We start from the raw sequence: 70056 nt of genomic DNA, 5'->3' as shown, positions 1-70056 counted from the left end.
AGCCGCGAGCTCACCACCAGCGCCCCGCTCGCCCCGCTCACCTCCACGCTCGCCCGCCGGCCCTGCGACACCAGCCGCAGCCGCCGCGCCTCCGCCTCGCCCGCCTCCAGGCCCAGGTCCTGCGCCAGCCGCCCCACCACCGTGCCGCCCTTGGCTTCCTCCGGCACCGAGTAGCGCACCTGCCCGCCGCCCAGCGCCCAGGCCGCCTGCAGCACCAGCACCCGCACCACGGCCCGCACGCACACCGACATGGCCGCCGCCGCCGCCGCCGCCCGCGCCCCGCACGGCTCCCGCCGCCGCCGCCGCCGCCGCTCTCCTGCCCGCCCCGCGCCGCTCCCCCCGCGCGCACAGCCGCCCTTCCCGCCGCCCCGGGGCGGAGCCGCCCTCCCGCCGCTCCCGCGCCGTTCCTGAGCCTGCAGCGACACCGTGTGCTCCGCCGCCTCACTCGCGCCCGCCGCCGCCAGCACGGCAGCGACACCGCCCCCGCCTCGCGGGACACCCCCGGCACTCGCGGGACACACCGCGGCGACGCCGCCGACACCGAGCCCAGCACGGGCCGAGACAGCAGCGCTAACGAGGGGGCAACAGCCCCGCAGCGCTGCGCTCCAGACGACGCTCCCCGCACACCGACCGGCTCCCAGCCCTGCACGCACCACGCCGACGGACGCTCCTCCTTGCTTCTTTGCTTGCTTGCTTCCTTTCCCGTCTCTCTTCTCCTTTGCTTCTCCTCCATTCTCTGCCTTGCTTGCTTTCCTGCTTGCTTCTTGCTTGCATGCTTTCTTCTGCATGCATACTTCTTTCCTTCTTTCTCCCTTTTCCTTCTTTCACTCCTTTCCTCCTTTCACTTCTTTCCTTCTCTCACTTCTTTCCTTCTCTCACTTTGTTCCTTCTTTCACTTTTTTCCTTCTTTCTGAAACTCATTTCCTTATTCATATAACTTCATTCTTTCTCTATTTTCCTTCATTATTCTTTTAATTTTTTCATTCAATTTCTTCTTCCTTTTTTATTCTTATGTTACTTCCTTTTTTCTTTTACTTCCTTTCAGTCTTTCAATTTCTTCTTTTATTCTTACAACTTCTTCCTGGTTTTCTTCTTTCCTTCACTCCTTCTCTCCATCTGCTTCTCTTCCTCTCCTCTTTAATTTTCACTTTTTCCTTCCTTGCATTAATCTTCATAACCTTTCCCTTTCTCTCCTTGCCGTTTTTCTTCTTCCTTCACTTTTTTTTTTTCCTGCTTTATCAAAACGCTATCCAAATGCCTGCACCACACTCAGCATTAAGCACAGACATGACCTCAGCCAAGCTCTCTTCATCTTCCTCACAGCCTTCCATTCAGCTCTGTACAGCGTCCTTCAGCACTCACAAGGATGACATCCCCTCGGGAATTACTCTTCCAGAGAACTCGCTCTCCTCCACTCAATAGGCCACTGCAGACCAGGATACCAGGATGCCCACTGCAAGCAGGTTCCAAGGACTCCACACTGCTCAGGTGAGTCTTTCATTCAGCAGCTCAGATCCATCATAACCCAGCATGCAAATCCTCCTAGAAGGGAAAAAAGCATGACGCAAACGCAGATCTCCCACACAACCACACACTCCAAGGAAGACTCTTTCATGCAGCTCACTTGCCAACCACATGCCAAATGGTGAGTGCTTGGTTTGCTTTTCAGGTAAACATCCACTGCCAGAACATTCCAGCAGCAAGAACCTCAGGACACAGGGCAAGTACTCCCACCAGAAACATCTCATCCATGACAAGAGCCAACCATCACAAAACCCAGCAACTCCACGAAGGTAACACCGCTGCTTTTTCACTGAAAAAAAAATACCTCAACCAGCAACACATCCCCCCAGAGAAAAGCAGAAGGATCTGTTCTCTACATGTCTTTCCTGCCACCTGCTCACACTGAGCTGGGAAGCAATAGGAAAGGAATGAGATCAGGCAACAGGACGCTGCTGCTCCAAACTTAAGACATTACCCAGGCTACGTCCCATCCATCCAACATTAACATATTTCAGTTAAATAGCAAAAACTCATGCATTGCTCTCTTGAACACATCTTCTCTGAGTATGAGACACTTACCAATAGGGTCAGTGCTTGCTTATTTAGAAAAAGAAGCTTTTACATGAGAAGAGAATGGCTTGTAAAGCATAATTTCTTTAAAAGTTATCAGAGATTTCTGGGGAGGCTGGATGGAAAAATTTCCTTCAGCTATGTGACACCTTGGAAGTCATTGGACACCACACACTGCTACCATACGCACACTCACGTTTTGGAATGAGCTGTATTACAAGAGATGCACCATCTCGACCAAGGCCAACTATGCAAGTGTACAGACACAGGGGGGAAGTCAAGTGCACAAAGATTACACCCACCCCATCACATCTCCTTAGAAATTTCCTGTATTTCTGAAATCAGGCAGACACCAGGGGAAGGAACTGTTGCCACTGGGAGAAACTGCTCTCCCCAATGGTGTCCACATGCTCACCAGAAGGCTCCAAGCCTACAGGCATTCCCCAGGCAATGTTCAGTCCATCCAACATAAAGGGAACACAACTAAACAGCAAAAAATATATACACCTGTCTCTCAAAAACATATTCTTTGCAGATGAACGAGTGACCTGCAGCATCAGTGATTGCTTGCTCAGGAAAAGGAACAGATTATAGCACGGAGAATCGGTTTAAAAGAGAAATTCTCATTTAAAGTTATCAGTGATTTCTAGGGAAGCTGGACTGAACAGAAATCAACAAGGAAGATCTCATGCAGGAGAGAAGAAAACCAAAGGATCACGTTCCAATTCATCAAAACATGAGCTTTGCCAACATCATAAACATGGAGAGCACTTCTTCCCCCCCTCCCCACTTCTTGGCCAATACCACACTCCAGCTTCCACCCAGAACCTCCATTTCCCACACATAAGGCTCATTTCCTGCTCAACACCATCCTGCCCGTTGTCAGATGCCTGCCCACACTCCATGCCGCTTCCAAAATCACTGCTACAACACCTGAACGATGCTCCACACCACCGAAACAATCCAGCTCCAAACCCACCTCCTGAGCATCACCCTCTGCAGAGCCTCACCTTCTCCCACCACTGCCAGGCTCTTCCCCCCAAATGGCACTCTCAAGGCTTTGCACTGGCTCAGCAATCTCAGATGGAAACAGAGAAAGCTGGACCGATGGACAACATTTACAGCAGCTTCTGATGGAGCCGCCACTCCTCATGCTCAAGAACACAGGAGTCAAAGGCCATCTGCCAGACTGCTGCAAAGCCAGGCCTATGGTACAGAAGACTGAGATGAAGGAAAACCAAGTAGACAGACAAAAACAAAACTCTGCGTAGAATCTGGGGAGGCCCTGGAACACCGGGCCAGGGATTGACACAAATAGTCTTCCTTGGAGACAAGAAAGACCTTGACAGGATGAGGCCCTGACCAGCCTCATCTAAATGCAGTTTTCATCCTGCTCTCAGCAAGGGAACCACGGATGTTCACGTGTCACCTTCAACACGAGGTACCTTAAGGTTCTATCACATGGGAAGCAAGAGGCAGACCTGAAAGCCAATGACATTCTCTTAAGGACAACCTCTGTTCCAAACAGTGCAGAAGCCAGCACCCACACTCACAGCCAACTGCCCAAATGTCTGCTCTCTGGCAGCAGCCACAACTCAGCAGACTACATCTCATCCACCGTTACCAACACATTTCCAATATGAGAGAAGAAAAACAGCAGAGTGGAGAGTGGGACATTTTCATTACAGGACGGAAGCAAACCAATGGATACCATTCCACTTCATTGGAACACAAGGTCTGGACAACATTGGGAATACAAACAGCGCTTCTTCCTGTCCCTCCCAAGAATACGAGCAGAGGGAATATCTTGGGGAACTTCTGACAACTCAGGCAGAACCATCAGTAGTGGGAAAAGCTCCTGCCTGAGCAACAACACTCCACCTTCAGACAGACATGATTAAAGGCACCTATGGCAGATGTCTTCACAAGCAGGAACACCATAGAAACACTGGAGTGAGGACATTCAGAACTTGACTGCACCGGGCCCTGTGCAGTCCTTCTTCGCACGTGGCCTTTCTGTCCACATTTTCTCTCATGGACACCTCCCCAGGTCCCATCCTACATAAACCATGCTGCCATGATTCATCCCCATGCAGGAAGGGGATCCCCAGGGAAACAACAGGCAAAAGCCACCAAACACACAGAACACCGAAGTTGTGTGGCAGCAGGAATAACATGCTGCATCTCATGCTCAGAGATCTGAACTTCTGGGAATTCTGAGAGGCTCCTGGCCAAGGACCACACTGTGCCCGGCCTCCTCTCCACTTTTTCCTCTGGCATATTCTTTTCTGCACCCTGGGAAATCGGATCTCCAGCTCAACAGACATTCACCATTTTTTGATCAATGCCAGACATTGTCTTCATACCTGGCAAGAAGTTATGACAGGCTATACACAACAAGGTTCACATCCCGCACCTCCCTCCCCTTCCACCCCCCTCCCCCCCCCCAAAAAAAGAAAAGAAAGTAAAAAAACAAGAAACATCGTAAGGGGATTAAAATAAGGGACAGAAATTTTATTCAAGTGTGAACTCAATGCCTGCAGGACCACCACCACCATATCCACCCCTAACCTCTTGCACTCCTTCAGCGGTCTCAGGGGGGAAATGCTGCACACCAGGAAGAAACGGCATTTGTGGAGCCCATGTCATGACAGCTCTAAACACAGTTGGTATTGATTTTATTCTGACAGAGAAAAACTCAAATACTGAACAGCTAGCCTCAGTAAGATGTCCCAAACTGGGAGATGAGGATCTCTTCAATGCATGCCAACATATACGCGACAGATAAAAAACCATCATAAGGGGGTGACACACAAGAAGTCCATAAAACAAACAGCAATGCAATGCAAGAAGAATGACTAGAATAAATACCAAAGGTGCTCACCTATCTCATGTGCCATTACCAGCTCTGTGTGAGAAGGAGGAAGACTCCAACATCGCTATATCATGAGCATCAGACACTCCACCAACTCTACCCAGTTGTAATGAACATGAGCTGGGCACAAGGAAACAATCACACCACATTTACCAGCACTCCCATGACACAAGAGAGGCTGGTCACTATGGAATGCATACAACTGGCACAGTCAGATCCTCTGAAGCTGTTCTTGAATAAAACGCCTTGGCTGATGCAGAAAAACAGATCCCTGTTACTCTGTTCCTTGCCCTGACCTCTGGCTGTGCTCTTTTACCTCTATATTGCAAACTACACACATAGCATACTCATAAAGGGAAAATAAAATATGATTTGTGCTACATCTTCCCCTTTACAAACTACTTTCTGGTGGTAAAGAGAGTGAAAAAGTCGGTATATTTTCAAAGAGCATAAAAAGAGATGGGGGACACAAGCATGGCTTGCAGAGAGCAGAGACATGGTGATCACAAGCAACTGCAACTCTGCACAGAAGCCATGCAACAGCAGGATAGGGAGGGAGTCAAAATGCCTTCCCCTGTCATATTCACTGTCACAAGACACAAGATTCCCCTGCACAAGACAAGGTCCTCTGCAACCTCATCTAACTCAACCTCAGCCCTTCACACAAGGACAACACATCCCTGCCTCAAGCAAAATCACCCACTCCACTTCCTGGTCCACTTCTCTGCAATGCCTGAAGTTTTTCCATCTTGTTCAACACATCCCGGAAGAGAGAAAGGGATTCACAACAGATGCAAGAGATATCCTCACAAGGCATTATACCTCAAATGACATTCTGGGCATTTCAGGTTCACATACTGTCTCAAGTTAAGGAAGACCTTCACCTCGTATCTCTTGGAGCCTGGGAGAGGTTTTGCTGAAAAACACTCCGGGACCATTGTGCCTCAGGCTTTGCTTTAGGCACCTTTGATCCCCCATTCTGGGACGTGTGTTCTCAACACAAACAGACATCTCTCCTTCTTGTGTTATGGCATGCAATGCAGACTACTGATTTCCTTTTCCCTTAAGCAGTCTGACTTCCCCCACAGGTTCTGGTTCACATCAGGAAACAGCCAACTGCCACTCAGTGCCATTGCCACATTCACTTCCACCAGATGACACACCTTCCCTTCCCACCCCAAGGCTCACTTCAGTTTTCACAGACCTTTTCCATCAATGACAGCTGTGAAAACTGCAAAACTGGAACCACACACAGCAATAAGATTTCACACACCACAACAAGGTTACACACCACAACAAGGTCCCCACAGAACGGAAACAAACATACAAACAAAGCCATTTTCATTACAAACCATTCAAGTGCACACTCAATACCAAGGAATACTATCTGCAGGACCACAATCACCATGCTTCGTGTTGTGTACTCCTTCAGCAATCACAGGTGGAAACACTGCACACCAGTTAGAAACAGCCTTTGTGAAGCCAATGTCGTGAAAGCTCTAAGCACAATCAGCACTGATTATATTCTGTCAGAGAAAAACTTAAATACTGAACAGCCTAGCTTCAGTAAGATGTTCCAAACGAGGAGATGAGGAACTTTTGGATGCATGCCAAGAGAGATGTGAACGTTTAGAGATACGTCATGAAGGGATTAAATGCAATAGGCATGTAAAACGAACAGCAATGCAAAGTAAGAACAAGTAGAACAAACACCAAAGGTACTCCCCTATCTCATGTTCCCTTACAAGACCTGTGTGTGAAGGAGGAAGACTGCAACATCACTGTCTCATGAGCATCACACACCCCGTCAACTGCACCCAGCTGTAATGAGTGTGAGCTGGGCACAAGGAATCAGTCACACCACATTTACCAGCACTCCCAGGATGCAAGAGGGGCTGGTCACCACAGAATGCATACAAGTGGCACAGTCAGATCTTCTGAAACTGTCCTTGAACAAAATGCCTTGGTTGATGCAGAAAAACAGTTCTCTGTTTCTTGCCCCAAAATCCCGGTGTGCTCTTCTACCTCTGTATTCCAAAGCACCCTAAAGGCATACTCATAAAAGGGAAAGTATAACATGTTTCATACTGCATCATGGCCTTCCAAAACAATCTACTGGTGAAAAAACATTGTATGTTTTCAAGGGGCACAGAATACACTTGATCATTTACACTTGTTCCATTAACAACCCTGTGTGAGAAATAGCAAGACACCAACAGCATGGTGTCAATAGCGTCAGCCATTACAACTAAGCAACATCACAAATGGAGAGAAGACTTCAGAGCTGAACCCTGACACAGACAGCATCTTTAACAAAAACACCACGAGAAAAGTGTCCAGCTGCTAAAGTTACACAAGACGAAAATTAACTCCATCAACTGATTATAGACAATAGCCCAAAATAGCACGAGACATACATGGCCACAAGAAGAATAAGTTGAACAGACACCAACAGTGCTCACCTGCCCCACATCCCATTTCTAAAAGTGTGTGTGAAGGTGCAAGGCACCAATATCATAGTATCATCAGCATCTGACAGTACAGTCACTTTCCAGCATTCTGCATTGAGTGAAGATCTCACAACTGACCCCTCGACGATATCTTGACCAAAACCACGAGGAAAACATTAATCAGCAAGTGTTCAGGTGCTCCAACTACACCACAGCTTCCAGAAGAGCCCTATCCCGGCACCAGGAGTGGGGCTCCGAGTACAACAGCCCTTGGCAGGACCCGTGCTGGGGCACAGACCTAGACCACAGCGCTGTCAGAACTCGCATCTCGAGCACCTGACGAGAACCAAGTGGCCACGGGCACGGGAGCTGCGCCCGGCTGCCACAACCGCTTCGAGGGGGCGGGCGGGAGCGGGGACAGCAGATGGGACAGGGAAGGCAAGGGAGAGGAAGAGGGCGAGGAAAAGATTAAGGAGCGACAGGAGGGCGAGTGGCACTGACCGTGTCCAGGAGAGCAGGCGGCTCCTGCGGCGTCTCCTTCGGCGCGGGGCCGGGCGGCGGCGGGCAGTTGGGGCTGAAAACCATCAGGTCGCTCTTGCCCGCGCCGTCCGCCACGCACAGGCTCCGGCTCTGGCGCTGCGAGTACGACCAGCTGCCCACCTCGCTGGCGCACACCAGCGTCGCCGGACCGGGCCCCGACAGCACGGCCGCCCGCGGCGCCCAGCGCGACGCCCCGTACAGCACCACCGCCAGCAGGAACAGGCTCGACACCGCGCAGATGGCCACCACCAGCCACACGTTCGTCGCCGCCGCCGCCGCCGCCGCCGCCGCCGCCGCCGCCGCGCCGCCCTCCGCGCCCGACGCCGGCCGCAGCCCCGCCCCCGCCGACACCGCCCCCGCCGCCGCCAGCGCCGCCTCGGCGCCCTCCACCAGCGACACGCTCAGCGTGGCCGTGGCCGAGCGCGACGGCTCCCCGTGGTCCCGCACCACGATCAGCAGCCGCTGCCGCGGGCCGTCCGCCTCCTCCAGCGCCCGCGCCGTGCTCACCTCGCCGCTGTACAGCCCCACGCGGAACGGGCCCTTGCCCCGCGGCTCCCACAGCTCGTAGCGCAGCCACGCGTCGTAGCCCGAGTCCGCGTCCACCGCGCGGATCTTCGCCACCACCTGCCCCGCCGGCGCCCCCCACGCCGCCCACGCCCACAGCGACCCCGGCGCCGACGCCGACGCCGACACCGACGCCTCGCCCGCAGCCCAGGGCCCCGGCCCGCCGCCGGCAGGCGGGAGCAGCGCCGGCGCGTTGTCGTTCTCGTCCACCACGAAGAGCTGCACCGTGGCGTTGCCGCACAGCGGCGGCTCGCCCGCGTCCACCGCCCGCACCTCGAACTGCAGCACCTGCAGCTCCTCGTAGTCCAGGGGCTGCAGCGCCCACAGCCGCCCGCTCTCCGCGTCCACCGACACGTAGCTCGACGCCGGACGCCACCCCGACCCCGACCCCGACCCCGACCCCGCACCCGCGCCCGCGCCGCCCTCCGCCACCGAGTAGCTCACGCGCCCGTTGCCCGCCTCGTCCGGGTCCCGCGCCCACAGCCGCGCCAGCTCCGCGCCCGCCGCGTTGTTCTCCCGCGCCAGCACCGTGTACACGGCCTGCGCGAACGCCGGCGCGTTGTCGTTCACGTCCGACACCGGCACCCGCAGCCCGCGGCTGGCGCGCAGCGGCGGCGCCCCGCCGTCCTCCGCCCGCACCTCCACCTCGTACTCCGACACCCGCTCCCGGTCCAGCGCCTCCCGCAGCACCAGCGAGTACGAGCCCGCGAACGTCGCCACCAGACCGAACGGCGACGGCGGCCACACCGCGCACCGCACCCGCCCGTTCGACCCCGAGTCCCGGTCCGACACGCTCAGCAGCGCCACCACCGTCCCCAACGACGCGTCCTCGGCCACCGGCACCGACAGCGACGTCACCCACACCTCGGGCGCGTTGTCGTTCACGTCCGACACCTCCACCACCACCTCGCAGTGCCCTGACAACGGCGGAACGCCCTTGTCTCTCGCCGCAATTTGTAACTCGTATAAGCGCACTTCTTCAAAGTCCAGAGTGCCCCGGAGACGGATCTCCCCCGTCTGCGGTTCTATACTGAAGACATCTCTCTTGGAAGCAGGAACTGAACTGACGATGCTGAAGGAAAATTCGTGATTAATTCCCTCGTCCGGGTCTGTGGCGCCCACGTGCGCCACCAACGTCCCCTCCGCCGCACTCTCCGGCACCTGCACTTTATACACCGACTGGTTGAACTGGGGCGCGTTGTCGTTCGCATCCAGCACCGACACCACCAGCTCCACCGTGCCCGTCAGCGACGGCCTGCCCCCGTCACTCGCCGTCAGCACCAGACGGTGCTCGGCCAGAGACTCGCGGTCCAGACCTTCCGTCAGCACCAGGAACAGCGACTTCCTACCATCATCCGAAGATTTCATATCGAGAGCGAAGTGCTCGCTGGGGCTGAGGGTATATGAGAGCTGCGCGTTGGCTCCGATATCCGCATCCGACGCGCCCTCCAGCGGAAAGCGAGACCCCGGCAGCGACAGCTCCGCGATGCTGAGGTTTTTGGTGGCGGCGGGGAAGAGCGGGGCATTGTCGTTGATGTCGGTGACCTCCACCTCCACGTGGAAGACGCGCAGCGGCCGCTCCAGCAGCACCTCCAGGCGCAGGGCGCAGGGCGCGCTCTTCCCGCACAGCTCCTCCCGGTCCAGCCGCGAGCTCACCACCAGCGCCCCGCTCGCCCCGCTCACCTCCACGCTCGCCCGCCGGCCCTGCGACACCAGCCGCAGCCGCCGCGCCTCCGCCTCGCCCGCCTCCAGGCCCAGGTCCTGCGCCAGCCGCCCCACCACCGTGCCGCCCTTGGCTTCCTCCGGCACCGAGTAGCGCACCTGCCCGCCGCCCAGCGCCCAGGCCGCCTGCAGCACCAGCACCCGCACCACGGCCCGCACGCACACCGACATGGCCGCCGCCGCCGCCGCCGCCCGCGCCCCGCACGGCTCCCGCCGCCGCCGCCGCCGCCGCTCTCCTGCCCGCCCCGCGCCGCTCCCCCCGCGCGCACAGCCGCCCTTCCCGCCGCCCCGGGGCGGAGCCGCCCTCCCGCCGCTCCCGCGCCGTTCCTGAGCCTGCAGCGACACCGTGTGCTCCGCCGCCTCACTCGCGCCCGCCGCCGCCAGCACGGCAGCGACACCGCCCCCGCCTCGCGGGACACCCCCGGCACTCGCGGGACACACCGCGGCGACGCCGCCGACACCGAGCCCAGCACGGGCCGAGACAGCAGCGCTAACGAGGGGGGCAACAGCCCCGCAGCGCTGCGCTCCAGACGACGCTCCCCGCACACCGACCGGCTCCCAGCCCTGCACGCACCACGCCGACGGACGCTCCTCTTCCTCAGTTGCTTCCTTTCCCGTCTCTCTCCTCCTTTGCTTCTACTCCATTCTCTGTCTTGCTTGCTTTCTTGCTTCCCTAATTTCTTCTGAGCGTCTTCTTTCTTTCTTTCACTACTATCCAACTTTCGTTTCTTTCCTCCTTCTGTCTTTGCTTCTTTGCTTCCTTCCTTTCCGTATTTTCCTAAATTTCCTTCTTTTCATTTCTTTCTTGCTTCCTTTCCTTCCTTCCCTGGCTCTTTCCTCCTTTGTTTCTCTTCCACTCTCTGTCTTGCTTGCTTCTTGCTTGCTTGCATTCTTCTCGACTTCTTTCTTCTGTCTTTCTTTCTCTCAGATTCTTTCTTCATTTGTTCTCTACCTGTCTTCCAGTTCCTTCTTTCATCCTTTCAGTTCTTTATTTCCTTTTGTCTTACTTCTTTCATCCATCCTACAGATTCTTCATGCTTCCTTCCTTTCCTTCACTCCTTCTATCCATCTGCTTCTCTTCCTCTCCTCTCTCCTTTTCCTTTTCTTCTTCCTCCTCTTCATCTTTTTTCCTCCTATGTCAAAATGCTTTCCAAATGCCTGCACCACTCTTCCAATCTAGCTCAGACATGCTCCGAGGCAAGACGTCTTCTTCCTCTTCGTCACCGCCTTCCATTCTGCTCTGTACGGCATCCCTTAGCACTCATGAGGACCATGTCTCCCCAGGAATTTCTCTGATGAGCCATTGCACACCAGACGACCTGGATGCCAACTGCAAACAGTTTCCAAGACCTCCATATAGCTCAGGTGAGTCTTTCACTATTTTTTTTTTAACAGCAAAAAATACATACATCTGTCTCTCAAACATTTTTTTTGCATGTGAACAACTTACAGGCAGCATCAGTGGTTGCTTGCTCAGAAAAAGGAATAGATTCTTGCATGGAAAATTGGCTTAAATTAGAAGTTTTCATTCAAAATCTTCAGTGATTTCTAGGGAAGCTGGACTGAACAGAAATCATCAAGCTCAGCAAAAGCTCCCCAGTCATGGCAGAGTGTGAGGTGCTCCATGACACAGTTATCACACGGGAAGCTGTCACGCAGGAGAGAAGAAAACCAAAGGATCCCATTCCCCTTCATCGAAACACAACCTTTTCCAACATCATAAACACAGAGACCACGTCTTTCCGTTCTCCACACTTCTTGGCCAATGCCACACTCTGGTTCCAACCCCTTTCCACACACATTTCCTGCTCAGTACCACCCTCCCCACAATTGAATGGCCACCCCTTCTCTGTGCCGCTCACAAAATCACTGCCACAACACCTGAACAATGCTCCACACCACCGAAACAATCCAGCTCCAAACCCACCTCTGAGCATCACCCTCTGCAGAGCCTCGCCTTCTCCCACCACTGCCAGGCCCTTCCCCCCTGCACAAACGGCACTCGCAAGGTTTTTCACTGGCTCAGCAATCTCAGAGTGAAACAGAGAAAGCTGGACCGATGGACAATGTTTACAGCAGCTCCTGCTGGAGCCGCCACTCCTCATGCTTAGGAACACAGGAGTCAAAGGCCATCTGCCAGACTGCTGCAAATCCAAGCCTATGGTACAGAACAGTGACATGAAGGAAAACCAAGTGGGCAGACAACAACAAAACTCCACACAGAACCTGGGGAGGCCCTGGAACCCCGGGCCAGGGATTGACACAAATAGCCTTCCTTGGAGACAGACAGACCTTGACGGGATGAGGCCCTGACCAGCCTCATCGAAATGCAGTGTTCGTCCTGCTCTCAGCAAGGGAACCACGGACGTCCACGTGTCACCTTCAGCATGAGGTTCCTTAAGGTGCTCAGCATTCACTTCCACTGCAAAAAGGGAGATCGTCCCAGGAAAATATCAACTTCCAGCAAGTTGCAAGCAAACACAAGGCAAGATCACCCTGCTCAAGATCACCCTGGGAACATCCAAAAGTGCCACTGACATGTTCACCTCCACCAGATACCACACTTGCTCGCCACACCCCAAGGCTGACTCCAGCTTTTGCAGAACCTTCCCATCAATGAAAGCACCACAGAGAAGCATACAAACAGGATCACATAGACGCTGTCTCCAGCACACCCTCTGCAGCTGACCCTTCCAGTTTTCTGTGCTTCAGCAATCTCAGATGCAAACATTACAGGGGGATGAGGAACACGGTTTCTAAAGGTGATGGTGTGACAGCCCAAAAGGCAATGGGTGCTCATTTCATTTTGTGAAAGAACACCCCAGATGTTGACAAGCAAAGCACTCTTATGGATAACATCAACTCTATGCATGTATGTGTTACGTCTTCTTTCAATGAAGAGTTCTGGGGCTTCTGAAGGGGGTGGCTGTGAATGCCAATGTTGAAAGCACATGAAATCAGGACACCGTATGTCAAACCATTTCTCTGGTCAGGAACAAAAGGCCACAATCAGGCAAAGATGAGAGTACAGCTGTTTCATGTGCCTCCATGGAATGCATTTCTGAGAAATGTGCCAACATCACAACTCCAGCAGCTCTACAGTTTCAGGCATCCTTCTGGAACCACACATAGCAAGAAGATTTCACAAGGTCCCCAACCAAAAAAAACAACAACCAACCAACCAAAGACATTTTCATTAGAAAGGTTTCAAGGGCACACTGAATGACAAAGAATAGTGCCTGCAGGACCACCATCACCACCCTTCATGCCTTGCACTCCCTCAGCAATCTCAGGTGTAAACGCTGCACAACAGAAAGAAACAGCATTTGTAGAGCTCATGTCATGACAGCTCGAAGCAAAATTGGCATTGATTTTATTCTGTCAGAGAAAACCTCAGATACTGAAAAACTAGCCTCAGTAAGATGTTCCAAACCAGGAGCTGAGGACCTCTTCGATGCATGTCAACAGACATGTGAAAATTAAAAAAGAAAAAAAATAATAATAAAAGGATTACACATAAGGGGATTGTAAGTCCATAAAACCAACAGCAGTAGAATACAAGAAGAACGAGTTGAGCAAACACCAAAGGTACTCCCCTATCTCATGTTCCATTAGCAGCTCTGTGTGTGAAGGAGCAAGACTCCAACATTGGTGTATCATGAGCATCAGACAACCCACCAACTGCACCCAGCTGTAATGAGCATGAGCTGCGCACAAGGAAACAATCACGCCACATTTACCAGCACTCCAAGGACACAACCGACGCCAGTCACCGCAGAATGCATACAACTGGCACAGTCAGATCCTTTGAAGCCATCCTCAAACAAAACACCTCGGCTTATGCATCAAACCAGCTTCTTTCTTGCCCTGACCTCTGGCTGTGCTCTTCTACCTCTGTATTGCAAAGCACACTAGTGGCATACTCATAAAGGGAAAAAGTATAACATGGTTTCAGATGCATCTTTCCCTTTACAAACTACTTTCTGGTGGTAAAGAGAGTGAAAAAGTCGGTATATTTTCAAAGAGCATAAAAAGAGATGGGGGACACAAGCATGTCTTGCAACTCTACACAGAATCCATGCAACAGCAGGAAAGGGAGGGAGTCAAAATGCCTTCCCCTGACATATTCTGAGCTGCACAAGACATGCCCTCTGCAACCTCATCTAATGCAATTCCAGCTCTCCACACAAGGACAACACATCTCTGCCTCGAGGGAAATCACCCCGCCCACTTCCTGGTCCACTTCTCTGTGATGCCTGAAGTTTTTCCTTCTCATTCAACATGTCCCAGAGGAGAAAGAGGGATTCACAACTGATGAAAGGCAATATGCCTCAAATGACATCCAGACCATTTCAACACCACATACTGTCTCAAGTTAAGGAAGACCTTCAAATCATGTCTCTTGGGGCTTGGGAAAGGGTCTTCCACAGCAACACTCTGGGACGATACTTCCTCAGGCTTTGCTTTAGACACCCATGATCCACCATTCTGGGACATGTGTTCTTAACACAAGTACGCATCTCTTCTTCTTCTGTTATGGCATGCAATGCAGATCCTTTTCAAGTTCATTGCTCACATCAGGAAATGGCCAGGTCCCATTCACTGCCATGGCCACATTCATCTCCACCTGATTACATGATTTCCCTTCCCACCCCAAGGATCACTCCAGCTTTCACAGACCCTTCCCATCAATCACAGCTACAAAAATGAAAAATATTCCAATGGTACTAAACCCATCATGTCTGGCAGACTCTTTGTAACAACTTCTAAGCAGGGCTCTGTGTGACATGCCACTTCCCTGACAAGGAATACAAATCCACAGTCAGAAAAGCCCAAAGACCCAAGTGTCACCTTCGTCATCTCTTCTTGACAGGACAATCAAAACACACAAAGTTCTCAACAAGAACAAAAACAAAACAGAGCACAATGACAATAGCAGGCTTGTCATTCAGCTACTTAAAGGGCTTTCAATAGTGCCTGATGGACAGTCACCACCAGACTGACTCTTCCTGTCTTGCAGTCCTTCAACACTCTCAAGCAGAAATGCTACAAACCAGTGACCAACAGGACTTGCAGAGGCCGTGTCGTGACAGCTCTAATGAAATTTGGCATTGATTTCATTCTCTCTGAGAAAAACTCAGATACTGAACAGCTGGTTTCAATAAGATGTCCCAAAGCAAGAAATGAGGAGATCTTCGAGATACAAATACAAAGATGCAAAAGCCACCATCAGCTGATTACAGACAGTAATACGCTGTCTGTAGCATAATAATATGACCAGGCATACATGGCCACAACTAGAACAAGTTGAACAGACACCAACAGTGCTCACTGGCCCCATGTACCATTTGTAACTGTGTGAGAAGAAATAAGACACCAATATTAAGGACCCATAGGTATCAGACATGAGAATGACTTTCCACCATCATGCATGCAGAGAAGATTTCACAGCTGACCCTGTACAGCACGAGAGGTTTCCAGAAGGGCCTTGTCCCGGCAGCAGGAGCGGGGCTCCGAGCACAGCAGCCCTTGGCAGGACCCGTGCTGGGGCACAGACACAGGCCACAGCGCTGTCGGCACTCGCAGCTCGGGCACCTGACGAGCACCGAGCGGCCGCGGGCCCGGGGGTTGCGCCCGGCTGCCACAACTGCTTCGAGGGGGCGGCTGCGAGCAGGGGCAGGAGCGGGGACAGTTAAGGTTAGGCAGAGGAAGACGACAAGACTAAAGAGCGAGGACAAGGGCAATGAAGAGGAAGAAGAAGAGGGCGAGGAAGAGGGCAAGATTAAGGGGCGAGAGGAGGGCGAGTGGCACTGACCGTGTCCAGGAGAGCGGGCGGCTCCTGCGGCGTCTCCTTCGGCGCGGGGCCGGGCGGCGGCGGGCAGTTGGGGCTGAAAACCATCAGGTCGCTCTTGCCCGCGCCGTCCGCCACGCACAGGCTCCGGCTCTGGCGCTGCGAGTACGACCAGCTGCCCACCTCGCTGGCGCACACCAGCGTCGCCGGACCGGGCCCCGACAGCACGGCCGCCCGCGGCGCCCAGCGCGACGCCCCGTACAGCACCACCGCCAGCAGGAACAGGCTCGACACCGCGCAGATGGCCACCACCAGCCACACGTTCGTCGCCGCCGCCGCCGCCGCCGCCGCCGCCGCGCCGCCCCTCCGCGCCCGCCGCCGGCCGCAGCCCCGCCCCCGCCGACACCGCCCCCGCCGCCGCCAGCGCCGCCTCGGCGCCCTCCACCAGCGACACGCTCAGCGTGGCCGTGGCCGAGCGCGACGGCTCCCCGTGGTCCCGCACCACGATCAGCAGCCGCTGCCGCGGGCCGTCCGCCTCCTCCAGCGCCCGCGCCGTGCTCACCTCGCCGCTGTACAGCCCCACGCGGAACGGGCCCTTGCCCCGCGGCTCCCACAGCTCGTAGCGCAGCCACGCGTTGTAGCCCGAGTCCGCATCCACCGCGCGGATCTTCGCCACCACCTGCCCCGCCGGCGCCCCCCACGCCGCCCACGCCCACAGCGACCCCGGCGCCGACGCCGACGCCGACACCGACGCCTCGCCCGCAGCCCAGGGCCCCGGCCCGCCGCCGGCAGGCGGGAGCAGCGCCGGCGCGTTGTCGTTCTCGTCCACCACGAAGAGCTGCACCGTGGCGTTGCCGCACAGCGGCGGCTCGCCCGCGTCCACCGCCCGCACCTCGAACTGCAGCACCTGCAGCTCCTCGTAGTCCAGGGGCTGCAGCGCCCACAGCCGCCCGCTCTCCGCGTCCACCGACACGTAGCTCGACGCCGGACGCCACCCCGACCCCGACCCCGACCCCGACCCCGCGCCCGCGCCGCCCTCCGCCACCGAGTAGCTCACGCGCCCGTTACCCGCCTCGTCCGGGTCCCGCGCCCACAGCCGCGCCAGCTCCGCGCCCGCCGCGTTGTTCTCCCGCGCCAGCACCGTGTACACGGCCTGCGCGAACGCCGGCGCGTTGTCGTTCACGTCCGACACCGGCACCCGCAGCCCGCGGCTGGCGCGCAGCGGCGGCGCCCCGCCGTCCTCCGCCCGCACCTCCACCTCGTACTCCGACACCCGCTCCCGGTCCAGCGCCTCCCGCAGCACCAGCGAGTACGAGCCCGCGAACGTCGCCACCAGACCGAACGGCGACGGCGGCCACACCGCGCACCGCACCCGCCCGTTCGACCCCGAGTCCCGGTCCGACACGCTCAGCAGCGCCACCACCGTCCCCAACGACGCGTCCTCGGCCACCGGCACCGACAGCGACGTCACCCACACCTCGGGCGCGTTGTCGTTCACGTCCGACACCTCCACCACCACCTTGCAGTGCCCCGACAACGGGGGCGTACCCTTGTCTCTCGCCTCAATGCGAAAGTCAAACAAACTGACTTCTTCAAAGTCCAGGGCACCGACGAGTCGGATCTCGCCCGTCTGCGGATTAACGGAAATGAGATCTCTTCCACTCAGGGGAACGAAGTTGCTCGCGCTGTAGGTCACTTCACTGTTACTTCCCTCGTCCGGGTCTGTGGCACACACCTGCGTCAACAGTGTTCCCTCTGCCGCGTTTTCTGGCAGCCGCACTTTATACACCGACTGGTTGAACTGGGGCGCGTTGTCGTTCACATCCAGCACCGACACCACCAGCTCCACCGTGCCTGCCAGCGACGGCCTGCCCCCATCACTTGCCGTCAGCACCAGATGGTGCTCAGCCAACGATTCGCGGTCCAGAGATTTCTTTAATATAAGATCAGGTATGATGTTTCCTTCATTCTCTTCTTCTAATTCCAGAGCGAAGTGCTCGCTGGGGCTGAGGGTATAGGAGAGCTGCGCGTTGGCTCCGATATCCGCATCCGACGCGCCCTCCAGCGGAAAGCGGGACCCCGGCAGCGACAGCTCCGCGATGCTGAGGTTTTTGGTGGCGGCGGGGAAGAGCGGGGCATTGTCGTTGATGTCGGTGACCTCCACCTCCACGTGGAAGACGCGCAGCGGCCGCTCCAGCAGCACCTCCAGGCGCAGGGCGCAGGGCGCGCTCTTCCCGCACAGCTCCTCCCGGTCCAGCCGCGAGCTCACCACCAGCGCCCCGCTCGCCCCGCTCACCTCCACGCTCGCCCGCCGGCCCTGCGACACCAGCCGCAGCCGCCGCGCCTCCGCCTCGCCCGCCTCCAGGCCCAGGTCCTGCGCCAGCCGCCCCACCACCGTGCCGCCCTTGGCTTCCTCCGGCACCGAGTAGCGCACCTGCCCGCCGCCCAGCGCCCAGGCCGCCTGCAGCACCAGCACCCGCACCACGGCCCGCACGCACACCGACATGGCCGCCGCCGCCGCCGCCGCCGCCCGCGCCCCGCACGGCTCCCGCCGCCGCCGCCGCCGCCGCTCTCCTGCCCGCCCCGCGCCGCTCCCCCCGCGCGCACAGCCGCCCTTCCCGCCGCCCCGGGGCGGAGCCGCCCTCCCGCCGCTCCCGCGCCGTTCCTGAGCCTGCAGCGACACCGTGTGCTCCGCCGCCTCACTCGCGCCCGCCGCCGCCAGCACGGCAGCGACACCGCCCCCGCCTCGCGGGACACCCCCGGCACTCGCGGGACGCACCGCGGCGACGCCGCCGACACCGAGCCCAGCACGGGCCGAGACAGCAGCGCTAACGAGGGGGCAACAGCCCCGCAGCGCTGCGCTCCAGACGACGCTCCCCGCACACCGACCGGCTCCCAGCCCTGCACGCACCACGCCGACGGACGCTCCTCCTTGCTTCTTTGCTTGCTTGCTTCCTTTCCCGTCTCTCTTCTCCTTTGCTTCTTCTCCATTCTCTGCCTTGCTTGCTTGCCTGCTTGCTTCTTGCTTGCATGCATTCTTCCGGACGTCTTCCTTCTTTCTCTTCTTTCCATCTTTCTGCTCCATCTTTCATTTCGGTACCTTCTTTCGTTTTTCCTTCCTTCCTTGACTCCTTCTATTTATCTTCTCCTCTGTCCTTTATATGTTTCTCTATTCCTTCCTTCATTCTTTTAGTTTCTTCCTTTTTTCCTTCCATTCGTCCCTCCATTTATGTCTGCCTCTTCCTTTCCTCTTTCCTTTCTGCTGCCCAATTGCTTCTTTGCTTTTTGCTTGTATGCTCTCTTTTCTTCCTTCCTTCCCTCCTTTCATCTTTCCTCTCTTCCACTCCTTCTCTTCATTCGCTTCCTTGTTTTCATGCTTCCTTCCTCTTTGCTTATTTGATCTATTCTTTTCTATTCTCTTCCTTTTGTTACCACTCTATTTCCTCTGTCCTTCTTCTCCCAGTTTTTCCATTTCTGCATTAGAAAAAGTTTTTTACCTGTCTGCCTTCATTTCTTGCTCACTTCTATACTTCCCTTGTTGTCAGTTATTCGTTCCTTTTCTTTTCTACTTTTTTTCTTTCTTTTCAAGGTCTTCTTCCTTTCTTCTCCCATATGTCTTTCTCTTAGCCTCCGATCATTGCCTGGATATTCTGCCTCTTCTTCACTCCTTCTCTCTTCATTTATTTCCCTCCAGTGACCAAATCTTTTCTAAGTAACTACTCAACTCTCATCATCCAGCATGGATATGCCCTTAGTCAAGACCTCTCCTTCCTCTCCCTCACCACCTTCAGTTGAGCCACGTGCAGCACTCACAAGGATGAAGTTCCCTTGGCAATTACTCTTCCAGTGATCTCACTCTCCACCTCTCCACAGGCCGTGGCACTCACAGCCACTGTGCAGGCATTACACCTCGCGAAGCCTCGCGGGACACACCACGGCGACAGCGCCGCCATCGAGCCCAGCACAGGCCGAGACAGCAGCGCTAACGAGGGGGCAACAGCCCCGCAGCGCTGCGCTCCAGATGCCGCTCCTCGCACACCGACCAGCTCCCAGCCTTTGCTTGCTTGCTTTTCCCGTCTCTCTCCTCCTTTGTTTCTCCTCCATTCTCTGCCTTGCTCGCTTTACAGCTTGCTTCTTGCTTGCCTGCATTCTTCTGGACTTCTTCCTTCTTTCACTTCTTTCATTCTTTCACTTCTTTCCTCATTCTGTCTTTGCTTCTTTTCTTCCTTCCTTTCCTTCTTTTCCTATATTTCCTTCTTTTCTTTTCTTTCTTTGCTTTCTTTCCTTCCTTCCCTGGCTCTTTTCTCCTTTGTTTCTCTTCCATTCTCTGTCTTCCCTCCTTCTTGCTTGCTTCTTCCTTGCATCTTGCTTGCCTGCATTCTTCTTGATGTCTTTGTTCCTTCTTTCTTTCTTTCTGTCAGATTCTTTCTTCATTCATTCTCTACCTGTCTTCCAGTTCCTTCTTTCGTCCTTTCAGTGTCTTTTCTTTTCTTTTTTCTTTTCTTTTCTTTTCTTTTCTTTTCTTTTCTTTTCTTTTCTTTTCTTTTCTTTTCTTTTTTCTTTTTCTTTTTCTTTTTCTTTTTCTTTTTCTTTTTCTTTTTCTTTTTCTTTTTCTTTTCTTTTTTCTTTTCTTTTTTCTTCTCATTTCTTTTCTTTCTTTCATCCTTTCAGTTCCATCTTTCCTTTTTTCTTACTTCTTTCATTCATCCTACAGTTTCTTCATGCTTCCTTCCTTTCCTTCACTCTATCCATCTGCTTCTGTTTCTTTCCCCTTTACTTTTCCTTTTCTTCTTCCCCTTCTTCATCTTTTTTTTCCTGCTTTATCAAAATGCTTTCCAAATGCCTGCACCACTCTTCCAATCAAGCTCAGACATGCTCTGAGGCAAGACCTCTTCTTCCTCTTCCTCACCAACTTCCATTCAGCTCTGTACAGCATCCCTTAGCATTCATAAGGCCAACATCCCCTCGGGATTTCCTCTTCCAGAGAACTTGCTCTCCTCCACTCAATGAACCACTCCTGACTAGGATAATTGGATGCCCCACAGGCTCCAGAGTGCAAACAGCTGAGGTGAGATTTTCACTCACTTTCACTGTGCTGCAACTGGCACTCTCTGGACTCTGACCAGCTGCTAGCCCTGCACACACCACATGGACAGAGGGTCCTCCTTGCTTCTTCGCTTCCTTCCTTTCTTTCTCGTCTTTCTCCTTTCTTTCTCCTCCATTCCCTGTCTTGCTTCCTTTCCTGCTTGCTTCTTTCTTGCATGCATTCTTCTGCCTGAATTCTTCTTTCCTTCTTTCTCCCTTTTCCTTCTTTCACTTCCTTCCTTCTTTCACCTATTTCAGTCTCTCTGAAATTTCTTTCAGTTTAGCTCTACCTTAATTCTTTTTTTTTTATTTTATTCAATCTGTTCCTGCTTTCATTTTTTCTATTCCTTACTTCCATCACTTTGTACCTTCTTGCATTCTGTCAATTCCTTCTTTTATTCTTACAATATCTTCCTGCTTCCTTTCTTTCCTTCTCTTCTCCTCTCCATTAGTTTCTCTTCCTCTCTTCTTTACTTTTCACTTTTCCCTTTCCTGCATTAGCCTTCATAGCCTTTTCCTTTCCCTCATTGCCTGTCTTTTCTTCTTTCTCCTTGTCCTTTTTTTTCCCCTGTTTTATCAAAATGCTTTCCATATTCCTATACCACCCTTCCCATCAAGCTTTGATATGTTCTTAGGCAAGACCTCTCTTTCCTGTTCCTCACCACCTTCAGTTGAGCTTTGTTCAGCATCCCTCAGCAATCACAAGGCGACATCACCTCGGGAATTACTCTTCTAGAGAACTCATTCTCCTCTGCATGGGATGCTACAGACCAAGAGACCTGGATGTCCACTGCAAACAGGCTCCAAGGAGCACAAACAGTTTACATATTTCATTCGGGAGCTCAAACCCACTACACCCCAGCATGCAAATCCTTCAAAAAACAGGAAAAAGCATGGGGCAACCTGAGCTCTGTCACACTCCCACACACCTCAAGGAAGATGCATTAGTTGGCACTCACTTGCCACCCACATGCTGAATGGCAAGCTCTTGCTTTGCTTTTCAGGTACACATCCACTGCCAGAACAATTCAGCAGCAAGAACCTCAGGAAACAGGGAAATTACTCCCAACAGAAACATCTCATCTGTAAAATGAGCTAGCCATCAAACAACCCAACAACTCCAAGAAAGTAACAGAACTGGTTTTTAATTGAAAAATTACCTCAACCACCAACACATCCCCCCAGAGAAACACAGTATGGTCCCTCCACTACATGTCTTTCCTGCCTCCTGTTCACACTGAGAGGGGAAGAAACAGGAAAGGAATGAGTTCAGGCAGCAGGGCTCTGCTGTTCCAAACCGACAGCCATTACCCAGGCTATGGGTAACATGCACTGTTACATGCACTGCTGCCATAAGCATGTTCACGTTTTGGAATGAGTCCTGCTACAAGAGACGCTCCATCTCCATCGGGGCCAAATATGCAGGTGCACAGACTGCGGAAAGTCAAGTGCATAAAGATTACAACCACCCCAGTACATCTACATAGAAATTTCCTCTATTTCAGAAATAAGGCAGACACCACGGGAAGGGACTGTTGCCAGTGGGAGAAACTGTTCTCCACATTGGCACCAACATGCTCATCAGAAGGCTCCAAACCTACAGGCATTCCCCAGGCAATGTTTAGTCCATCCAACGTAAAGGGAGCACAACTAAACAGCAAAAAATACATACATCTGTCTCTCAAACATATTTTTTGCATATGAACAACTTACCAGAAGCATCAGTGGTTGCTTGCTCAGAAAAGGGCATAGATTTGTGAATGGAGAATTGGTTTAAAAGGGAAATTCTAATTTAAAGCCTTCAGTGATTTCTAGGGAAACTGGAGTAAACAGAAATCATCAAGCTCAGAAAAAGCTCCCCAGTCATGGGAGAGTGTGCAGTGCTCTCTGGTACATAGCTATCACACGGAACCTATCATGCAGGAGAAGAAAACCCAAGGGTCCCATTCCACTTCATTGAAACATGAGCTTTGCCAACATTGTGAATATGGAGAGCACTTCTTCCCCTCCTCCCCACTTCTTGACCAATGCCCCACTCCTGTTCCAACCAGCATTTCCATTTCCCACACACAAGGCTCATTTCCTGCTCAACACCATCCTTCCCATTACCAAATGCCCGCCCCTTCTCCATGCCACTCACAAAATCACTGCCACAACACCCGAATGTTGCTCCACCCCACCGAAAAAATCCAGCTCCAAACCCACCTCTGAGCATCACCCTCTGCAGAGCCTCACCTTCTCCCACCACTGCCAGGATCTTCCCCCCTGCACAAACGGCACTCTCAAGGCTTTGCACTGGCTCAGCAATCTCAGAGTGAAACAGAGAAAGCTGGCCCAATGGACAACATTTACAGCAGCTTCTGCTGGAGCAGCCACTCCTCATGCTCAGTAAAAGCACACAGACTGGGGGGAAGTCACGTGCACAAAGATTACACCCATCCCATCATGTCTCCTTAGAAATTTCCTGCATTTCTGACTCTAGGGAGACAGCAGGGTAAGGCACTGTTGCCACTGGGAGAAACTGTTCTCTCCATTGGTGTCCACATATTCACCAGAAGGCTCCAAACCTACAGGCATTCCCCAGGCAATGTTCTGTCCAACATAAAGGGAATACAACTAAACTAAAAGCAAAAAAAATAAAAAAAACAAAACCATACACCTGTCTCTCAAACACATAGTCTTTGGGTATAAATGGTTTACCTGCAGCATCACTTGTAGATTGTTCATGTCAGGAGAAGTGGTTTAAAAGGGACATTCTCATTTAAAGTTACCAGTGATTTCTAGGGAAACTGGACAAAACAAAAATCATCAAGCTTTGCAAAAGCTCCCCAATCATGGGAGAGTGAGTAGTGCTCCCTGCCACACAGCTATCACATGAGAAGCAAGAGGCAGACCTGAAAGCCAATGACATTCTCTCAAGGACAACCTCTGCTCTGAATAGTGCAAAGCCAGCACCCACACTCACAGCCAACTGCCTAAGTGTCTGTTTTCTCACAGCAGCCACAACTCAGCAGACTACATCTCATCTACCGTTACCAACATATTTCCAATGTGAGAGAAGAAAAACAGAGTAGTAGGGACTGGGACATTTTCATTACAGGACAGAAGCAAACCAAAGGATACCATTCCACTTCATTGGAACACAAGGTCTGGACAACATTGAGAATACAGACAGCACTTCTTCCTGTCCCTCCCAAGAACACGAGCAGAGGGAAGATCTTGGGGAATTTCCAACAACTCAGGCAGAATCAGCAGTAGTGGGAAAAGCTCCTGCCTGACCAACAATACTCCACTTTCAGACAGACATGATTAAAGGCACTAATGGCAGATGTCTTCACAAGTAGGAATGCCACAAGAACAACAGGAAGTGAGGACATGCAGAACTTGACTTCACAGGGGCCCGAGGAAGCTCATCATTACTCATACTTGGCCTTGCTTCCCCAGTCACTTGCTTAGAAAGAATTCTTGGCTATTCTTGCCAATGAATAGTACCCGCAGGACCACCATCACCATGCTTCGTGTCGTGTACTCATTCAGCAATCACAGGTGGAAACACTCGACACCAATTAGAAACAGCATTTGTGGAGCTCATGTTGTGAAAGCTCTAAGCACAATCAGCACTGATTTTATTCAATCACAGAAAAACTCAGATACTGAACAGATAGCCTCGGTAAGATGTTCCAAACCAGAAGCTGAGGACCTCTTGGATGCATGCCAACAGAGATGTGAACATTAAAAAATACATCACGAAGGGTTTAAACACAATAGGCATGTAAAACAAACAGCAATGCAAAGTAAGAACAAGTAGGACAAACACCAAAGATGCTCCCCTATCTCATGTTCCATTACCAGCTCTGTGTGTGAAGGAGAAAGACTCCAACATCACTGTCTCATGAGCATCATACACCCCACCAACTGCACCCAGCTGTAACGAGCATGAGCTGGGCACAAGGAAAGGATCACACCACATTTATCAGCACTCCCAGGACACAAGAGAGGCCAGTCACGGCAGAATGCATACAAGTGGCACAGTCAGATCCTCTGAAACTGTCCTTGAACAAAATGCCTTGGCTGATGCAAAAAAACAGTTATCTGTTTCTTGCCCCAATCTCCTGGTGTGCTCTTCTACCTCCGTATTCCAAACCACCCTAAAGGCATACTCATAAAGGGGAAAATATAACATCTTTCATACTGCATCATGCCCTTACAAAACAATCTACTTATGATAAGAGAGTGAAAAAAAAATGTATATTTTCAAGGGGCATAGAAAAAGCAAATGTAAACTGAATGCATACAAAACAAATGGCCAGGTCCCACTCAGTGCCATTGCCACATTCACCTCTGCCAGATGACACACTATCCCTTCCTACCCCAAGACTAACTAGACTCACTCCAGCTTTCACAGACCCTTCCCAGCAGTGACAGCTGCAAAAACTGCAAAACCATGACAATGGTTCCATCTGCACAGGGTCTGGCAGAATCTTTGAAAGAACATCGAAACAGGCCAGTGTGTGACATGCTACAAGAGCAACTCTCTTTTGAACGGTGATGTCATGACAACTCTAACAACGAGCATTGATTTCATTCTGTGAGATGACAACCCAGATGGTGACACCTAAAGTGCTATTAAGGTTGATAACAACTGTGTAGAAGGATTGGGAACCTTCTCATGCAAAGAAACTTCCAGGAATTTGTGAGGCTGTGGCTGCTGCTGGTGCACATGTTGAAAGAATGTCAAAACAGGACACTGTATGTCAAAACAGTTTTCTGGCAAAAAACACAAGACCAAAACCTGGCAAAGACAAGAGCACATTTTTTTTCCACCTGTCTCCTTGGAACATATTTCTTAGAAATGCACCAACATGGCAATGCCAGTAGGTCCCCACCCAAAAGGCAAACTGACAAACAAACAAAAAACTTTTCCTTAGAAATGTTTCAACTGTTAACTGAATGACAAAGAATAGTACCTGCAAGACTACCACCATCATTACTACCCTTAGTGTTTTGCACTTCTTCAGCAATCTTGGGTGGACATGCTGCACACCACTAAGAAACAGCCTTTGTGGAGCCCATGTCATGACAGCTCTAAGCATAATCAGCATTGATTTTTTAATCTCTGAGAAAAACTCAGATACTGAACAGCTAGCCTCAGTAAGGAGTTGCAAACCAGGAGCTGAGGAGCTCTTCAATGGATGCCAATACAGATTTAAAAGAAAAAAAAATTCATAGTTGATTAAACAAAAGTCAATAAAAAGAACAGCAATGCAAAGCAAAAAGAACAAGGAGGACAACAGCACGGATCACTTACACTTGTTGCATTAACACTCTGTGAGAAGTAGCAAGACACCAACAGCACTGTGTCAATAGCATCAAACACTACAATTCAGCAGCATCAGAAATAGAAAGAAGACTTCAGAGCTGATCCCCACCACACAAAGCATCTTTCCCAAAAACACCACGACAGAAGTGTTCAGGTGCTACAGCTAAAAGAGAGGTAAATTAACACCAAGAGCTGATTACAGACAGCAGCCCAGAATAGGACCAGGCATACTTGGCCACAAGAAGAATAAGTTGAACAGACACCAATGGTGCTCACCTGCACCATGTCCCATTTCTAAAAGTGTGCTTGAAAGTGCAAGACACCAACATGATCGTTCATCAGCATCCGAAAATACGACTTCTAAGCATCACGCATGGAGTAAAGACCTCAAAGCTGATGCCTCCACCACCACCTCATCTTGACCAAAACCACTAGGAAAGCACTCACCAGCAAGTGTTCAGGTGCTCCAACTACACCAGAGGTTTCCAGAAGGGCCCTGTCCTGGCAGCAGGAGCAGGGCTCCGAGCACAACAGCCCTTGGCAGGACCCATGCTGGGGCACAGACCCTGGCCACAGAGCTGTCGGCACTCGCAGCTCGAGCACCTGACGAGCACCAAGCGGCCGCAGGCCTGAGGGCTGCGCCCAGCTGCCACAACCGCTTCCGAGGTGGAGGCCGGGAGCGGGGACGACAGAAGGGACGGAGAAGGACGGAAGAGGGCAAGATTAAAAAGCGAGGACACAGGCAATGAAGAGGGAGAAGAATAGGGCGAGGAAGAGGGAAAAAGATTAAGAGGCGAGAGGAGGGCGAGACCACCAGACCATCTCTTCCTGGACTACAGTCCGTCAACAAACTGAACAAAAATGCTACACACCAGTAACCAACAGGATTTGCAGAAGCCATGTTGTGATGAAAATCCTTGAAAAATTACTTCCACAAGCACATCGTTTTAATGACCAACCTGCCGTGAAATATCACCGGAAAACAGAACAGAAGAAGTAGGAAAAAAGCTAAAAAAAATAACGGGCAACTTACCGCGCCTGAAGAGTATGGGGAGAGCGAAGGTCCCTTCTCGGCAGAACCGTTTTCTGCCGCGGGGCCGGGCGGCGGCGGGCAGTTGGGGCTGAAAACCATCAGGTCGCTCTTGCCCGCGCCGTCCGCCACGCACAGGCTCCGGCTCTGGCGCTGCGAGTACGACCAGCTGCCCACCTCGCTGGCGCACACCAGCGTCGCCGGACCGGGCCCCGACAGCACGGCCGCCCGCGGCGCCCAGCGCGACGCCCCGTACAGCACCACCGCCAGCAGGAACAGGCTCGACACCGCGCAGATGGCCACCACCAGCCACACGTTCGTCGCCGCCGCCGCCGCGCCGCCCTCCGCGCCCGCCGCCGGCCGCAGCCCCGCCCCCGCCGACACCGCCCCCGCCGCCGCCAGCGCCGCCTCGGCGCCCTCCACCAGCGACACGCTCAGCGTGGCCGTGGCCGAGCGCGACGGCTCCCCGTGGTCCCGCACCACGATCAGCAGCCGCTGCCGCGGGCCGTCCGCCTCCTCCAGCGCCCGCGCCGTGCTCACCTCGCCGCTGTACAGCCCCACGCGGAACGGGCCCTTGCCCCGCGGCTCCCACAGCTCGTAGCGCAGCCACGCGTTGTAGCCCGAGTCCGCGTCCACCGCGCGGATCTTCGCCACCACCTGCCCCGCCGGCGCCCCCCACGCCGCCCACGCCCACAGCGACCCCGGCGCCGACGCCGACGCCGACGCCTCGCCCGCAGCCCAGGGCCCCGGCCCGCCGCCGGCAGGCGGGAGCAGCGCCGGCGCGTTGTCGTTCTCGTCCACCACGAAGAGCTGCACCGTGGCGTTGCCGCACAGCGGCGGCTCGCCCGCGTCCACCGCCCGCACCTCGAACTGCAGCACCTGCAGCTCCTCGTAGTCCAGGGGCTGCAGCGCCCACAGCCGCCCGCTCTCCGCGTCCACCGACACGTAGCTCGACGCCGGACGCCACCCCGACCCCGACCCCGACCCCGCGCCCGCGCCCGCGCCGCCCTCCGCCACCGAGTAGCTCACGCGCCCGTTGCCCGCCTCGTCCGGGTCCCGCGCCCCACAGCCGCGCCAGCTCCGCGCCCGCCGCGTTGTTCTCCCGCGCCAGCACCGTGTACACGGCCTGCGCGAACGCCGGCGCGTTGTCGTTCACGTCCGACACCGGCACCCGCAGCCCGCGGCTGGCGCGCAGCGGCGGCGCCCCCGCCGTCCTCCGCCCGCACCTCCACCTCGTACTCCGACACCCGCTCCCGGTCCAGCGCCTCCTGCAGCACCAGCGAGTACGAGCCCGCGAACGTCGCCACCAGACCGAACGGCGACGGCGGCCACACCGCGCACCGCACCCGCCCGTTCGACCCCGAGTCCCGGTCCGACACGCTCAGCAGCGCCACCACCGTCCCCAACGACGCGTCCTCGGCCACCGGCACCGACAGCGACGTCACCCACACCTCGGGCGCGTTGTCGTTCACGTCCAACACCTCCACCACCACCTTGCAGTGCCCCGACAACGGGGGCGTACCCTTATCTTGCGCTTCGATTTGTAATTCGTAAAAGCGGACTTCTTCAAAGTCCAAAGGTCCGTGGAGACGGATCTCCCCCGACTGCAGGTTTAATTCGAACAGGTTTAATCCTCCGGATGGAAAGGTATTGCTTCTACTGAACGTTATTTCACTGTTGATTCCCTCGTCTGGGTCTGTGGCGCTCACCCGCGCCACCAACGTCCCCTCAGCTGCGCTCTCCAGTACCTGCACTTTATACACCGACTGGTTGAACTGGGGCGCGTTGTCGTTCGCATCCAGCACCGACACCACCAGCTCCACCGTGCCCGTCAGCGACGGCCTGCCCCCGTCACTCGCCGTCAGCAACAGACGGTGCTCGGCCAGAGACTCGCGGTCCAGACCTTTCGTCAGCACCAGGAATAAGGACTCTCGATATTCACCACTCCGCTGCAAATCCAGAGCGAAGTGCTCGCTGGGGCTGAGGGTATAGGAGAGCTGCGCGTTGGCTCCGATATCCGCATCCGACGCGCCCTCCAGCGGAAAGCGGGACCCCGGCAGCGACGATTCCGCGATGCTGAGGTTTTTTGGTGGCGGCGGGGAAGAGCGGGGCATTGTCGTTGATGTCGGTGACCTCCACCTCCACGTGGAAGACGCGCAGCGGCCGCTCCAGCAGCACCTCCAGGCGCAGGGCGCAGGGCGCGCTCTTCCCGCACAGCTCCTCCCGGTCCAGCCGCGAGCTCACCACCAGCGCCCCGCTCGCCCCGCTCACCTCCACGCTCGCCCGCCGGCCCTGCGACACCAGCCGCAGCCGCCGCGCCTCCGCCTCGCCCGCCTCCAGGCCCAGGTCCTGCGCCAGCCGCCCCACCACCGTGCCGCCCTTGGCTTCCTCCGGCAACCGAGTAGCGCACCTGCCCGCCGCCCAGCGCCCAGGCCGCCTGCAGCACCAGCACCCGCACCACGGCCCGCACGCACACCGACATGGCCGCCGCCGCCGCCGCCGCCGCCCGCGCCCCGCACGGCTCCCGCCGCCGCCGCCGCCGCCGCTCTCCTGCCCGCCCCGCGCCGCTCCCCCCGCGCGCACAGCCGCCCTTCCCGCCGCCCCGGGGCGGAGCCGCCCCTCCCGCCGCTCCCGCGCCGTTCCTGAGCCTGCAGCGACACCGTGTGCTCCGCCGCCTCACTCGCGCCCGCCGCCGCCAGCACGGCAGCGACACCGCCCCCGCCTCGCGGGACACCCCCGGCACTCGCGGGACACACCGCGGCGACGCCGCCGACACCGAGCCCAGCACGGGCCGAGACAGCAGCGCTAACGAGGGGGCAACAGCCCCGCAGCGCTGCGCTCCAGACGACGCTCCCCGCACACCGACCGGCTCCCAGCCCTGCACGCACCACGCCGACGGACGCTCCTCCTTGCTTCTTTGCTTGCTTGCTTCCTTTCCCGTCTCTCTTCTCCTTTGCTTCTCCTCCATTCTCTGCCTTGCTTGCTTTCCTGCTTGCTTCTTGCTTGCATGCTTTCTTCTGCATGCATACTTCTTTCCTTCTTTCTCCCTTTTCCTTCTTTCACTCCTTTCCTCCTTTCACTTCTTTCCTTCTCTCACTTCTTTCCTTCTCTCACTTTGTTCCTTCTTTCACTTTTTTCCTTCTTTCTGAAACTCATTTCCTTATTCATATAACTTCATTCTTTCTCTATTTTCCTTCATTATTCTTTTAATTTTTTCATTCAATTTCTTCTTCCTTTTTTATTCTTATGTTACTTCCTTTTTTCTTTTACTTCCTTTCAGTCTTTCAATTTCTTCTTTTATTCTTACAACTTCTTCCTGGTTTTCTTCTTTCCTTCACTCCTTCTCTCCATCTGCTTCTCTTCCTCTCCTCTTTAATTTTCACTTTTTCCTTCCTTGCATTAATCTTCATAACCTTTCCCTTTCTCTCCTTGCCGTTTTTCTTCTTCCTTCACTTTTTTTTTTCCTGCTTTATCAAAACGCTATCCAAATGCCTGCACCACCCTCACCATCAAGCACAGACATGACCTCAGCCAAGCTCTCTTCATCTTCCTCACAGCCTTCCATTCAGCTCTGTACAGCGTCCTTCAGCACTCACAAGGATGACATCCCCTCGGGAATTACTCTTCCAGAGAACTCGCTCTCCTCCACTCAATAGGCCACTGCAGACCAGGATACCAGGATGCCCACTGCAAGCAGGTTCCAAGGACTCCACACAGCTCAGGTGAGTCTTTCATTCAGCAGCTCAGATCCATCATAACCCAGCATGCAAATCCTCCTAGAAGGGGAAAAAGCATGACGCAAACACAGATCTCCCACAACCACACACTCCAAGGAAGACTCTTTCATGCAGCTCACTTGCCAACCACATGCCAAATGGTGAGTGCTTGGTTTGCTTTTCAGGTAAACATCCACTGCCAGAACATTCCAGCAGCAAGAACCTCAGGACACAGGGCAAGTACTCCCACCAGAAACATCTCATCCATGACAAGAGCCAACCATCACAAAACCCAGCAACTCCATGAAGGTAACACCGCTGCTTTTTCACTGAAAAAAAAAATACCTCAACCAGCAACACATCCCCCCAGAGAAAAGCAGAAGGATCTGTTCTCTACATGTCTTTCCTGCCACCTGCTCACACATAGCTGGGAAGCAATAGGAAAGGAATGAGATCAGGCAACAGGACGCTGCTGCTCCAAACCTAAAGACATTACCCAGGCTACGTCCCATCCATCCAACATTAACATATTTCAGTTAAATAGAAAAAGCCATCATTGCTCTCTTGAACACATCTTCTCTGAGTACAAGACACTTACCAATAGGGTCAGTGCTTGCTTATTTAGAAAAAGAAGCTTTTACATGAGAAGAGAATGGCTTGTAAAGCATAATTTCTTTAAAAGTTATCAGAGATTTCTGGGGAGGCTGGATGGAAAAATTTCCTTCAGCTATGTGACACCTTGGAAGTCACTGGACACCACACACTGCTACCATACGCACACTCACGTTTTGGAATGAGCTGTATTACAAGAGATGCACCATCTCGACCAAGGCCAACTATGCAAGTGTACAGACACAGGGGGAAGTCAAGTGCACAAAGATTACACCCACCCCATCACATCTCCTTAGAAATTTCCTGTATTTCTGAAATCAGGCAGACACCAGGGGAACTGTTGCCACTGGGAGAAACTGCTCTCCCCAATGGTGTCCACATGCTCACCAGAAGGCTCCAAGCCTACAGGCATTCCCCAGGCAATGTTCAGTCCATCCAACATAAAGGGAACACAACTAAACAGCAAAAAATATATACACCTGTCTCTCAAAAACATATTCTTTGCAGATGAATGAGTGACCTGCAGCATCAGTGATTGCTTGCTCAGGAAAAGGAACAGATTATAGCACGGAGAATTGGTTTAAAAGAGAAATTCTCATTTAAAGTTATCAGTGATTTCTAGGGAAGCTGGACTGAACAGAAATCAACAAGGAAGATCTCATGCAGGAGAGAAGAAAACCAAAGGATCCCCTTCCAATTCATCAAAACATGAGCTTTGCCAACATCATAAACATGGAGAGCACTTCTTCCCCTCCTCCCCACTTCTTGGCCAATACCACACTCCAGCTTCCACCCAGAACCTCCATTTCCCACACATAAGGCTCATTTCCTGCTCAACACCATCCTGCCCATTGTCAGATGCCTGCCCACACTCCATGCTGCTTCCAAAATCACTGCTACAACACCTGAACGATGCTCCACACCACCGAAACAATCCAGCTCCAAATCCACCTCCTGAGCATCACCCTCTGCAGAGCCTCACCTTCTCCCACCACTGCCAGGCTCTTCCCCCCAAATGGCACTCTCAAGGCTTTGCACTGGCTCAGCAATCTCAGAGTGAAACAGAGAAAGCTGGACCGATGGACAACATTTACAGCAGCTCCTGCTGGAGCCGCCACTCCTCATGCTTAGGAACACAGGAGTCAAAGGCCATCTGCCAGACTGCTGCAAAGCCAGGCCTATGGTACAGAAGACTGAGATGAAGGAAAACCAAGTAGACAGACAAAAACAAAACTCTGCGTAGAATCTGGGGAGGCCCTGGAACACCGGGCCAGGGATTGACACAAATAGTCTTCCTTGGAGACAAGAAAGACCTTGACAGGATGAGGCCCTGACCAGCCTCATCTAAATGCAGTTTTCATCCTGCTCTCAGCAAGGGAACCACAGATGTTCACGTGTCACCTTCAACACGAGGTACCTTAAGGTTCTATCACATGGGAAGCAAGAGGCAGACCTGAAAGCCAATGACATTCTCTTAAGGACAACCTCTGTTCCAAACAGTGCAGAAGCCAGCACCCACACTCACAGCCAACTGCCCAAATGTCTGCTCTCTGGCAGCAGCCACAACTCAGCAGACTACATCTCATCCACCGTTACCAACACATTTCCAATATGAGAGAAGAAAAACAGCAGAGTGGGGAGTGGGACATTTTCATTACAGGACGGAAGCAAACCAATGGATACCATTCCACTTCATTGGAACACAAGGTCTGGACAACATTGGGAATACAAACAGCGCTTCTTCCTGTCCCTCCCAAGAATACGAGCAGAGGGAATATCTTGGGGAACTTCTGACAACTCAGGCAGAACCATCAGTAGTGGGAAAAGCTCCTGCCTGAGCAACAACACTCCACCTTCAGACAGACATGATTAAAGGCACCTATGGCAGATGTCTTCACAAGCAGGAACACCATAGAAACACTGGAGTGAGGACATTCAGAACTTGACTGCACCGGGCCCTGTGCAGTCCTTCTTCGCACGTGGCCTTTCTGTCCACATTTTCTCTCATGGACACCTCCCCAGGTCCCATCCTACATAAACCATGCTGCCATGATTCATCCCCATGCAGGAAGGGGATCCCCAGGGAAACAACAGGCAAAAGCCACCAAACACACAGAACACCGAAGTTGTGTGGCAGCAGGAATAACATGCTGCATCTCATGCTCAGAGATCTGAACTTCTGGGAATTCTGAGAGGCTCCTGGCCAAGGACCACACTGTGCCCGGCCTCCTCTCCACTTTTTCCTCTGGCATATTCTTTTCTGCACCCTGGGAAATCGGATCTCCAGCTCAACAGACATTCACCATTTTTTGATCAATGCCAGACATTGTCTTCATACCTGGCAAGAAGTTATGACAGGCTATACACAACAAGGTTCACATCCCGCACCTCCCTCCCCTTCCACCCCCCTCCCCCACCAAAAAAAAGAAAAGAAAGTAAAAAAACAAGAAACATCGTAAGGGGATTAAAATAAGGGACAGAAATTTTATTCAAGTGTGAACTCAATGCCTGCAGGACCACCACCACCATATCCACCCCTAACCTCTTGCACTCCTTCAGCGGTCTCAGGGGGGAAATGCTGCACACCAGGAAGAAACGGCATTTGTGGAGCCCATGTCATGACAGCTCTAAACACAGTTGGTATTGATTTTATTCTGACAGAGAAAAACTCAATACTGAACAGCTAGCCTCAGTAAGATGTCCCAAACTGGGAGATGAGGATCTCTTCAATGCATGCCAACATATACGCGACAGATAAAAAACCATCATAAGGGGGTGACACACAAGAAGTCCATAAAACAAACAGCAATGCAATGCAAGAAGAATGACTAGAATAAATACCAAAGGTGCTCACCTATCTCATGTGCCATTACCAGCTCTGTGTGAGAAGGAGGAAGACTCCAACATCGCTATATCATGAGCATCAGACACTCCACCAACTCTACCCAGTTGTAATGAACATGAGCTGGGCACAAGGAAACAATCACACCACATTTACCAGCACTCCCATGACACAAGAGAGGCTGGTCACTATGGAATGCATACAACTGGCACAGTCAGATCCTCTGAAGCTGTTCTTGAATAAAACGCCTTGGCTGATGCAGAAAAACAGATCCCTGTTACTCTGTTCCTTGCCCTGACCTCTGGCTGTGCTCTTTTACCTCTATATTGCAAACTACACACATAGCATACTCATAAAGGGAAAATAAAATATGATTTGTGCTACATCTTCCCCTTTACAAACTACTTTCTGGTGGTAAAGAGAGTGAAAAGTCGGTATATTTTCAAAGAGCATAAAAAGAGATGGGGGACACAAGCATGGCTTGCAGAGAGCAGAGACATGGTGATCACAAGCAACTGCAACTCTGCACAGAAGCCATGCAACAGCAGGATAGGGAGGGAGTCAAAATGCCTTCCCCTGACATATTCACTGTCACAAGACACAAGATTCCCCTGCACAAGACAAGGTCCTCTGCAACCTCATCTAACTCAACCTCAGCCCTTCACACAAGGACAACACATCCCTGCCTCAAGCAAAATCACCCACTCCACTTCCTGGTCCACTTCTCTGCAATGCCTGAAGTTTTTCCATCTTGTTCAACACATCCCGGAAGAGAGAAAGGGATTCACAACAGATGCAAGAGATATCCTCACAAGGCATTATACCTCAAATGACATTCTGGGCATTTCAGGTTCACATACTGTCTCAAGTTAAGGAAGACCTTCACCTCGTATCTCTTGGAGCCTGGGAGAGGTTTTGCTGAAAACACTCCGGGACCATTGTGCCTCAGGCTTTGCTTTAGGCACCTTTGATCCCCCATTCTGGGACGTGTGTTCTCAACACAAACAGACATCTCTCCTTCTTGTGTTATGGCATGCAATGCAGACTACTGATTTCCTTTTCCCTTAAGCAGTCTGACTTCCCCCACAGGTTCTGGTTCACATCAGGAAACAGCCAACTGCCACTCAGTGCCATTGCCACATTCACTTCCACCAGATGACACACCTTCCCTTCCCACCCCAAGGCTCACTTCAGTTTTCACAGACCTTTTCCATCAATGACAGCTGTGAAAACTGCAAAACTGGAACCACACACAGCAATAAGATTTCACACACCACAACAAGGTTACACACCACAACAAGGTCCCCACAGAACGGAAACAAACATACAAACAAAGCCATTTTCATTACAAACCATTCAAGTGCACACTCAATACCAAGGAATACTATCTGCAGGACCACAATCACCATGCTTCGTGTTGTGTACTCCTTCAGCAATCACAGGTGGAAACACTGCACACCAGTTAGAAACAGCCTTTGTGAAGCCAATGTCGTGAAAGCTCTAAGCACAATCAGCACTGATTATATTCTGTCAGAGAAAAACTTAAATACTGAACAGCCTAGCTTCAGTAAGATGTTCCAAACGAGGAGATGAGGAACTTTTGGATGCATGCCAAGAGAGATGTGAACGTTTAGAGATACGTCATGAAGGGATTAAATGCAATAGGCATGTAAAACGAACAGCAATGCAAAGTAAGAACAAGTAGAACAAACACCAAAGGTACTCCCCTATCTCATGTTCCCTTACAAGACCTGTGTGTGAAGGAGGAAGACTGCAACATCACTGTCTCATGAGCATCACACACCCCGTCAACTGCACCCAGCTGTAATGAGTGTGAGCTGGGCACAAGGAATCAGTCACACCACATTTACCAGCACTCCCAGGATGCAAGAGGGGCTGGTCACCACAGAATGCATACAAGTGGCACAGTCAGATCTTCTGAAACTGTCCTTGAACAAAATGCCTTGGTTGATGCAGAAAAACAGTTCTCTGTTTCTTGCCCCAAAATCCCGGTGTGCTCTTCTACCTCTGTATTCCAAAGCACCCTAAAGGCATACTCATAAAAGGGAAAGTATAACATGTTTCATACTGCATCATGGCCTTCCAAAACAATCTACTGGTGAAAAAACATTGTATGTTTTCAAGGGGCACAGAATACACTTGATCATTTACACTTGTTCCATTAACAACCCTGTGTGAGAAATAGCAAGACACCAACAGCATGGTGTCAATAGCGTCAGCCATTACAACTAAGCAACATCACAAATGGAGAGAAGACTTCAGAGCTGAACCCTGACACAGACAGCATCTTTAACAAAAACACCACGAGAAAAGTGTCCAGCTGCTAAAGTTACACAAGACGAAAATTAACTCCATCAACTGATTATAGACAATAGCCCAAAATAGCACGAGACATACATGGCCACAAGAAGAATAAGTTGAACAGACACCAACAGTGCTCACCTGCCCCACATCCCATTTCTAAAAGTGTGTGTGAAGGTGCAAGGCACCAATATCATAGTATCATCAGCATCTGACAGTACAGTCACTTTCCAGCATTCTGCATTGAGTGAAGATCTCACAACTGACCCCTCGACGATATCTTGACCAAAACCACGAGGAAAACATTAATCAGCAAGTGTTCAGGTGCTCCAACTACACCACAGCTTCCAGAAGAGCCCTATCCCGGCACCAGGAGTGGGGCTCCGAGTACAACAGCCCTTGGCAGGACCCGTGCTGGGGCACAGACCTAGACCACAGCGCTGTCAGAACTCGCATCTCGAGCACCTGACGAGAACCAAGTGGCCACGGGCACGGGAGCTGCGCCCGGCTGCCACAACCGCTTCGAGGGGGCGGGCGGGAGCGGGGACAGCAGATGGGACAGGGAAGGCAAGGGAGAGGAAGAGGGCGAGGAAAAGATTAAGGAGCGACAGGAGGGCGAGTGGCACTGACCGTGTCCAGGAGAGCAGGCGGCTCCTGCGGCGTCTCCTTCGGCGCGGGGCCGGGCGGCGGCGGGCAGTTGGGGCTGAAAACCATCAGGTCGCTCTTGCCCGCGCCGTCCGCCACGCACAGGCTCCGGCTCTGGCGCTGCGAGTACGACCAGCTGCCCACCTCGCTGGCGCACACCAGCGTCGCCGGACCGGGCCCCGACAGCACGGCCGCCCGCGGCGCCCAGCGCGACGCCCCGTACAGCACCACCGCCAGCAGGAACAGGCTCGACACCGCGCAGATGGCCACCACCAGCCACACGTTCGTCGCCGCCGCCGCCGCCGCCGCCGCCGCCGCCGCCGCCGCGCCGCCCTCCGCGCCCGACGCCGGCCGCAGCCCCGCCCCCGCCGACACCGCCCCCGCCGCCGCCAGCGCCGCCTCGGCGCCCTCCACCAGCGACACGCTCAGCGTGGCCGTGGCCGAGCGCGACGGCTCCCCGTGGTCCCGCACCACGATCAGCAGCCGCTGCCGCGGGCCGTCCGCCTCCTCCAGCGCCCGCGCCGTGCTCACCTCGCCGCTGTACAGCCCCACGCGGAACGGGCCCTTGCCCCGCGGCTCCCACAGCTCGTAGCGCAGCCACGCGTTGTAGCCCGAGTCCGCGTCCACCGCGCGGATCTTCGCCACCACCTGCCCCGCCGGCGCCCCCCACGCCGCCCACGCCCACAGCGACCCCGGCGCCGACGCCGACGCCGACACCGACGCCTCGCCCGCAGCCCAGGGCCCCGGCCCGCCGCCGGCAGGCGGGAGCAGCGCCGGCGCGTTGTCGTTCTCGTCCACCACGAAGAGCTGCACCGTGGCGTTGCCGCACAGCGGCGGCTCGCCCGCGTCCACCGCCCGCACCTCGAACTGCAGCACCTGCAGCTCCTCGTAGTCCAGGGGCTGCAGCGCCCACAGCCGCCCGCTCTCCGCGTCCACCGACACGTAGCTCGACGCCGGACGCCACCCCGACCCCGACCCCGACCCCGACCCCGCACCCGCGCCCGCGCCGCCCTCCGCCACCGAGTAGCTCACGCGCCCGTTGCCCGCCTCGTCCGGGTCCCGCGCCCACAGCCGCGCCAGCTCCGCGCCCGCCGCGTTGTTCTCCCGCGCCAGCACCGTGTACACGGCCTGCGCGAACGCCGGCGCGTTGTCGTTCACGTCCGACACCGGCACCCGCAGCCCGCGGCTGGCGCGCAGCGGCGGCGCCCCGCCGTCCTCCGCCCGCACCTCCACCTCGTACTCCGACACCCGCTCCCGGTCCAGCGCCTCCCGCAGCACCAGCGAGTACGAGCCCGCGAACGTCGCCACCAGCCCGAACGGCGACGGCGGCCACACCGCGCACCGCACCCGCCCGTTCGACCCCGAGTCCCGGTCCGACACGCTCAGCAGCGCCACCACCGTCCCCAACGACGCGTCCTCGGCCACCGGCACCGACAGCGACGTCACCCACACCTCGGGCGCGTTGTCGTTCACGTCCAACACCTCCACCACTACCTTGCAGTGCCCTGACAACGGCGGAACGCCCTTGTCTCCCGCTTCGATTTGTAACTCGTATAAGCGAACTTCTTCAAAGTCCAGAGTGCCCCGGAGACGGATCTCCCCCGTCTGCGGATCAATGCCAAAGACATCTCTCTTGGCAGCAGGAACTGAACTGACAATGCTGAAGAAGAATTCGTGATTAATTCCCTCGTCCGGGTCTGTGGCGCCCACGTGCGCCACCAGTGTTCCCTCTGCCGCGTTCTCCGGCACCTGCACTTTATACACCGACTGGTTGAACTGGGGCGCGTTGTCGTTCGCATCCAGCACCGACACCACCAGCTCCACCGTGCCCGTCAGCGACGGCCTGCCCCCGTCACTCGCCGTCAGCAACAGACGGTGCTCGGCCAGAGACTCGCGGTCCAGACCTTTCGTCAGCACCAGGAACAGCGATTCAAGATGTTCTTCACTCCGCTGCAAATCCAGAGCGAAGTGCTCGCTGGGGCTGAGGGTATAGGAGAGCTGCGCGTTGGCTCCGATATCCGCATCCGACGCGCCCTCCAGCGGAAAGCGGGATCCCGGCATCGTATTTAATTCCGGGATGCTGAGGTTTTTGGTGGCGGCGGGGAAGAGCGGGGCATTGTCGTTGATGTCGGTGACCTCCACCTCCACGTGGAAGACGCGCAGCGGCCGCTCCAGCAGCACCTCCAGGCGCAGGGCGCAGGGCGCGCTCTTCCCGCACAGCTCCTCCCGGTCCAGCCGCGAGCTCACCACCAGCGCCCCGCTCGCCCCGCTCACCTCCACGCTCGCCCGCCGGCCCTGCGACACCAGCCGCAGCCGCCGCGCCTCCGCCTCGCCCGCCTCCAGGCCCAGGTCCTGCGCCAGCCGCCCCACCACCGTGCCGCCCTTGGCTTCCTCCGGCACCGAGTAGCGCACCTGCCCGCCGCCCAGCGCCCAGGCCGCCTGCAGCACCAGCACCCGCACCACGGCCCGCACGCACACCGACATGGCCGCCGCCGCCGCCGCCGCCCGCGCCCCGCACGGCTCCCGCCGCCGCCGCCGCCGCCGCTCTCCTGCCCGCCCCGCGCCGCTCCCCCCGCGCGCACAGCCGCCCTTCCCGCCGCCCCGGGGCGGAGCCGCCCTCCCGCCGCTCCCGCGCCGTTCCTGAGCCTGCAGCGACACCGTGTGCTCCGCCGCCTCACTCGCGCCCGCCGCCGCCAGCACGGCAGCGACACCGCCCCCGCCTCGCGGGACACCCCCGGCACTCGCGGGACACACCGCGGCGACGCCGCCGACACCGAGCCCAGCACGGGCCGAGACAGCAGCGCTAACGAGGGGGCAACAGCCCCGCAGCGCTGCGCTCCAGACGACGCTCCCCGCACACCGACCGGCTCCCAGCCCTGCACGCACCACGCCGACGGATGCTCCTCCTTGCTTCTTTGCTTGCTTGCTTCCTTTCCCGTCTCTCCTTTTCTTCTCCTCCATTCTCTGTCTTGCTTGCTTGCCTGCTTGCTTCTTGCTTGCATGCATTCTTCCGGACGTCTTCCTTCTTTCTCTTCTTTCCATCTTTCTGCTCCATCTTTCATTTCGGTACCTTCTTTCGTTTTTCCTTCTTTCCTTGACTCCTTCTATTCATCTTCTCCTCTGTCCTTTATATGTTTTTCTACTCCTTCCTTCATTCTTTTAGGTTCTTTCTTTTTTCCTTCCATTCGTCCCTCCATTTATGTCTGCCTCTTCCTTTCCTCTTTCCTTTCTGCTGCCCTATTGCTTCTTTGCTTTTTGCTTGTATGCTCTCTTTTCTTCCTTTCTTCCCTCCTTTCACCTTTCCTCTCTTCCACTCCTCTTCATTCGCTTCCTTGTTTTCATGCTTCCTTCCTCTTTGCTTATTTGATCTATTCTTTTCTATTCTCTTCCTTTTGTTACCACTCTATTTCCTCTGTCCTTCTTCTCCCAGTTTTTCCATTTCTGCATTAGAAAAAGTTTTTTACCTGTCTGCCTTCATTTCTTGCTCACTTCTATACTTCCCTTGTTGTCAGTTATTCGTTCCTTTTCTTTTCTACGTTTTTTTCTTTCTTTTCAAGGTCTTCTTCCTTTCTTCTCCCATATGTCTTTCTCTTAGCCTCCGATCATTGCCTGGATATTCTGCCTCTTCTTCACTCCTTCTCTCTTCATTTATTTCCCTCCAGTGACCAAATCTTTTCTAAGTAACTACTCAACTCTCATCATCGAGCATGGATATGCCCTTAGTCAAGACCTCTCCTTCCTCTCCCTCACCACCTTCAGTTGAGCCATGTGCAGCACTCACAAGAAAGAAGTCCCCTTGGCAATTACTCTTCCAGTGATCTCACTCTCCACCTCTCCGTGGGCCGCGGCACTCAGAGCCACTGTGCAGGTATTGCACCTCATTTTCTGCATTAGAAAAACTGTTATTTTTTTACCTGTCTGCCTTCATTTCTTCCTCGCTTCTATACTTTCCTTCTTGTTAGTCATTTGTTCCTTTTTCTTCTACTTTTTTTTCCTTCTTTACAAGGTCTTCTTCTTTTCTTCCTCCCGTATGTCTTTCTCTTAGCCTCCAATCATTGCCTGGATATTCTGCCTCTTCATTTATCTCCCTCCATTGACCAATTCTTTTCTAAAGTAACTACACTACTCTCATCATCCAGCATGGATATGCCCTTAGGTAAGACCTCTCCTTCCTTGCCCTCACCACCTTCAATTGAGCCACGTGCAGCACTCACAAGGATGAAGTTCCCTTGGCAATTACTCTTCCAGTGATCTCACTCTCCACCTCTCCATGGGCCGTGGCACTCAGAGGCACTGTGCAGGCATTACACCTTGCAAAGCCTTCAGCAACACAAACCTGCTCGCACTTCTAACCCTGCACTGTGGTTTCATGCTCATCAATGAGGATTTGCAAAAAGGAAAGAATGCAGCATGAGAATCACATGGCAAAGGATACCTCTGCTTGATCGATACAGAATGAAGCACCCTTGCAAAAAGAGCACCAGCACCAGCATACCAGGACATCAGTGCAAACAGGCTCAAGGCGTCCACAGAGCTCAGGAGAGTCTTTCATTTGACAACTCAAACCCATAATACCCTAGCACACAAATCTTCCAAGAAGGGGGAAAAGCACGCGATACCCTCAGCTCTATTGAACTCCCACACACCTCAAGGAAGACGCATTTCTTGAGGATCACATGCCACCCACACACCAAATGGTGAGCTCTTGCTTTGCTTTTCAGGCACACAACCACTGCCAGAACATAAAAGTAGCAAGAACCTCAGGACCCAGGGAAATTACTCCCAGCGAAAACATCTCATCCATAACTTGAGCCACCCATCACACAACCCAGCAATTCCGGGAAGGTAACACCACTGCTTTTCCACTTAAAAAAAAAAAAAAAAAAAAAAAAAGAAGACCCTCAACCAGGAACACATCCCCCCAGAGAAACACAGTAGTGTCTCTCCTCTACATGTCTTTGCTGTTGCCTGCTCACACTGACCTGGGAAGCAAAAGGAGAGGAACGAGATCAGGCAACAGGACTCTGCTGCTCCAAACCTAAAGACATTACCCAGGCTACATACTGTCCATCCAACGTAAACATATTGCAGTTAAATAGCAAAAAGCCATCATTGCTCTCTTGAACACATCTTCTCGGAGTACAAGTCACTTACCTGTAGGATCAGTGCTTGCTTGTTTAGAAAAAGAAGCATTTCCATGACAGGAGAACGGCTTGTAAAGGGCAATTTCTATAAAAGTTATTATAGATTTCTTGGGAAACTGGATGGAAAGATTTCCTTCAGATGTGGGACAGCTTTGAAATCATTGGACACCACACACTGCTCCCATACGCACGTTCAAGATTTGAAATGAGCCAAGCTGCAAGACGTGCACCATCTCCACCAAGGCCAACTATGCAAGTGTACCGTCTGGGGGGAAGCGTACAAAGATTACACCCACCCCGTCACATCTCCTTAGAAATTTCCTGCATTTTTGATTACAGGCAGACACCAGGGTAAGGGACTGTAGCCAGTGGGAGGAACTGCTCTGCCCATTGGTACCCACACACTCACCAGAAGGCTCCAAGCCTACATGCATTCCCCAGGCAATGTTCAGGCCATCCAACATAAAGGGATCACAACTAAACAGCAAATAAACATACACCTGTCTCTCAAACACATAGTCTTTGGGTATAAATGGTTTACCTGCAGCATCACTTGTAGATTGTTCATGTCAGGAGAAGTGGTTTAAAAGGGACATTCTCATTTAAAGTTATCAGTGATTTCTAGGGAAACTGGACAGAACAAAAATCATCAAGCTTTGCAAAAGCTCCTCAATCATGGGAGAGAGTGTGCCCTGCCACACAGCTATCACATGGGAAGCAAGAGGCAGACCTGAAAGCCAATGACATTCTCTCAAGGACAACCTCCGCTCTGAACAGTGCAAAAAACAGCACCCACACACAGCCAACTGCTCAAGTGTCTGCTCTCTGGCAGCAGCCACAATTCAACAGACTACATCTCATCCACTGTTACCAACAGATTTCCAACGTGAGAGAAGAAAAACAGCAGAGTGGAACGTTTTCATTACAGGAGAGAAGACAACAAGAGGATCTCAATCCACTTCACTGAAACACAAGCTTTGCCCACATCGTGAATACAAACAGCACTTCTTCCTGTCCCTCTCAAGCATACAATCAGAGGGAAGATTGCGGTTAGGTTTTGACAACTCAGGCAGAATCATCAATAGTGGGAAAAGCTCCTGCCCGAGCAACAACACTCCAGCTTCAGACAGACATGATTAAAGGCACCTATGGCAGATGTCTTCACAAGCAGGAACACCACAAGAACAACAGGGAGTGAGGACATTCAGAACTTGACTTCACAGGGCCCTGCAGAAGTTCATCATTCTTCACGCATGGCCCTGCTGTCCCCAGTCACTTGCTGGAATGCCTCCACAGGTCTCATCCTACGTAAACCACGCTGCAGTTTCTCTCAATTTACTTGAGCTTCCTCTACATGCAGGAAGAGGATCCCCAGGGATCAGGCAATATCAGGCAAAAAAAAACGTCAGGCAAAGCCTCCAAACACGCAGAACAAGGAAGATGTGTGGCAGCATGAATAACACACTGCCTTGTATGCTCTAGCTGAATTTCTGGGAATCCCGAGAGGTTCCTGGCCAAGGACCACACTGTGCAAGGCCTCTTCTCCACACTGTCCTCTGGTATATCCTATCCTGCACCCTGGAAAATCGGATCTCCAGCTCAGTGGACATTCACCATTTTTTGATCAATGCCACACTTTGTCTTCATACGTGGCAAGAAGATTTGACAGCCTATCCACAACTAGGTTTAAAGCTAAAAACAAGAAACATCATAAGGGGATTAATATAAGGGACAGAATTTTTTTTTAGAAATGTTTCAAGTGCAATCTGAATGCCTGCAGGACTATCACCACCAGATCCACCCCTCACCTCTTGCACTCCTTCAGTGGTCTCAAGGAGAAATGCTGCACACCAGGAAGAAACAGCATTTGTGGAGCCCATGTCATGACAGTTCTAAACACAGTCGGTATTGATTTTATTCTGACAGTGAAAAACTCAAATACTGAACAGCTAGCCTCAGTATAAAGTTCCAAAAGTGGGAGCTGAGGAGGTCTGCAATGCATGCCAAGATATATGTGACAGTTAAAAAAATATCATAAGGGGGTGACACACAAGAAGTCCATAAAACAAACAGCAATGCAATGCAAGAAGAATTACTAGAACAAATACCAAAGGTGCTCGCGTATATGATGCTCCATTACCAGCTGTGTGTGTGAAGAAGGAAAACTCCAACATTGCTGTGTCATGACCATCAGACAACCCACCAACTGCACCCAGCTGTAAGGAACATTAGCTGGGCACAAGGAAAGTACCACACCACATTTTCTGGGCACGGGGAGCTCCACATTAGCTGGGCACAAGGAAAGTACCACACCTTCACAAGACAAGGCCCTCTGCAACCTCATCTAACTCAACTTCAGCCCTTCACACAAGGACAACACATCCTTGCCACTATGGAACTCACCCACTCCACTTCCTGGTCCACTTCTCTGCAATGCCTGAAGTTTTTCCTTCTCATTCAACACATCCCAGAGGAGAGAGAGGGATTCAAAACTAATGCAGGGGTTATTCTCAGAAGGAATAAATCTCAAATGACATTCTGGGCATTTCAACACCACATAATATTTTGAAGTTACAGAAGACCTGAAATCTTGGAGCCTGGGAAAGGGTCTTGCCCAGGAACACTCTGGGACCATTCTGCCTCACGATTTGCTTTAGGCACCCTTGATTCCCCATTCTGGGATGCGTGTTTTCAACACAAGTAGACATCTCTCCATCATGTGTTATGGCATTCAATGCAGACTATTGATTTCCTTTTCCCTTAAGCAGGGGGACTTCCCCCAAACATCATGGTTCATACCAGGAAACAGCCGGGTCCCATTCAGTGCCATTGCCACATTCACCTCCGCCAGATGACACACTTTCCCTTCCCACCCCAAGACTCACTCCAGCTTTCACAGACCTTTTCCATCAATGACAGCTCTGAAAACTGCAAAACCATGCCAATGGTTCCATACGCACAGTGTCTTGTAGATTACCTGAAAGAACATCAAAACAGGCCAGTGTGCGACATGCCACATGACCAACTCTCTTTTGAACAGTGATGTCATGACAATACTAACATCAGTAGGCTTTAATTTCATTCTGTGAGACCACAACCCAGATGGTGACAAGCGGAGAGCTGTTATTTCCAATAGCAACAGTATAGAAGGATATGGCACCTTCTCATGCAAAGTCGACTTCCAGGATTTTATGAGGTGTTGGCTGATGATGATGCACATGTTGAAAGTATGTCAAAACAGGACACTGTAAGTCAAAACATTTCTCTGATCAGGAACTTAAGGCCACAACCAGGTGAAGACGACAGCACAACTGTTTCACTTGCGTGCCTGGAACGCATTTCTGAGCAATTAGGTACACTCATAAACATCAGACTGAAGAGAGAGAAAGAGAGGAAGAGAGGAAGGGAGGAAGAGAGGAAGGGAAGAAGGGAGGAAGGAAGAGAGGAAGGAAGGGAGGATGGAAGAGAGGAAGAGAGGTGGAGAGGAATGAAGGAAGAGAGGCAGGCAGGCAGGAAGAAAGAGAAAGAAAGAAAGAGAAAGAAAGAAAGAAAGAAAGAAAGAAAGAAAGAAAGAAAGAAAGAAAGAAGAGAGAGAGAGAGAAAGAAGGAAAGAAGGAAAGAAGGAAAGAAGGAAGGAAAGAAGGAAAGAAGGAAGGAAAGAAGGAAAGAAGGAAAGAAGGAAAGAAACTTCATTATGAAGGTTTCAAGTGCTAACAGAATGCCAAAGAACACTGACTGCTGGACTACCACCACTGGACCCACCCCTCACCTCTAGCACTCCTTCAAAAACTGCGCTTCCCATTGGTACCAAAATGCTCACAAAAAGGCTCCGAACCTGCAGGCATTATCCAGGCAATGTTCAGTCCATCCAACATAACAGGAACACAACTAAACAGCAAGCAAACATACATTTCTCTTTCAAACACACATTTTTTGCATGTGAAAGCCTTACTTACCTGCAGTGTCAGTCATTGATGGCTCAGGAAAACAACTGGATTTTTAGCAGGAGAATTGGTTTAAGAGGAGCATTCTCATTTAAAGTTATCAGTGCTTTCTAAGGAAGCTGGACAGAACAAGCTTTGCAAAATCTCCCCAAACATGGGAGAGTGGCGGTGCTCCCTGCAACACAGCTATCACACGGGAAGTGAGAGGGAGACCTGAAAGCCAAAGACAATCTCTCAAGGACAACCTCAGCCATCATAAGGGGTTCACACATGTTAAGTCCATAAAACAAACAGCAATGCAATGCAAGAAGAACAACTAGAACAAACACCAAAGATGCTCGCCTATCTCATGTTCCATTACAAGACCTGTGTGAGAAGAAGGAAGACTCCAACATCGCTGTCTCATGACCATCACACAACCCACCAACTGCACCCAGCTGTAATGAACATGAGCTGGGCACAGGGAAAGTACCACACCACATTTACTAGCACTCTCCAGAAACAAGACAGGCTGTTCACTGAAGAATGCATATAACTGGCACAGTCAGATCTTCGCAAGATGTCTCAAACAAAACAACTTTGATGCAGAAAGACAGCTCTGTTGCTCTGTTCCTTCCCCGACCTCTGGCTGTGCTCTTCTACCTCTATATTGCAAACTCCACAAACAGCATTACTCATAAAAGAAAACTATAATATGATTTGTGTTGCATCTTCCTTTGTACATACTACTTTCTGGTGGTAAAGAGAGTTAAAAAAGTTGCATATTTTCGATATGCACAGTGTCTGGCAGACTCTTTGAAAGAACATCAAAGCAGGCCAGTGTGCAACACGCTAAAAGAGTAACTCTCTTTCAAACGGTGATGTCATAACAGCTCTAACAGCAAGGGGCATTGATTTCATTCTGTGAGATAGATAGACTTCCATGAGAGACTTGCTATCTACGATAGCAACCTCAGCAACCTCAGCTGAGGTTAACAACCTCAGGATGGATGTCAACCTCCGCTGACATTAGAAACCTTTGTTACTATCTATCATAGCAACTGTACAGAAGGATTTGGTACCTTATCTTGCAAAGAAGACTTCCAAGATTTTGTGAGGCATTGGCTGATGATGATGCACATGTTCAAAGAACGTCAAAAAAGGACACTGTACGTCAAATCATTTCTCTGGCCAACAACACAAGTTCAAAAACAGGCAAAGTCAAACTAATAATAATTCTGTTCTCCTCCCTGGAAAGTATCTCTGAGCAAGCCAACGACATCTCAACACCAACACATGTAGGAACTAAGACCGCCTGCTGGAACCACAAAGACCAAGAAGATTTGACATGTTACCCTTCCATAACAACCTGCACGCAATGCATTCATCATAAAACTTTCAAGTGCTAGCTGAACAGAATAGGATTAGAGACAACAGGGAAAGCCTGAACTGCCTTTTCTCCTTTCATGGTAACTCCCCTGTGAGAACCAAAGTGAAGAAGTTTACATCCTGGACAGAGAAAACCCTCAAGTCCGAGTTGTCACCTTGCAGCAAGTCACCTTCACAGGAGAATCAGGCAACAGGAGGAAAGACTTTCAGGCATGAAACCACACCTAATATCAGCAAGTTCTGTCCTCCGCAGCCACAAAAGGAAGTGAATAGTGCCTGCTGAACTATCACAGGAAGACAACTATTCAAGGGCCCTGTCCCAAAAGCAACAGCGGGGCTCCGAGCACAACAGCCCTTGGCAGGACCCGCGCTGGGGCACAGACCCAGGCCACAGCGCTGTTGGCAATCGCAGCTCAAACAACTGACGAGAACCGAGCAGCTGAGGGCCCGGGGGTTATGCTCGGCTGCCACAACGGCTTCCGAGGGGGCGAGAGTGCAGAAGGCAAAGGAGACGAAGAGGGCGAGAAAAAAATTTAAAGGGCGAGTACGAAAGACGAAGAGGGCGAGGAAAAGATTAAGGAGCGAAAGGAGGGCGAGTGGCACTGACCGTGTCCAGGAGAGCGGGCGGTTCCTGCGGCGTCTCCTTCGGCGCGGGGCCGGGCGGCGGCGGGCAGTTGGGGCTGAAAACCATCAGGTCGCTCTTGCCCGCGCCGTCCGCCACGCACAGGCTCCGGCTCTGGCGCTGCGAGTACGACCAGCTGCCCACCTCGCTGGCGCACACCAGCGTCGCCGGACCGGGCCCCGACAGCACGGCCGCCCGCGGCGCCCAGCGCGACGCCCCGTACAGCACCACCGCCAGCAGGAACAGGCTCGACACCGCGCAGATGGCCACCACCAGCCACACGTTCGTCGCCGCCGCCGCCGCCGCCGCGCCGCCCTCCGCGCCCGACGCCGGCCGCAGCCCCGCCCCCGCCGACACCGCCCCCGCCGCCGCCAGCGCCGCCTCGGCGCCCTCCACCAGCGACACGCTCAGCGTGGCCGTGGCCGAGCGCGACGGCTCCCCGTGGTCCCGCACCACGATCAGCAGCCGCTGCCGCGGGCCGTCCGCCTCCTCCAGCGCCCGCGCCGTGCTCACCTCGCCGCTGTACAGCCCCACGCGGAACGGGCCCTTGCCCCGCGGCTCCCACAGCTCGTAGCGCAGCCACGCGTTGTAGCCCGAGTCCGCGTCCACCGCGCGGATCTTCGCCACCACCTGCCCCGCCGGCGCCCCCCACGCCGCCCACGCCCACAGCGACCCCGGCGCCGACGCCGACGCCGACGCCTCGCCCGCAGCCCAGGGCCCCGGCCCGCCGCCGGCAGGCGGGAGCAGCGCCGGCGCGTTGTCGTTCTCGTCCACCACGAAGAGCTGCACCGTGGCGTTGCCGCACAGCGGCGGCTCGCCCGCGTCCACCGCCCGCACCTCGAACTGCAGCACCTGCAGCTCCTCGTAGTCCAGGGGCTGCAGCGCCCACAGCCGCCCGCTCTCCGCGTCCACCGACACGTAGCTCGACGCCGGACGCCACCCCGACCCCGACCCCGACCCCGACCCCGCGCCCGCGCCCGCGCCGCCCTCCGCCACCGAGTAGCTCACGCGCCCGTTACCCGCCTCGTCCGGGTCCCGCGCCCACAGCCGCGCCAGCTCCGCGCCCGCCGCGTTGTTCTCCCGCGCCAGCACCGTGTACACGGCCTGCGCGAACGCCGGCGCGTTGTCGTTCACGTCCGACACCGGCACCCGCAGCCCGCGGCTGGCGCGCAGCGGCGGCGCCCCGCCGTCCTCCGCCCGCACCTCCACCTCGTACTCCGACACCCGCTCCCGGTCCAGCGCCTCCCGCAGCACCAGCGAGTACGAGCCCGCGAACGTCGCCACCAGACCGAACGGCGACGGCGGCCACACCGCGCACCGCACCCGCCCGTTCGACCCCGAGTCCCGGTCCGACACGCTCAGCAGCGCCACCACCGTCCCCAACGACGCGTCCTCGGCCACCGGCACCGACAGCGACGTCACCCACACCTCGGGCGCGTTGTCGTTCACGTCCAACACCTCCAGCTCCACGCTGCAGTGTCCTGATAACGGGGGCGTCCCTTTGTCTCTCGCCTCAATGCTAAAGTCAAACACACTGACTTCTTCAAAGTCCAGGGCACCGACGAGTCGGATCTCGCCCGTCTGCGGATTAACGGAAATGAGATCTCTTCCACTCAGGGGAGTGAACTTCGTTGCGCTGTAAGCCACTTCACTGTTACTTCCCTCGTCCGGGTCCGTGGCTCCCAGCCGAGTCAGCAACGTTCCCTCCGCTGCGCTCTCCAGTACCTGCACTTTATACACCGACTGGTTGAACTGGGGCGCGTTGTCGTTCACATCCAGCACCGACACCACCAGCTCCACCGTGCCCGTCAGCGACGGTCTGCCCCCATCACTCGCCGTCAGCAACAGACGGTGCTCGGCCAGAGACTCGCGGTCCAGAGATTTCTTTAATGCAAGATAAGGTATGATATTCCGTTCATTCTTTTTTTGTAATTCCAGAGCGAAGTGCTCGCTGGGGCTGAGGGTATAGGAGAGCTGCGCGTTGGCTCCGATATCCGCATCCGACGCGCCCTCCAGCGGAAAGCGGGATCCCGGCAACGACGATTCCGCAATACTAAATGCTTCCTCTTTCACGGGGAAGAGCGGGGCATTGTCGTTGATGTCGGTGACCTCCACCTCCACGTGGAAGACGCGCAGCGGCCGCTCCAGCAGCACCTCCAGGCGCAGGGCGCAGGGCGCGCTCTTCCCGCACAGCTCCTCCCGGTCCAGCCGCGAGCTCACCACCAGCGCCCCGCTCGCCCCGCTCACCTCCACGCTCGCCCGCCGGCCCTGCGACACCAGCCGCAGCCGCCGCGCCTCCGCCTCGCCCGCCTCCAGGCCCAGGTCCTGCGCCAGCCGCCCCACCACCGTGCCGCCCTTGGCTTCCTCCGGCACCGAGTAGCGCACCTGCCCGCCGCCCAGCGCCCAGGCCGCCTGCAGCACCAGCACCCGCACCACGGCCCGCACGCACACCGACATGGCCGCCGCCGCCGCCGCCCGCGCCCCGCACGGCTCCCGCCGCCGCCGCCGCCGCCGCTCTCCTGCCCGCCCCGCGCCGCTCCCCCCGCGCGCACAGCCGCCCTTCCCACCGCCCCGGGGCGGAGCCGCCCTCCCGCCGCTCCCGCGCCGTTCCTGAGCCTGCAGCGACACCGTGTGCTCCGCCGCCTCACTCGCGCCCGCCGCCGCCAGCACGGCAGCGACACCGCCCCCGCCTCGCGGGACACCCCCGGCACTCGCGGGACACACCGCGGCGACGCCGCCGACACCGAGCCCAGCACGGGCCGAGACAGCAGCGCTAACGAGGGGGCAACAGCCCCGCAGCGCTGCGCTCCAGACGACGCTCCCCGCACACCGACCGGATCCCAGCTCTGCACGCACCACGAGGACTGAGGCTCCTCCTTGCTTGCTTGCTTCCTTCTTTTCTTTCTCGTCTCTCTCCTCCTTTCCTTCTCCTCCATTCTCTGTCTTCCTTGCTTGCTAGCTTGCTTTCTTACTTGCCTAAATTCTTCTTGACGTCTATTTTCATTCTTTCTCTTCTTTCACTTCTTTCCTTCTTCTGTCTTTGCTTCTTTGCTTCCTTCCTTTCCTTTTCCTAAATTTCCTTCTTTTCCTAAATTTCCTATATTTTCTAAATATTCCTAATTTTCCTAAATTTCCATTTCCTAAATTTCCTTTTCACTTCTTTTATTCCTTCCTTTCCTTCCTTCCCTGGCACTTTTCTCCTTTGTTTCTCTTCCATTCTCTTTCTTGCTTGGTTCTTGCTTGCTTCTTCCTTGCTTCTTCCTTGCTTCTTGCTTGCATTCTTCTCGATGTCTTATTTCTTTCTCTTCTTTCTTTCTTTCTTTCTTTCTTTCTTTCTTTCTCTTCTTTCTTTCTTTCTTTCTTTATTTATTTCTTTCTTTTTTTCTTTCTTTTTTTCCTTTCTTTCCTTTCTTTCTTTCTCTGCTTTCTTTCTTTCTTTCTTTCTCTTTTCTTTTTCTTTTCTTTCTTTCTTTCTTTCTTAGATGTTTTCTTCATTTGTTCCCTACTTGTCTTCCTGTTTCTTCTTTCATCCTTTCAGTGCCTTCTTTCCTTTTCTTTTATTTCTTTCATCCTTTTAGTTCCTTCTTTCCTTTTCTCTTACTTCTTTCATTCATCGTACAGTTTCTTCATGTTTCGTTTCTTTCATTCACTCCTTCTATCCATCTGCTTCTCTTCCTCTCCTCTTTACTATTCCTTATCTTCTTTCTCCTATTCATTTTCTCCTGCTTTATCAAAATGCTTTCCAAATGCCTGCACCACTCTTCCAGTCAAGCTCAGACATGCTCTGAAGCAAGACCTCGTCTTCCTCTTCATCACCGCGTTCCATTCTGCTCTGTACAGCATCCCTTAACACTCATGAGGACCATGTCCCCCCGGGAATTTCTCTGATGAGCCACTGCACACCAGAGGATGTGGATGCCCACTGCAAACAGTCTCCAAGACCTCCATACAGCTCAGGTGAGTCTTTCACTCACTTTTACAAACTGCAACCTATCATGACTGTCCTGCCGCCTGCTCACACTGAGGTGGGAAGCAACAGGAAAGGAACAAGATCAGGCAGCAGGGCTCTGCTGCTCCAAAACTACAGCCATTACCCAGGATACGTTCCATCCACCCAACATGAACATCTTGCAGTTATTAGCAAAAATTGTGCATTGCTCTCTTGAACACATTTTATTTGGGCAGGAGCCACTTACCTGTAGGATCAGTGCTTGCTTGTTTAGAAAAAGAAGCATTTCCATGACAGGAGAATTGCTTATAAAGAACAACGTTAATGAAAGTTATCAGAGATTTCTGGGGAAGCTGGATGGAAAAATTTCCTTCAGCTATGTGACACCTTGGAAGTCATTGGACACCATGCACTGCTACCATACGCACACTCACGTCTTAGAATGAGCTGTGCTACCAGAGATGCACCACCTCCACCAACACCAGCTATGCAAGTATAAAGACTGGGGGAAGTCAAGTGCACAAAGATTACACCCACCCCATCACGTCTCCTTAGAAATTTCCTTTATTTCTGACACCACGCAGACACCAGGGGAAGAACTGTTGCCACTGGGAGAAACTGCTCTCCCCACTGGTATCCACATGCTCACCAGAAGGCTGCAAGCCTACAGGCATTCCCCAGGCAATGTTCAGTCCATCCAACATAAAGGGAACACAACTAAACAGCAAAAAATATATACATCTGTCCCTCAAACACATACTTTTTGCATATGAACAACTTACCAGCAGCATCACCGGTTGCATGCTCAGAAAAAGTAACAGATTCATGGATGGATAATTGGTTTCAAAGAGAAATTTTCATTTAAAATCTTCAGTGATTTCTAGGGAAGATGGGCTGATGAGAAATCATCGAGATTAGCAAAAGCTCCCCAGTCATGGGAGAGTGTGATGTACTCTCTGACACACAGCTATCACACAGGAAGCTATCATACAGGAGAAAAAAAAAAAAAAACAAAGGCTCCCATTCCAGCTCATTGAAACACAAGATTTGCCAACAGCGTAAGACAACATTTACAGCAGCTTCTGATGGAGCAGCCACTCCTCATGCTCAGGAACACAGGAGTCAAAGGCCATCTGCCAGACTGCTGCAAAAGCTGGCCTATGGTACAGAACAGTGACATGAAGGAAAACCAAGTGGCCAAACAAAAACAGAACTCTACACAAAACCTGGGGAGACCCTGGAACACCGGGCCAGGGATTGACACCAATAGTCTTCCTTGGAGACAGACAGACCTTGACAGGATGAAGCCCTGACCAGCTTCATCGAAATGCAGTGTTCGTCCTGCTCTCAGCAAGGGAACCATGGATGTCCACATGTCACCTTCAACACGAGGTACCTTAAGGTCCCCGCCATTCACTTCCACTGCAAAAAGGGGACCATCCCAGGAAGACATCAGCTTCCAGCAAGTTGCAAGCAAACACAAGATCGCCCTGCTCAAGATCACCAGATCACCATAGGAACATACAAAATGGCCCGGTCCTCCTCAGTGCCACTGACATGTTCACCTCCACCAGATACCACACTTGCTCGCCACACCCCAAGGCTGATTCCAGCTCTTGCAGAACCTTCCCATCAATGAAAGCACCACAGAGAAGCATACAAACAGGATCACATAGACGCTGTCTCCAGCACACCCTCTGCAGTTGACCATTCCAGTTTTCTGTGCTTCAACAATCTCAGATGCAAACATTACAGGTGAATGAGGGACACTATTTCTAAAGGTGATGGTGTGACAGCCCAAAAGGCAAAGGGTGCTCATTTCATTTTGTGAAAGAACACCCCAGATGTTGACAAGCAAAGCACTCTTATGGATAACGTCAACTCTATGCAAGTATTTGTTACTTCTTCTTTCAATGAAGAGTTCTGGGGCTTCTGGAGGAGGTGGCTGTGAATGCCAATGTTAAAAGCACATGAAATCAGGACACCGTATGTCAAACCATTTCTCTGGTCAGGAACAAAAGGCCACAATCAGGCAAAGATGAGAGTACAGCTGTTTCATGTGCCTCCGTGGAATGCATTTCTGAGCAATATATCAACATCACAACTCCAGCAGCTCTACAGTCTCAGGCACCCTCCTGGAACCACACATAGCAAGATTTCACAAGGTCCCCAACCAAAAAGAACAACAAAAACATACCAACCAACCAAAGACATTTTCATTAGAAAGGTTTCAAGGGCACACTGAATGACAAAGAATAGTGCCTGCAGGACCACCATCACCACCCTTCATGTCTTGCACTCATTCAGCAGTCTCAGGTGTAAATGCTGCACAACAAAAAGAAACAGTGTTTGTGGAGCTCTTGTCATGACAGCTCGAAGCAAAATCGGCATTGATTTTATTCTGTCAGAGAAAACCTCAGATACTGAAAAACTAGCCTCAGTAAGATGTTCCAAACCAGGAGCTGAGGACCTCCTGGATGCATGTCAACAGAGATGTGAAAACTAAAAAAGAAAAACATAAAAATAATAATACAGGGATTACATATAAGTGGAATGTAAGTCCATAAAACCAACAGCAATGGAATGGAAGAAGAACGAGTAGAACAAACATCAAAGGTGCTCCCCTATCTCATGTTTCTTTACAAGGCCTGTGTGTGAAGGAGCAAGACTCCAACACTGCTGTATCATGAGCATCAGACACCCCACCAACTGCACCCAGCTGTAATGAACTTGAGCTAGGCACAAGGAAACAATCACACCACATTTACCAGCACTCCAAGGACACAAGCGAGGCCATTCACCAGAGAATGCATACGACTGGCACAGTCAGATCCTTTGAAGCCATCCTCAAACAAAACACCTTGGCTGATGCACAAAACCAGTTTCTTTCTTGCCCTGACCTCTGGCTGTGCTCTTCTCCCTCTGTACTGCAAAGCACACTAGTGGCATAATCATAAAGGGAAAAAGTATAACACAGTTTCAGCTGCATCTTCCCCTTTAGTTTGTAAACTACTTTCTGGTGGTAAAGAGAGTGAAAAAGTCGGTATATTTTCAAAGAGCATAAAAAGAGATGGGGGACACTGGCATGGCTTGCAGAGAGCAGAGACATGGTGATCACAAGCAACTGCAACTCTACACGGAAGCCATGCAACAGCAGGATAGGGAGGGAGTCAAAATACCTTCCCCTGACATATTCACTGTCACAAGACACAAGATTCCCCTGCACAAGACAAGGCCCTCTGCAACCTCATCTAATGCAACTCCAGCCCTCCACACGAGGACGACACATCCCTGCCTCAAGGTAAATCACCCCCTCCACTTCCTGGTCCACTTCTCTGTGATGCCTGAAGCTTTTCCTTCTCATTCAACACGCCCCAGAGGAGAAAGAGGGATTCACAACTAATGAAAGGCAATATACACACTAGGCGTATACCTCAAATGACATCCAGACCATTTCAACACCACATACTGTCTCAAGTTAAGGAAGACCTTCAAATCATGTCTCTTGGAGTCTGGGAAAGGGTATTCCACAGCAACACTCCGGCAACATTCTGCCTCAGGATTTGCTTTAGGCACCCATGATCTGCCACTGAGATGTGTGTTCTTAACACAAGTAGGCATCTCTCCATCGTGTGTTATGACATGCAACGCAGTCTTGATTTCCTTTTCAAGTTCATGGTTCACATCAGGAAACAACCAGGTCCCATTCACTGCCATGGCCACATTCATCTCCACCTGATTACATGTTTTCCCTTCCCACCCCATGGATCACTTCAGATTTCACAGACCCTTCCCATCAATCACAGCTACAAAAATGCAAAATATTCCAATGATACCAAATCAACAATGTCTGCCAGATTCTTTGTAATAACTTCTAAGCAGGGCTCTGTGTGAAATGCCACTTCCCTAACGAGGAATACAAATCCACAGTCAGAAAAGCCCAAAGACCCAAGTGTCACCTTCGTCATCTCTTCTTGACAGGACAGTAAAAACACACAAAGTTCTCAACAAGAAGAAAAACAATACACAAAAAATCGACAACAGCAGGCTTGTCATTCAGCTACTTAAATAGCTTTCAATAGTGCCTGCTGCACAGTCACCACCACATCAACTCTTCTTGGCCTGCAGTCCTTCAACATTCTCGAGCAGAAATGCTTCAAACCGGTAACCAACAGGACATGCAGAGACCATGTTGTGACAGATCTAATGAAAATCGGCATTGATTTCATTCTCTGTGAGAAAAACTCAGATACTGAACAGCTAGCCTCAATAAGATGTTCGAAAGCAGGAGATGAGGAGATCTTGGAGACACAAATACAGAGATGCCAATGCCATCATCAGCTGATTACAGACAGTAGCACAATAATAGGACCTGGCATACATGGCCACAACTAGAACAAGTTGAACAGACACTAACGGTGCTCACCTGCACCATGTCCCTTTGTAACAGTGTGTGAGAAGGAAAGACATCAATATTCAGGTACCATAGGTATCAGACATAACGCGTGAAGAAATGGCTTCACAGCTGACCCTGTACAGCACGAGAGGTTTCCAGAAGGGCCCTGTCCTGGCAGCAGGAGCGAGGCTCCGAGCACAACAGACCTTGGCAGGACCCGGGCTGGGGCACAGACCCAGGCCACAGCGCTGTCGGCACTCGCAGCTCGAGCACCTGACAAGCACCAAGCGGTCGCGGGACCGGGTACTGTGCCCGGCTCCCACAACAGCTTCGAGGGGGCGGGCGGGAGCAGGAACGAGGAAGGAGCAGAAGAGAGCGAGGAAAAGATTTTAAAGAGCAAGGAAAAGGGAGAAAGACTAAGGGGCAAGAGGAGGGCGAGTGGCACTGACCGTGTCCAGGAGAGCAGGCGGCTCCTGCGGCGTCTCCTTCGGCGCGGGGCCGGGCGGCGGCGGGCAGTTGGGGCTGAAAACCATCAGGTCGCTCTTGCCCGCGCCGTCCGCCACGCACAGGCTCCGGCTCTGGCGCTGCGAGTACGACCAGCTGCCCACCTCGCTGGCGCACACCAGCGTCGCCGGACCGGGCCCCGACAGCACGGCCGCCCGCGGCGCCCAGCGCGACGCCCCGTACAGCACCACCGCCAGCAGGAACAGGCTCGACACCGCGCAGATGGCCACCACCAGCCACACGTTCGTCGCCGCCGCCGCCGCCGCCGCGCCGCCCTCCGCGCCCGACGCCGGCCGCAGCCCCGCCCCCGCCGACACCGCCCCCGCCGCCGCCAGCGCCGCCTCGGCGCCCTCCACCAGCGACACGCTCAGCGTGGCCGTGGCCGAGCGCGACGGCTCCCCGTGGTCCCGCACCACGATCAGCAGCCGCTGCCGCGGGCCGTCCGCCTCCTCCAGCGCCCGCGCCGTGCTCACCTCGCCGCTGTACAGCCCCACGCGGAACGGGCCCTTGCCCCGCGGCTCCCACAGCTCGTAGCGCAGCCACGCGTTGTAGCCCGAGTCCGCGTCCACCGCGCGGATCTTCGCCACCACCTGCCCCGCCGGCGCCCCCCACGCCGCCCACGCCCACAGCGACCCCGGCGCCGACGCCGACGCCGACGCCTCGCCCGCAGCCCAGGGCCCCGGCCCGCCGCCGGCAGGCGGGAGCAGCGCCGGCGCGTTGTCGTTCTCGTCCACCACGAAGAGCTGCACCGTGGCGTTGCCGCACAGCGGCGGCTCGCCCGCGTCCACCGCCCGCACCTCGAACTGCAGCACCTGCAGCTCCTCGTAGTCCAGGGGCTGCAGCGCCCACAGCCGCCCGCTCTCCGCGTCCACCGACACGTAGCTCGACGCCGGACGCCACCCCGACCCCGACCCCGCGCCCGCGCCGCCCTCCGCCACCGAGTAGCTCACGCGCCCGTTACCCGCCTCGTCCGGGTCCCGCGCCCACAGCCGCGCCAGCTCCGCGCCCGCCGCGTTGTTCTCCCGCGCCAGCACCGTGTACACGGCCTGCGCGAACGCCGGCGCGTTGTCGTTCACGTCCGACACCGGCACCCGCAGCCCGCGGCTGGCGCGCAGCGGCGGCGCCCCGCCGTCCTCCGCCCGCACCTCCACCTCGTACTCCGACACCCGCTCCCGGTCCAGCGCCTCCCGCAGCACCAGCGAGTACGAGCCCGCGAACGTCGCCACCAGCCCGAACGGCGACGGCGGCCACACCGCGCACCGCACCCGCCCGTTCGACCCCGAGTCCCGGTCCGACACGCTCAGCAGCGCCACCACCGTCCCCAACGACGCGTCCTCGGCCACCGGCACCGACAGCGACGTCACCCACACCTCGGGCGCGTTGTCGTTCACGTCCAACACCTCCAGCATCACGCTGCAGTGCCCTGATAAAGGTGGAACGCCCTTGTCTCTCGCCGCAATTTGTAACTCGTATAAGCGCACTTCTTCAAAGTCCAGGGGGCCCTGGAGACGGATCTCCCCCGTCTGCGGTTCTATGCTGAAGACATCTCTCTTGGCAGCAGGAACTGAACTGACGATGTTGAAGGAAAATTCGTGATTAATTCCCTCGTCCGGGTCTGTGGCACCCACGTGCGCCACCAACGTCCCCTCCACCGAGTTCTCTGGCAGCCGCACTTTATACACCGACTGGTTGAACTGCGGCGCGTTATCGTTTGCATCCAGCACCGACACCACCAGCTCCACCGTGCCCGTCAGCGACGGTCTGCCCCCATCACTCGCCGTCAGCAACAGACGGTGCTCGGCCAGAGACTCGCGGTCCAGACCTTTCGTCAGCACCAGGAACAGCGACTTCATATTTTCATCTGAAGATTTCATATCGAGAGCGAAGTGCTCGCTGGGGCTGAGGGTATATGAGAGCTGCGCGTTGGCTCCGATATCCGCATCCGACGCGCCCTCCAGCGGAAAGCGGGACCCCGGCAGCGACAGCTCCGCGATGCTGAGGTTTTTGGTGGCGGCGGGGAAGAGCGGGGCATTGTCGTTGATGTCGGTGACCTCCACCTCCACGTGGAAGACGCGCAGCGGCCGCTCCAGCAGCACCTCCAGGCGCAGGGCGCAGGGCGCGCTCTTCCCGCACAGCTCCTCCCGGTCCAGCCGCGAGCTCACCACCAGCGCCCCGCTCGCCCCGCTCACCTCCACGCTCGCCCGCCGGCCCTGCGACACCAGCCGCAGCCGCCGCGCCTCCGCCTCGCCCGCCTCCAGGCCCAGGTCCTGCGCCAGCCGCCCCACCACCGTGCCGCCCTTGGCTTCCTCCGGCACCGAGTAGCGCACCTGCCCGCCGCCCAGCGCCCAGGCCGCCTGCAGCACCAGCACCCGCACCACGGCCCGCACGCACACCGACATGGCCGCCGCCGCCGCCGCCGCCCGCGCCCCGCACGGCTCCCGCCGCCGCCGCCGCCGCCGCTCTCCTGCCCGCCCCGCGCCGCTCCCCCCGCGCGCACAGCCGCCCTTCCCGCCGCCCCGGGGCGGAGCCGCCCTCCCGCCGCTCCCGCGCCGTTCCTGAGCCTGCAGCGACACCGTGTGCTCCGCCGCCTCACTCGCGCCCGCCGCCGCCAGCACGGCAGCGACACCGCCCCCGCCTCGCGGGACACCCCCGGCACTCGCGGGACGCACCGCGGCGACGCCGCCGACACCGAGCCCAGCACGGGCCGAGACAGCAGCGCTAACGAGGGGGCAACAGCCCCGCAGCGCTGCGCTCCAGACGACGCTCCCCTCACACCGACCCGCTACCAGCCCTTGCTTGCTTACTTTCCTGATTCTCTCCTCCATTGCTTCTCCTCCATTCTCTGTCTTGATTGCTTTCCTGCTTGCTTCTTGCTTGCATGCTTTTTTCTGCATGCATACTTCTTTCCTTCTTTCTCCGTTTTCCTTCTTTCGTTTCTTTCCTTCTTCATATACCTTCATTCTTTCTCTGTTCCTTCATTATTCCTTTCTTTTTTTCTTTCGATTTCTTCTTCCTTTTTCTTGTTATGTTCCTTCCTTTTTTCTATTACTTCCTTTCAGTCTTTCAATTTCTTCTTTTATTCTTACAACTTCTTCCTGGTTTTCTTCTTTCCTTCACTCCTTCTCTCCATCTGCTTCTCTTCCTCTCCTCTTTAATTTTCACTTTTTCCTTCCTTGCATTAATCTTCATAACCTTTCCCTTTCTCTCCTTGCCGTTTTTCTTCTTCCTTCACTTTTTTTTTCCTGCTTTATCAAAACGCTATCCAAATGCCTGCACCACCCTCACCATCAAGCACAGACATGACCTCAGCCAAGCTCTCTTCATCTTCCTCACAGCCTTCCATTCAGCTCTGTACAGCGTCCCTTAGCACTCACGAGGATGACATCCCCTCGGAAATTACTCTTCCAGAGAACTCGCTCTCCTCCTCTAAATAGGCTACTGCAGACCAGGATACCAGGATGCCCACTGCAAGCAGGTTCCAAGGACTCCACACAGCTCAGGTGAGTCTTTCATTCAGCAGCTCAGATCCATCATAACCCAGCATGCAAATCCTCCAAGATGGGGAAAAGCATGAGGCAAACGCAGATCCCCCACACAACCACACACTCCAAGAAAGACACTTTGGTGCAGCTCACTTGCCAACCACATGCCAAACGGTGAGCTCTCGTTTAGCTTTTCAGGTAAACATCCACTGCTGTGGATCAGGATCAGTGCTTGCTTATTTAGAAAAAGAAGCATTTCCATGACAAGAGAATGGCTTGTAAAGCACAATTCTTTAAACGTTATCAGAGATTTCTGGGGAGGCTGGACGGAAAAATTTCCTTCAGCTATATGACACCTCGGAAGTCATTGGACACCACGCACTGCTACCATACGCACAGTCACATTTTGGAATGAGCTGTATTACAAGAGATGCACCATCTCGACCAAGGCCAACCATGCAAGTGTACAGACACCGGGGGGAAGTCAAGTGCACAAAGATTACACTCACCCCATCACGTCTCCTTAGAAATTTCCTGTATTTCTGAAATCAGGCAGACACCAGGGGAACTGTTGCCACTGGGAGAAACTGCTCTCCCCAATGGTGTCCACATGCTCACCAGAAGGCTCCAAGCCTACAGGCATTCCCCAGGCAATGTTCAGTCCATCCAACATAAAGGGAACACAACTAAACAGCAAAAAATATATACACCTGTCTCTCAAAAACATATTCTTTGCAGATGAATGAGTGACCTGCAGCATCAGTGATTGCTTGCTCAGGAAAAGGAACAGATTATAGGACGGAGAATTGGTTTAAAAGAGAAATTCTCATTTAAATTTAACAGTGATTTCTAGGGAAGCTGGACTGAACAGAAATCAGCAAGGAAGATCTCATGCAGGAGAGAAGAAAACCAAAGGATCCCATTCCAATTCATCAAAACAAGAGCTTTGCCAACATCATAAACATGGAGAGCACTTCTTCCCCTCCTCCCCACTTCTTGGCCAATACCACACTCCAGCTTCCACCCAGAACCTCCATTTCCCACACACAAGGCTCATTTCCTGCTAAACACCATCCTGCCCATTGTCAAATGCCTGCCCACACTCCATGCTGCTTCCAAAATCACTGCTACAACACCTGAACAATGCTCCACACCACCGAAACAATCCAGCTCCAAACCCACCTCTGAGCATCACCCTCTGCAGAGCCTCGCCTTCTCCCACCACTGCCAGGCCCTTCCCCCCTGCACAAACGGCACTCGCAAGGTTTTTCACTGGCTCAGCAATCTCAGAGTGAAACAGAGAAAGCTGGACCGATGGACAATGTTTACAGCAGCTCCTGCTGGAGCCGCCACTCCTCATGCTTAGGAACACAGGAGTCAAAGCCCATCTGCCAGACTGCTGCAAATCCAAGCCTATGGTACAGAACAGTGACATGAAGGAAAACCAAGTGGGCAGACAACAACAAAACTCCACACAGAACCTGGGGAGGCCCTGGAACACTGGGCCAGGGATTGACACAAATAGCCTTCCTTGGAGACAGACAGACCTTGACGGGATGAGGCCCTGGCCAGCCTCATCGAAATGCAGTGTTCGTCCTGCTCTCAGCAAGGGAACCACGGATGTCCACGTGTCACCTTCAGCATGAGGTTCCTTAAGGTGCTCAGCATTCACTTCCACTGCAAAAAGGGAGATCGTCCCAGGAAAATATCAACTTCCAGCAAGTTGCAAGCAAACACAAGGCAAGATCACCCTGCTCAAGATCACCCTGGGAACATCCAAAATGGCCCAGTCCTACTCAGTGCCACTGACATGTTCACCTCCACCAGATACCACACTTGCTCGACACACCCCAAGGCTGATTCCAGCTCTTGCAGAACCTTCCCATCAATGAAAGCACCACAGAGAAGCATACAAACAGGATCACATAGACGCTGTCTCCAGCACACCCTCTGCAGCTGACCCTTCCAGTTTTCTGTGCTTTAGCAATCTCAGATGCAAACATTACAGGTGAATGAGGGACACTATTTCTAAAGGTGATGGTGTGACAGCCCAAAAGGCAATGGGTGCTCATTTCATTTTGTGAAAGAACACCCCAGATGTTGACAAGCAAAGCACTCTTATGGATAACATCAACTCTATGCATGTATGTGTTACGTCTTCTTTCAATGAAGAGTTCTGGGGCTTCTGAAGGGGGTGGCTGTGAATGCCAATGTTGAAAGCACATGAAATCAGGACACCGTATGTCAAACCATTTCTCTGGTCAGGAACAAAAGGCCACAATCAGGCAAAGATGAGAGTACAGTTGTTTCATGTGCCTCCATGGAATGCATTTCTGAGTAATGTGCCAACATCACAACTCCAGCAGCTCTACAGTTTCAGGCATCCTTCTGGAACCACACATAGCAAGAAGATTTCACAAGGTCCCCAACCAAAAAAAACAACAACCAACCAACCAAAGACATTTTCATTAGAAAGGTTTCAAGGGCACACTGAATGACAAAGAATAGTGCCTGCAGGACCACCATCACCACCCTTCATGCCTTGCACTCATTCAGCAGTCTCAGGTGTAAATGCTGCACAACAGAAAGAAACAGCATTTGTGGAGCTCATGTCATGACAGCTCGAAGCAAAATTGGCATTGATTTTATTCTGTCAGAGAAAACCTCAGATACTGAAAAACTAGCCTCAGTAAGATGTTCCAAACCAGGAGCTGAGGACCTCTTCGATGCACGCCAACAGACATGTGAAAATTAAAAAAGAAAAAAAAAATAATAAAAGGATTACACATAAGGGGATTGTAAGTCCATAAAACCAACAGCAGTAGAATACAAGAAGAACGAGTTGAGCAAACACCAAAGGTACTCCCCTATCTCATGTTCCATTAGCAGCTCTGTGTGTGAAGGAGCAAGACTCCAACATTGGTGTATCATGAGCATCAGACAACCCACCAACTGCACCCAGCTGTAATGAGCATGAGCTGGGCACAAGGAAACAATCACGCCACATTTACCAGCACTCCAAGGACACAACCGACGCCAGTCACCGCAGAATGCATACAACTGGCACAGTCAGATCCTTTGAAGCCATCCTCAAACAAAACACCTCGGCTTATGCATCAAACCAGCTTCTTTCTTGCCCTGACCTCTGGCTGTGCTCTTCTACCTCTGTATTGCAAAGCACACTAGTGGCATACTCATAAAGGGAAAAAGTATAACATGGTTTCAGATGCATCTTTCCCTTTACAAACTACTTTCTGGTGGTAAAGAGAGTGAAAAAGTCGGTATATTTTCAAAGAGCATAAAAAGAGATGGGGGACACAAGTATGTCTTGCAACTCTACACAGAATCCATGCAACAGCAGGAAAGGGAGGGAGTCAAAATGCCTTCCCCTGACATATTCTGAGCTGCACAAGACATGCCCTCTGCAACCTCATCTAATGCAATTCCAGCCCTCCACACAAGGACAACACATCTCTGCCTCGAGGGAAATCACCCCGCCCACTTCCTGGTCCACTTCTCTGTGATGCCTGAAGTTTTTCCTTCTCATTCAACATGTCCCAGAGGAGAAAGAGGGATTCACAACTGATGAAAGGCAATATGCCTCAAATGACATCCAGACCATTTCAACACCACATACTGTCTCAAGTTAAGGAAGACCTTCAAATCATGTCTCTTGGGGCTTGGGAAAGGGTCTTCCACAGCAACACTCTGGGACGATACTTCCTCAGGCTTTGCTTTAGACACCCATGATCCACCATTCTGGGACATGTGTTCTTAACACAAGTACGCATCTCTTCTTCTTCTGTTATGGCATGCAATGCAGATCCTTTTCAAGTTCATTGCTCACATCAGGAAATGGCCAGGTCCCATTCACTGCCATGGCCACATTCATCTCCACCTGATTACATGATTTCCCTTCCCACCCCAAGGATCACTCCAGCTTTCACAGACCCTTCCCATCAATCACAGCTACAAAAATGAAAAATATTCCAATGGTACTAAACCCATCATGTCTGGCAGACTCTTTGTAACAACTTCTAAGCAGGGCTCTGTGTGACATGCCACTTCCCTGACAAGGAATACAAATCCACAGTCAGAAAAGCCCAAAGACCCAAGTGTCACCTTCGTCATCTCTTCTTGACAGGACAATCAAAACACACAAAGTTCTCAACAAGAACAAAAACAAAACAGAGCACAATGACAATAGCAGGCTTGTCATTCAGCTACTTAAAGGGCTTTCAATAGTGCCTGATGGACAGTCACCACCAGACTGACTCTTCCTGTCTTGCAGTCCTTCAACACTCTCAAGCAGAAATGCTACAAACCAGTGACCAACAGGACTTGCAGAGGCCATGTCGTGACAGCTCTAATGAAATTTGGCATTGATTTCATTCTCTCTGAGAAAAACTCAGATACTGAACAGCTGGTTTCAATAAGATGTCCCAAAGCAAGAAATGAGGAGATCTTCGAGATACAAATACAAAGATGCAAAAGCCACCATCAGCTGATTACAGACAGTAATACGCTGTCTGTAGCATAATAATATGACCAGGCATACATGGCCACAACTAGAACAAGTTGAACAGACACCAACAGTGCTCACTGGCCCCATGTACCATTTGTAACTGTGTGAGAAGAAATAAGACACCAATATTAAGGACCCATAGGTATCAGACATGAGAATGACTTTCCACCATCATGCATGCAGAGAAGATTTCACAGCTGACCCTGTACAGCACGAGAGGTTTCCAGAAGGGCCTTGTCCCAGCAGCAGGAGTGGGGCTCCGAGCACAACAGACCTTGGCAGGACCCGGGCTGGGGCACAGACACAGGCCACAGCGCTGTCGGCACTCGCAGCTCGAGCACCTGACGAGCACCGAGTGGCCGCGGGCCCGGGGGTTGCGCCCGGCTGCCACAACTGCTTCGAGGGGGCGGCTGCGAGCAGGGGCAGGAGCGGGGACAGTTAAGGTTAGGCAGAGGAAGAGGACAAGACTAAAGAGCGAGGACAAGGGCAATGAAGAGGAAGAAGAAGAGGGCGAGGAAGAGGGCAAGATTAAGGGGCGAGAGGAGGGCGAGTGGCACTGACCGTGTCCAGGAGAGCGGGCGGTTCCTGCGGCGTCTCCTTCGGCGCGGGGCCGGGCGGCGGCGGGCAGTTGGGGCTGAAAACCATCAGGTCGCTCTTGCCCGCGCCGTCCGCCACGCACAGGCTCCGGCTCTGGCGCTGCGAGTACGACCAGCTGCCCACCTCGCTGGCGCACACCAGCGTCGCCGGACCGGGCCCCGACAGCACGGCCGCCCGCGGCGCCCAGCGCGACGCCCCGTACAGCACCACCGCCAGCAGGAACAGGCTCGACACCGCGCAGATGGCCACCACCAGCCACACGTTCGTCGCCGCCGCCGCCGCCGCCGCCGCCGCCGCCGCGCCGCCCTCCGCGCCCGCCGCCGGCCGCAGCCCCGCCCCCGCCGACACCGCCCCCGCCGCCGCCAGCGCCGCCTCGGCGCCCTCCACCAGCGACACGCTCAGCGTGGCCGTGGCCGAGCGCGACGGCTCCCCGTGGTCCCGCACCACGATCAGCAGCCGCTGCCGCGGGCCGTCCGCCTCCTCCAGCGCCCGCGCCGTGCTCACCTCGCCGCTGTACAGCCCCACGCGGAACGGGCCCTTGCCCCGCGGCTCCCACAGCTCGTAGCGCAGCCACGCGTTGTAGCCCGAGTCCGCGTCCACCGCGCGGATCTTCGCCACCACCTGCCCCGCCGGCGCCCCCCACGCCGCCCACGCCCACAGCGACCCCGGCGCCGACGCCGACGCCGACGCCTCGCCCGCAGCCCAGGGCCCCGGCCCGCCGCCGGCAGGCGGGAGCAGCGCCGGCGCGTTGTCGTTCTCGTCCACCACGAAGAGCTGCACCGTGGCGTTGCCGCACAGCGGCGGCTCGCCCGCGTCCACCGCCCGCACCTCGAACTGCAGCACCTGCAGCTCCTCGTAGTCCAGGGGCTGCAGCGCCCACAGCCGCCCGCTCTCCGCGTCCACCGACACGTAGCTCGACGCCGGACGCCACCCCGACCCCGCGCCCGCGCCCGCGCCGCCCTCCGCCACCGAGTAGCTCACGCGCCCGTTGCCCGCCTCGTCCGGGTCCCGCGCCCACAGCCGCGCCAGCTCCGCGCCCGCCGCGTTGTTCTCCCGCGCTAGCACCGTGTACACGGCCTGCGCGAACGCCGGCGCGTTGTCGTTCACGTCCGACACCGGCACCCGCAGCCCGCGGCTGGCGCGCAGCGGCGGCGCCCCGCCGTCCTCCGCCCGCACCTCCACCTCGTACTCCGACACCCGCTCCCGGTCCAGCGCCTCCCGCAGCACCAGCGAGTACGAGCCCGCGAACGTCGCCACCAGCCCGAAAGGCGACGGCGGCCACACCGCGCACCGCACCCGCCCGTTCGACCCCGAGTCCCGGTCCGACACGCTCAGCAGCGCCACCACCGTCCCCAACGACGCGTCCTCGGCCACCGGCACCGACAGCGACGTCACCCACACCTCGGGCGCGTTGTCGTTCACGTCCGACACCTCCACCACCACCTTGCAGTGCCCCGACAACGGGGGCGTACCCTTGTCTCTCGCCTCAATGCGAAAGTCAAACAAACTGACTTCTTCAAAGTCCAGGGCACCGACGAGTCGGATCTCGCCCGTCTGCGGATTAACGGAAATGAGATCTCTTCCACTCAGGGGAACGAAGTTGCTCGCGCTGTAGGTCACTTCACTGTTACTTCCCTCGTCCGGGTCTGTGGCACACACCTGCGTCAACAGTGTTCCCTCTGCCGCGTTTTCTGGCAGCCGCACTTTATACACCGACTGGTTGAACTGCGGCGCGTTGTCGTTTGCATCCAGCACCGACACCACCAGCTCCACCGTGCCTGCCAGCGACGGCCTGCCCCCGTCACTCGCCGTCAGCAACAGACGGTGCTCAGACAACGATTCGCGGTCCAGAGATTTCTTTAATATAAGATCAGGTATGATGTTTCCTTCATTCTCTTCTTCTAATTCCAGAGCGAAGTGCTCGCTGGGGCTGAGGGTATAGGAGAGCTGCGCGTTGGCTCCGATATCCGCATCCGACGCGCCCTCCAGCGGAAAGCGAGACCCCGGCAGCGACAGCTCCGCGATGCTGAGGTTTTTGGTGGCGGCGGGGAAGAGCGGGGCATTGTCGTTGATGTCGGTGACCTCCACCTCCACGTGGAAGACGCGCAGCGGCCGCTCCAGCAGCACCTCCAGGCGCAGGGCGCAGGGCGCGCTCTTCCCGCACAGCTCCTCCCGGTCCAGCCGCGAGCTCACCACCAGCGCCCCGCTCGCCCCGCTCACCTCCACGCTCGCCCGCCGGCCCTGCGACACCAGCCGCAGCCGCCGCGCCTCCGCCTCGCCCGCCTCCAGGCCCAGGTCCTGCGCCAGCCGCCCCACCACCGTGCCGCCCTTGGCTTCCTCCGGCACCGAGTAGCGCACCTGCCCGCCGCCCAGCGCCCAGGCCGCCTGCAGCACCAGCACCCGCACCACGGCCCGCACGCACACCGACATGGCCGCCGCCGCCGCCGCCGCCCGCGCCCCGCACGGCTCCCGCCGCCGCCGCCGCCGCCGCTCTCCTGCCCGCCCCGCGCCGCTCCCCCCGCGCGCACAGCCGCCCTTCCCGCCGCCCCGGGGCGGAGCCGCCCTCCCGCCGCTCCCGCGCCGTTCCTGAGCCTGCAGCGACACCGTGTGCTCCGCCGCCTCACTCGCGCCCGCCGCCGCCAGCACGGCAGCGACACCGCCCCCGCCTCGCGGGACACCCCCGGCACTCGCGGGACACACCGCGGCGACGCCGCCGACACCGAGCCCAGCACGGGCCGAGACAGCAGCGCTAACGAGGGGGCAACAGCCCCGCAGCGCTGCGCTCCAGACGACGCTCCCCGCACACCGACCGGCTCCCAGCCCTGCACGCACCACGCCGACGGACGCTCCTCCTTGCTTCTTTGCTTGCTTGCTTCCTTTCCCGTCTCTCTTCTCCTTTGCTTCTCCTCCATTCTCTGTCTTGCTTGCTTGCCTGCTTGCTTCTTGCTTGCATGCATTCTTCCGGACGTCTTCCTTCTTTCTCTTCTTTCCATCTTTCTGCTCCATCTTTCATTTCAGTACCTTCTTTCGTTTTTCCTTCTTTCCTTGACTCCTTCTATTCATCTTCTCCTCTGTCCTTTATATGTTTTTCTACTCCTTCCTTCATTCTTTTAGGTTCTTTCTTTTTTCCTTCCATTCGTCCCTCCATTTATATGTCTGCCTCTTCCTTTCCTCTTTCCTTTCTGCTGCCCTATTTCTTCTTTGCTTTTTGCTTGTATGCTCTCTCTTCTTCCTTTCTTCCCTCCTTTCACCTTTCCTCTCTTCCACTCCTCTTCATTCGCTTCCTTGTTTTCATGCTTCCTTCCTCTTTGCTTATTTGATCTATTCTTTTCTATTCTCTTCCTTTTGTTACCACTCTATTTCCTCTGTCCTTCTTCTCTCAGTTTTTCAATTTCTGCATTAGAAAAAGTTTTTTACCTGTCTGCCTTCATTTCTTGCTCACTTCTATACTTCCCTTGTTGTCAGTTATTTGTTCCTTTTTTTTTCTACTTTTTTCTTTCTTTTCAAGGTCTTCTTCCTTTCTTCTCTCCCATATGTCTTTCTCTTAGCCTCCGATCATTGCCTGGATATTCTGCCTCTTCTTCACTCCTTCTCTCTTCATTTATTTCCCTCCAGTGACCAAATCTTTTCTAAGTAACTACTCAACTCTCATCATCGAGCATGGATATGCCCTTAGTCAAGACCTCTCCTTCCTCTCCCTCACCACCTTCAGTTGAGCCATGTGCAGCACTCACAAGAATGAAGTCCCCTTGGCAATTACTCTTCCAGTGATCTCACTCTCCATCTCACCGTGTGCTCCGCCGCCTCACTCGCGCCCGCCGCCGCCAGCACGGCAGCGACACCGCCCCCGCCTCGCGGGACACCCCCGGCACTCGCGGGACACACCGCGGCGACGCCGCCGACACCGAGCCCAGCACGGGCCGAGACAGCAGCGCTAA

The 70056-nt window shown here is 54.1% G+C and overlaps 8 protein-coding genes across 8 annotated transcripts in view; all 8 read right to left on the bottom strand.

Moving 5' to 3' along the window:
• LOC121078020 (protocadherin alpha-2-like) overlaps positions 1 to 261 on the bottom strand; it is a 2539-nt gene extending 2278 nt beyond the window's left edge. The window contains exon 1 of the mRNA XM_040573715.1: positions 1 to 261. This exon is cut by the window's left edge and continues 2278 nt beyond it. Coding sequence (XP_040429649.1) covers positions 1 to 251 — 251 coding nt within the window. The 5' untranslated portion in view covers positions 252 to 261.
• Positions 262 to 7787: 7526 nt separating this feature from the next.
• LOC121078019 (protocadherin alpha-2-like) lies at positions 7788 to 10405 on the bottom strand. Its single transcript, XM_040573714.1, has one exon. It carries the CDS (start codon positions 10393 to 10395, stop codon positions 7867 to 7869), a length of 2529 nt encoding a protein of 842 aa, XP_040429648.1. The 5' UTR covers positions 10396 to 10405; the 3' UTR covers positions 7788 to 7866.
• Positions 10406 to 16006: 5601 nt separating this feature from the next.
• On the bottom strand, positions 16007 to 18521 carry LOC121078137 (protocadherin alpha-2-like). Its single transcript, XM_040573951.1, has 2 exons — positions 16420 to 18521; positions 16007 to 16301 (listed from the first exon to the last, which is right to left on the bottom strand). Exons 1-2 carry the CDS (start codon positions 18519 to 18521, stop codon positions 16007 to 16009), a joined length of 2397 nt encoding a protein of 798 aa, XP_040429885.1.
• A 4075-nt stretch (positions 18522 to 22596) lies between these two features.
• Positions 22597 to 29942, bottom strand: LOC121078136 (protocadherin alpha-2-like). The gene is given in 6 exon segments (XM_040573950.1): positions 22597 to 22697; positions 27447 to 28512; positions 28514 to 28657; positions 28659 to 29537; positions 29539 to 29844; positions 29846 to 29942. Coding segments are annotated over 6 exon segments (2583 nt in total). The 5' UTR covers positions 29933 to 29942.
• A 7521-nt stretch (positions 29943 to 37463) lies between these two features.
• Positions 37464 to 40081, bottom strand: LOC121078018 (protocadherin alpha-2-like). Its single transcript, XM_040573713.1, has one exon. It carries the CDS (start codon positions 40069 to 40071, stop codon positions 37540 to 37542), a length of 2532 nt encoding a protein of 843 aa, XP_040429647.1. The 5' UTR covers positions 40072 to 40081; the 3' UTR covers positions 37464 to 37539.
• An 8536-nt stretch (positions 40082 to 48617) lies between these two features.
• LOC121078135 (protocadherin alpha-2-like) lies at positions 48618 to 51170 on the bottom strand. The gene has a single exon (XM_040573948.1). The coding sequence runs from the start codon at positions 51120 to 51122 to the stop codon at positions 48618 to 48620; it is 2505 nt and encodes an 834-aa protein (XP_040429882.1). The 5' UTR covers positions 51123 to 51170.
• Positions 51171 to 57426: 6256 nt separating this feature from the next.
• On the bottom strand, positions 57427 to 59923 carry LOC121078134 (protocadherin alpha-3-like). The gene has a single exon (XM_040573947.1). It carries the CDS (start codon positions 59911 to 59913, stop codon positions 57427 to 57429), a length of 2487 nt encoding a protein of 828 aa, XP_040429881.1. The 5' UTR covers positions 59914 to 59923.
• Positions 59924 to 65951: 6028 nt separating this feature from the next.
• LOC121078022 (protocadherin alpha-2-like) lies at positions 65952 to 68558 on the bottom strand. The gene has a single exon (XM_040573718.1). It carries the CDS (start codon positions 68546 to 68548, stop codon positions 66050 to 66052), a length of 2499 nt encoding a protein of 832 aa, XP_040429652.1. The 5' UTR covers positions 68549 to 68558; the 3' UTR covers positions 65952 to 66049.
• Positions 68559 to 70056: the final 1498 nt, after the last annotated feature.

This window comes from Cygnus olor, chromosome 14 (assembly GCF_009769625.2).
Source record: "Cygnus olor isolate bCygOlo1 chromosome 14, bCygOlo1.pri.v2, whole genome shotgun sequence".
Classification (NCBI taxonomy): Eukaryota; Metazoa; Chordata; class Aves; order Anseriformes; family Anatidae; genus Cygnus; species Cygnus olor.
Note: the sequence above shows the minus strand (reverse complement) of the source record. Positions and strands in the feature narration are given on the sequence as shown.

Excerpts from the sequence above, each read along its gene's own strand:
- LOC121078019 (XM_040573714.1), bottom strand. The coding sequence starts at position 10,395 with ATGTCGGTGTGCGTGCGGGCCGTGGTGCGGGTGCTGGTGCTGCAGGCG.
- LOC121078137 (XM_040573951.1), bottom strand. The coding sequence starts at position 18,521 with ATGTCGGTGTGCGTGCGGGCCGTGGTGCGGGTGCTGGTGCTGCAGGCG. Across the intron at positions 16,302-16,419 it reads CTGGCGGCGGCGGGGGCGGT|CCTGTTCCTGCTGGCGGTGG; the intron begins GTCGGCGGGGGC and ends CGCGGTGTCGAG.
- LOC121078018 (XM_040573713.1), bottom strand. The coding sequence starts at position 40,071 with ATGTCGGTGTGCGTGCGGGCCGTGGTGCGGGTGCTGGTGCTGCAGGCG.
- LOC121078135 (XM_040573948.1), bottom strand. The coding sequence starts at position 51,122 with ATGTCGGTGTGCGTGCGGGCCGTGGTGCGGGTGCTGGTGCTGCAGGCG.
- LOC121078134 (XM_040573947.1), bottom strand. The coding sequence starts at position 59,913 with ATGTCGGTGTGCGTGCGGGCCGTGGTGCGGGTGCTGGTGCTGCAGGCG.
- LOC121078022 (XM_040573718.1), bottom strand. The coding sequence starts at position 68,548 with ATGTCGGTGTGCGTGCGGGCCGTGGTGCGGGTGCTGGTGCTGCAGGCG.